At 33.9% G+C, this 59,605-nt stretch overlaps 11 protein-coding genes across 17 annotated transcripts; 4 read left to right on the top strand and 7 right to left on the bottom strand.

Annotated features, from left to right (window-relative positions):
* Window positions 1-5,841: 5,841 nt before the first annotated feature.
* LOC130970842 (uncharacterized) lies at window positions 5,842-8,837 on the top strand. 2 transcript variants are annotated; one of them, XM_057897041.1, is made up of 3 exons: window positions 5,842-6,039; window positions 6,164-6,342; window positions 7,401-8,837. In XM_057897041.1, exons 1-3 carry the CDS (start codon window positions 6,021-6,023, stop codon window positions 7,497-7,499), a joined length of 297 nt encoding a protein of 98 aa, XP_057753024.1. In that variant the 5' UTR covers window positions 5,842-6,020; the 3' UTR covers window positions 7,500-8,837. The 2 variants fall into 2 exon arrangements, with proteins under 2 accessions (XP_057753024.1, XP_057753023.1); XM_057897040.1 differs by having other exon boundaries at window positions 7,388-8,837.
* A 6,308-nt stretch (window positions 8,838-15,145) lies between these two features.
* On the top strand, window positions 15,146-19,634 carry LOC130969181 (protein ADP-ribosyltransferase PARP3). Of its 2 annotated transcripts, none has more exons than XM_057894805.1 (17): window positions 15,146-15,217; window positions 15,305-15,582; window positions 15,659-15,845; window positions 15,975-16,094; window positions 16,182-16,239; window positions 16,315-16,384; window positions 16,633-16,795; window positions 16,886-17,019; window positions 17,126-17,363; window positions 17,449-17,576; window positions 17,650-17,726; window positions 17,808-17,968; window positions 18,038-18,247; window positions 18,319-18,421; window positions 18,508-18,590; window positions 18,670-18,813; window positions 18,887-19,634. In XM_057894805.1, exons 1-17 carry the CDS (start codon window positions 15,212-15,214, stop codon window positions 19,136-19,138), a joined length of 2,412 nt encoding a protein of 803 aa, XP_057750788.1. In that variant the 5' UTR covers window positions 15,146-15,211; the 3' UTR covers window positions 19,139-19,634. The 2 variants fall into 2 exon arrangements, with proteins under 2 accessions (XP_057750788.1, XP_057750787.1); XM_057894804.1 differs by having other exon boundaries at window positions 15,659-15,854.
* Window positions 19,635-19,684: 50 nt separating this feature from the next.
* On the bottom strand, window positions 19,685-21,794 carry LOC130969182 (beta-1,6-galactosyltransferase GALT29A-like). Its single transcript, XM_057894806.1, has one exon. The coding sequence runs from the start codon at window positions 21,266-21,268 to the stop codon at window positions 19,955-19,957; it is 1,314 nt and encodes a 437-aa protein (XP_057750789.1). The 5' UTR covers window positions 21,269-21,794; the 3' UTR covers window positions 19,685-19,954.
* Window positions 21,795-23,534: 1,740 nt separating this feature from the next.
* Window positions 23,535-24,374, bottom strand: LOC130969897 (zinc finger A20 and AN1 domain-containing stress-associated protein 3-like). The gene has a single exon (XM_057895805.1). The coding sequence runs from the start codon at window positions 24,070-24,072 to the stop codon at window positions 23,605-23,607; it is 468 nt and encodes a 155-aa protein (XP_057751788.1). The 5' UTR covers window positions 24,073-24,374; the 3' UTR covers window positions 23,535-23,604.
* A 32-nt stretch (window positions 24,375-24,406) lies between these two features.
* On the top strand, window positions 24,407-26,986 carry LOC130969896 (UDP-D-apiose/UDP-D-xylose synthase 2-like). The gene is made up of 9 exons (XM_057895804.1): window positions 24,407-25,083; window positions 25,172-25,264; window positions 25,334-25,435; window positions 25,629-25,743; window positions 25,835-25,968; window positions 26,053-26,154; window positions 26,235-26,327; window positions 26,412-26,547; window positions 26,635-26,986. Exons 1-9 carry the CDS (start codon window positions 24,820-24,822, stop codon window positions 26,742-26,744), a joined length of 1,149 nt encoding a protein of 382 aa, XP_057751787.1. The 5' UTR covers window positions 24,407-24,819; the 3' UTR covers window positions 26,745-26,986.
* A 69-nt stretch (window positions 26,987-27,055) lies between these two features.
* LOC130969895 (uncharacterized) lies at window positions 27,056-29,393 on the bottom strand. The gene is made up of 5 exons (XM_057895803.1): window positions 29,065-29,393; window positions 28,760-28,866; window positions 27,939-28,440; window positions 27,633-27,751; window positions 27,056-27,493 (listed from the first exon to the last, which is right to left on the bottom strand). Exons 1-5 carry the CDS (start codon window positions 29,305-29,307, stop codon window positions 27,295-27,297), a joined length of 1,170 nt encoding a protein of 389 aa, XP_057751786.1. The 5' UTR covers window positions 29,308-29,393; the 3' UTR covers window positions 27,056-27,294.
* Window positions 29,394-31,260: 1,867 nt separating this feature from the next.
* Window positions 31,261-33,247, bottom strand: LOC130970198 (uncharacterized). Its single transcript, XM_057896194.1, has 2 exons — window positions 31,984-33,247; window positions 31,261-31,705 (listed from the first exon to the last, which is right to left on the bottom strand). The coding sequence occupies exons 1-2, from the start codon at window positions 33,141-33,143 to the stop codon at window positions 31,699-31,701; spliced, it is 1,167 nt and encodes a 388-aa protein (XP_057752177.1). The 5' UTR covers window positions 33,144-33,247; the 3' UTR covers window positions 31,261-31,698.
* A 3,405-nt stretch (window positions 33,248-36,652) lies between these two features.
* On the top strand, window positions 36,653-38,397 carry LOC130967916 (DNA polymerase II subunit B4). Its single transcript, XM_057892964.1, has 3 exons — window positions 36,653-36,940; window positions 37,191-37,309; window positions 37,916-38,397. Exons 1-3 carry the CDS (start codon window positions 36,762-36,764, stop codon window positions 38,071-38,073), a joined length of 456 nt encoding a protein of 151 aa, XP_057748947.1. The 5' UTR covers window positions 36,653-36,761; the 3' UTR covers window positions 38,074-38,397.
* Window positions 38,398-39,642: 1,245 nt separating this feature from the next.
* Window positions 39,643-44,320, bottom strand: LOC130969445 (heterogeneous nuclear ribonucleoprotein Q-like). Of its 5 annotated transcripts, XM_057895172.1 has the most exons (11): window positions 44,158-44,286; window positions 43,994-44,051; window positions 43,792-43,807; window positions 42,696-43,202; window positions 42,487-42,603; window positions 42,212-42,352; window positions 41,472-41,645; window positions 40,857-41,064; window positions 40,601-40,764; window positions 40,277-40,359; window positions 39,643-39,905 (listed from the first exon to the last, which is right to left on the bottom strand). In XM_057895172.1, the coding sequence occupies exons 4-11, from the start codon at window positions 43,191-43,193 to the stop codon at window positions 39,746-39,748; spliced, it is 1,545 nt and encodes a 514-aa protein (XP_057751155.1). In that variant the 5' UTR covers window positions 43,194-43,202; window positions 43,792-43,807; window positions 43,994-44,051; window positions 44,158-44,286; the 3' UTR covers window positions 39,643-39,745. The 5 variants fall into 5 exon arrangements, with proteins under 5 accessions (XP_057751155.1, XP_057751152.1, XP_057751151.1 ...); XM_057895169.1 differs by lacking the exon at window positions 43,792-43,807 and having other exon boundaries at window positions 42,696-43,259; window positions 44,158-44,320; XM_057895168.1 differs by having other exon boundaries at window positions 42,696-43,871; window positions 44,158-44,300.
* Window positions 44,321-46,034: 1,714 nt separating this feature from the next.
* On the bottom strand, window positions 46,035-49,156 carry LOC130967400 (uncharacterized protein At2g27730, mitochondrial). The gene is made up of 4 exons (XM_057892236.1): window positions 48,980-49,156; window positions 48,142-48,278; window positions 47,313-47,351; window positions 46,035-46,472 (listed from the first exon to the last, which is right to left on the bottom strand). The coding sequence occupies exons 2-4, from the start codon at window positions 48,247-48,249 to the stop codon at window positions 46,260-46,262; spliced, it is 360 nt and encodes a 119-aa protein (XP_057748219.1). The 5' UTR covers window positions 48,250-48,278; window positions 48,980-49,156; the 3' UTR covers window positions 46,035-46,259.
* A 1,456-nt stretch (window positions 49,157-50,612) lies between these two features.
* Window positions 50,613-54,366, bottom strand: LOC130968913 (uncharacterized). Its single transcript, XM_057894416.1, has 3 exons — window positions 54,339-54,366; window positions 53,578-53,692; window positions 50,613-51,391 (listed from the first exon to the last, which is right to left on the bottom strand). Exons 1-3 carry the CDS (start codon window positions 54,364-54,366, stop codon window positions 50,770-50,772), a joined length of 765 nt encoding a protein of 254 aa, XP_057750399.1. The 3' UTR covers window positions 50,613-50,769.
* Window positions 54,367-59,605: the final 5,239 nt, after the last annotated feature.

Here is a 59,605-nt window from a genome sequence, read left to right as displayed (position 1 = left end):
TTCAGCCTATTATGCACATAAATTTTTTAATCCATTTTTTTTCTTTTTCTTGTTTCGTGTAGTAAAAGTAGTTAAAATATATTTAATTTAATATTTATAATTTTACACAAATAGCATTCATAATTTCATATTCATAATATCTATAGTCACCAAAAAAAATATTCATAATATTCATAATGAACAGATTCTTATAATTAATATTATCTTATTTCAAGATATATATTTTTTCAATTATCTCACATGTGCGCTAATAAATCATAACAAATCATGATTTCGAATTATTTTAACATTTTTTAGTTGATATTCACATGTATGTTTAATTTATTGATTTTAATTTGATCAATTAGTAATTAATCATTTATTTCATAATTTTCTTTCATATTTTATTTTTATTTTTTATTTTATAATATATAATTTATATAAAAAAATATGAATTGTATAGTAGAAGTTATTAAAATATCTCTAATTTAATAGCCATAATTTTATATGTATAATATCTATAACTTTAAATATATAATATTTATAATCTACAAATTAAAATTGATTTGCTATTATTTATTTTTTATTTTTTTATTTTTCAGGTGATAAACCAAGGTTTTTTTATGTTTTTTATCTCAAATAAATTAAGACTGACGATTTTGAAATTTTGAATTTTTTTATAAAATTTATTGTGCTAATTTAAAAAAATTAAGAGTTAATGATATAAAGATTTAATACTTTCATTTGAAATAAAGATGGTATAATTATGGATATAATAATTTAATAATGATGGAAATTTTTTAAAATTTGAATTAATTTTTGTAAAATTAAATAAAAGAAGATTTATAAAAAAATAATTATATAAAAAATAATTTACATTCTCTTATAAATAATAATATTATTAAATATTTTTTTATTTTTTATTTGTGATTTTTGGTTATGTAGTATTATTCCTTTTAAATTTAGTAATTTTATGATAAGAGATTTTTTAGATGAATGGCTAAATATTAAAAAAAGAAAGTAAAAAGATTATGAGGATTGAATTTTATCTCAAACTTTCATGTGCACTTCTTTAATTATTATCAAATGGCCCTATAAAAATTCACGAAATACATAAATAAATAGTTAAATTTATCTCTAGAAGATTATTTATTTTTTAAATTAATTTTTAAATTTTTTAATTAAATTCATTCTTTAAATATTTTTAACTAGTTATATTAATTTTTTCGTTATTCTTATTATTGATTGTGTTAAAATTTATATATATAACATATTAAATAATATTACACTAATTATTGTACATACACATCTACTATTCTGATTGATTACTAAAAATAAATTTATAAAATTGTATTAAATTAATTCTAAATTAAAAAGATATTAAGACATTAACATTTTTTACTTTAAAATGAATTTTATTTTATTTTATAAATTTATTATATTAACAATCAATTATGAGTAGGAGACAGCAATGAGAGATTGGTGAGTGGAAATAAGCTAAGAGAGGAGTGGTGGTGCCAAGCTGGAATTGTGTAGCAGCACCTGCCACGTGGAAAACATGTGTCATATGCATGGGTGGCTGTCTTGCCTTCAATAACATTATTCACTTCACTGCATATGATTATCTTGTCCCTTAATAACACTACATCATGCATGCCACATGCCACTCTTCTTTCTTTTTGGGTATACCATGGGGGCCAAAGCCCAAAACAAGAAGAGAGTAACTAATATTGTTCATAGGAGTTATAATACTCCCCTACCTTTACATCTTTAGACATAAGACCAACAAGCTCTGGATATATATATGGAACATCCATGAAGGTCGACTATGCTTTGCCATCCACTCATCCCTGGACTTTGATATCCATCTCTAATCAAGGAATCATGACTCATATAATTCTCTTGATGATTTTTGTTCAACTGCTCAACTACTACTTCTTACAAGTTCTCTCGACTATGCCTCATGCCACTCTACTTCTTACAAGTTTTGGGTACATTAATGGGCCAACCGGCCAGAGCCCAAAAGAAAACCGCAAACAACCAACGTTAATTTAGACACAACAGTGGCCGAGGCATTGCACCAATGGTTAATATGTTGGCCTCACAGAAGCCACATCTCAGGTTCGAAATCCAGTTATAGTTGAGTAGTGATAAAATCTTTAGTGTGAGTGAGTGGGTGTGTTGTGTAATCTAGAATTGAGGTTGTCCAATTCATCCATCCAAAAAAAAAAGAAAGACACAACACAATTGTAAGGTTTGGTTAGAAATTTATAAAAAAAATTAAGTCAAGTCAATAATATGAGCCCGTGAAGCAGTAGGAGTACAATTCCAGGAAAAAGATCGTCGGAATAACCGGGAAAGTGGAACACCATTCGTAATAGGGGTGTAAGTTATCGAATCAAACTGAAATTTATCACAAAATCAGACCGAAATTTATAACAACCAAATAAAAAAAAATCGTTTTTTTTTTTTGTTTTTTTCTGAAATAAACTGATCGGTTCAGTTCGATTTTCGGTTAGCTCGACAGAAACCGATTCGAACCGAACCGAACCGAACCGTAGAAGTGGTTTAATAATACATTGAAATAGAAATTTTAGATTTAATAAATGTATTTATTTTATGTTTAGTTGTTGGAATGAGTTGAAATTGTATTGAATTTGAATGTAATGTAATATTATTTCAGTTTATTGATTGTTTTGAATATCATTTTACTAAGATTAATTTTTTATTAGGTAGATTTAAAAACCGAAAAATCGACCGAATCAAACCGCTTTTAATTCGGTTCGATTCGATTCGGTTATTGTACAGACAATAAATCAATTAGTTAGTATTATATAAAAATCGAACATATCGATTTAGTTGATTTTTAGTCTAAAACCGAATCAAACCGAACTGATAACACCCTAATTCGTAGTGTTAGTCTCAGTGCACATGCAATCCACTTATCTTATAGTAGTAGCTCTATTTGCTTCACTTTCTACTTTATAGGCTTGTTTTTTTCTTTAAACAAATTTTCCATTCCTACAATTACACTATTTAATTCCCAAGCATAGCCCTGCTTACTACGATACTGTGCCCCTATAATATAAATTTTATAGTTAGTCTTATAGTTTCCATTGACGAGTTCTTGGGGTAAATCTCGCTCTCATCACCCTAACTTTTTCTCTTTCATTTTTTTAAATGTTTTTCCAAATAAATTACTCACTAGCTTCTAAATTAATTCTGATACCACGTGAGGATGTGCACCTTTATTGAAAGAAAAATGCCTAACAAAAATGAAGTAGAATTAATGTACCAATCCGTGTGTGGTACATCAAATAATACTAATAATAAAAATGTAATGTACTATGCAATACTCTACATTAATGTTAAATGTTTGCATTAAAAGTTAAAGATAATATATTTACAAATAGAGTAAAGTCAGGAAATCAACATTTTCTTTCAACCAACGTCAGTTAACCTTTTTCAAAATTATATATATTATTTATATTAAATTATAATTAAACTACTAATCCTAAATTTTAAATTATAAATTTAAACTCTAAAATTTATTAATATTAACTAACTAAAAGTTAGTTTCTGTATTTTTACTTATCGATATTGTACATGAATAAAATATAAAATTTAAATTTAAATTATGTGTTTAAAATGTTTATATTTTAAAATGCACACGTATTTTTTGTTGATTAAATTTGTTCTATATAATATTCAATATTATTATATAATGTGTTTGATTAATTTCATAAAAAATTAAGAGGATCAAACATAGTATAAAGCAAGAGATAACATAAGTAATGTGTGCGCGCGAGCATTGTTGGAACTCATGCTGAATTTCCAAGAAGCGGCATGTAGTTGATACATGTTTTCCTTTTCCAAAAATGAAAAAGCTTTTGAAATGAAGAAAAAGAAAACATTAAAACAATTATTGAGTCTCTTTATGGGACCATCAATCTTTTCGTGGACAAAAAAGGAGGGCAAAAAGAAATCCTAATAAGACTTTCATTGCATGACTTGGAACTTTTACGCGTAAACACAAGGGACTGGGTTGGTGAGGCAGTTCAAAATCACTTCCCTTTTCACACTATACTTCAATTAAGTTTTAAATTTAGCTAACATAGGTCATAAAAATACATGTTAAAATTATTATTAATAAAAATATTAAAAGCTTTTTTAATAAATAAATTTAAATTTTAAATTTTTGTAAATTTATCTATTTTATATTTAGTGACGGATCCAGAAAAATTTAGTAGTAGAGTAAAATATAATAAAATTTAAGTATAGATATTTTTTTTTTACTTTCCATAATACCCAACAAGTTAAGGACTAATCCGTTCTGGATTTGAATTTCATTTAAGAGTCTACAATTGGTCGGTAATGAGTTACTACACATACGAGACAGAATTTAAACCCCCAATACTTACTTAAGCGAACGACTAAGCTGATCACTTGAAAAATCTAAATTGGTTGAGTTATATTTAAATTTTTAAGTTAGAACTATTTATACATATTGATAAGAACTAGACATATACACGCAATTAAATATTATAATATTTAAAATAATAAAAATATAATTTCATACACACAGTATAATATTCAAAATAACAAAAAAAATAATTTATAATGACTATTTTTTATTTTTAACATGAACTAAATATCATTTTTCTATATATGTTCTTAAACAATATTTTATTTTTTATTATCTTATATATTTAATTATCAAGTTTACTTATTATAGTCTTTATAGTATAAATAAATTTTTTAACCAAAATAATTACAATATATTAATATATAGATAATATATTTTTCTATCTTAAATAATTTTTAAAAAATTACTAATAATTTAAATTGTATTTAATTAAAAAATCAAGTCTCAATTTAATTATTAATTAATTAGTTAATATAATAAAGTTATTATTACTATTTTTTAATTTATTTATTTGTTTTTATACTAAGTTAAATTTAACAATATAATTATTTTTGCGTTAAGTTTAATAAAATATTTTTTTAACAAAAAACACAAAAAAATATTTATATTTTATTTTAGAATAAACATAATATAATAAGTGGTATATATATATATATATATATATATATATATATACGTATTAATTTTTTAAAAAAAAATTGTAGGGACAAATACGCCCTCCTTTGTAACTTAGGTCTGTCCCTGTTTATATTCTAAAAACATATACTAAAATTATAAATTAATGTTGATCAAGTTTTTATTAAAAATATAAAAAAATTAAATTTTTAATACACAATTTTCTCTTAATTAGAAATTAGGAAACAAAAATAAAATGTAACATAAATATATTTTATTTTAAAAAATATTAAAATAAGGAATATGTAATATAAAGAGAGTGATAGTAAAATATGAAGAGACCACCTTAATAAAAACATTAAAAATGTATTTTTTTAAAGATGTTTATATGTGTTATGTTATTATTGGATATCTTTATTAAATCGGTTAATGATTTATTTTTTAATAAACCAGAACAAAATCAATTTATTATAGCAACAATAATAAACCCAATTGTCTACATTATGATTATTAAATCCGATTTGATTCAATCGAATTAAATATTCTAAATTAAATATCTTTAAATTTTTTGATAAAAAAACAAATATATTTTTAACTTTTTTATTTTTTGCAGACATTTAAATTTCTAAAAATTTAAAAATATAATTAGATCTCTAAAAAATTAGATTTATTATTATTGTTATAAAAAATTAATTTTATTCTAATTGATCAAGAAATTAAAAATTAATCGAATCATTAATATATCCAATAATAATACTATAAATAAAAGTGTTTACAAAAAGACGTTTAAGACGCGTTTATCTACACATCCCATGCGATAGATACTCTATTGCATGTCATTATCCATCCGCACCAATACAATACAAGGTAAGGGAAAAAAGTAAAAGAAAAAAAGACAAATTCAAATAAAGAAATTAAATAATGGCGATTTGGTGAATGAAGCTAAGGCATCCTTATATTTGTGAGAATTTCAGCAAGAAGAAAGAATAATCCTGTATCGATGAGGGACTGCAAGAACAGTAATTCATCTGTATTATTACCATTACTACCAAGATGATATTGAATGGCTCAAACAGCCATCATCATCTTCGTATGTGACTCATAACAATAATAATGATGTCATCCAATTTTTGCCAATCGTAGGTGGCGGTGCAAAGGAAGAACACGATGAAGAGAAAGTGACAGTGGCTTTGCATATTGGGCTCCCTAACAACAACAACAGCAGCAGCAATGAGAGGAAGAAGGTTTTCCATGATGATGCAGCAGAGAGATTCTGGATACCAACGGCAGCACAGACCTTCACTAGGTATAACAACATGCAGGTCAGTATCATCAGTTATGCTCTACCTTATTTTTCGATCTTTTGCTTTCATTTCTCAACTTTATTAAGAAACCATTTGAGCTAAGACACTCTGGAGAAAGTTCGCTTCCTCACTTTTCGTGTATATATATATTAAAATTATGATCTTTCTTTATTATGTTATGGTAGTCTTCATTCTAGTTCTATAGGGTTGTTAAACTGATCACGACTTGGTCATAATAGCATAAGAATGAATTTGTCACGTGCGTCATATGCATATGCGCTGGTCGTCGATGACTACAGTATCAGATCTTCCCTAATTATTAGTTCTAAGATACTAGTACCTTATTTGGAATTGGATCATTCAGAGACACGATATATACTTTTTTGGGGGATTACGTTTCCACATTAATTAAGTAGGAGTAGCTACCTACTTATTACCTAGTAATTAGATGCGAGAGGAAAGAAAAAAGGTTATTTATACGTTAAATTAAAAATCAATTACTAAATTGAACATGCAAAATAACTAATAGGACACTAATTGAGAAAAGCTATTCAAACCATTGGATTCCACTGCTTTTTAAGGGGAAAGTTTCGGATTTCAAATAGGAAGAATGATGAGGATAGATCATTATATTAGATTAGCATCGTATATCTCTCTCTCTCTATCTTCCTCTCTATATATTGTTCATAGCTCACCCAAAACTAACATCCAAGTCCAAATAAGATAAAAAGGCTTAATCTACAGATTGGCCTCCCGATGTAACCGATCTTCTCAAAAGATGTTGGATTCAATACAGACTTCACTCTAAGAAAGTCGGGATCAAAGGTTAGCTGGCATATAACACTTATTCAAATAAGTAACTGTCTCTAAAATCTTTCAACCCACCTCCTGGAGTCATATCTCAACTTCCTTAAGATAAAGGGACGGGTATCATCCTTAAAAGGTGGAACTACTCTAACGGTGGTTATTAGTTTATCACTATAAATACACTGACACCCATCAGATATCTCTAAGTTCTAATATTCTCTAAATCTGCTTAGGCTCTTGTTAATTTAAGCATCAGAGTGTTTTTGCAGGTATCACCTCCCATTCCTTCATACACACAAGTCGGATGGAAGTTACAGAGGCTTCCTCCTTCAGACGATCGGGCCAGCCCAACGAGTCCAGCCCACTAATCTTCGGTTACTCATCGTAACATATATATTCATGGTTTCTAGCCGTAGCTTTTTTACAATAATTTGATTTGTTATACCCCTTCAGATCGGAAAGTATATTAATTAACAATTATATATTAGTTAGGACAAATTAAAGGGGATACTATATATACACGGCTAGGCCATGTAAAAGATGGGCATCACATACATTCATAATGAGGCATATGGTAAGTTAAATAAAGTAGGCTTAGTTGAGGAGTAGTTTGATAATGAATGATTGATGATAAATAAAATTTATTATTTTTGTCCGCAGTTATTCATCATTAATGTTTAAAAGTATGTTGTTGGATTAATTTACTAAAATGATAAGTTGATAGTTAAAAATGATAGCCAGATAAATTCTGATGAGGGTGAAATATTTCTACTAAGCATAATTTGAATAAAAAATAAAATAAAAAAATATAAGGTTAATTTGACAGTTGACAGACATACAATAAGTAATTATTATTCAGATGCATATGTGGGGGCATGAATGGGAATATAGGAAAGGAGCAGAGTCAGTGAAAGGAACACAGGCAGCGGGAATGCTAAGGTTAGCATGTTATTGTTGCGCTGAAGGATGCAAGAACAACATAAAGCATCCAAGGGCAAAGGCATTGAAGGACTTGAGGACCCTCTAAACACACTACAAGAGGAAGCATGGCACAAAGGCATTCATGTGCAGGAAATGTGGCAAGCTTTGGTATTGCACTTGCGGTTCCGACTTCAAGCACAAAAGGTCCCTCAAAGATCACGTTACATCCTTTGGAAGGGGCCGTAATCCTCATCCATCCTCCTCCACTTGATGCATGTCTCATTATCTGAATTCAGAGACTTCGCTTTTGCTTTAATATATCACAATACGTGCATGGTTGCCTCCAAGTCATGAAGTTGAAGAATTTTCTTCTCATCATATAGCAAGCAATAGCACATCAAAGTTAGGGTGTAAAAAGTGTTGCCATAACGTCTTATCTCAAGGGTTGTGTTTGGGTGTTCTAAGGCAACCCTTTGTGAAGTTGTTTTATTCGCAGAAAAGACAACGTTTTTTGAAAGTTGTCGTAAAAGAATTTTTTTTAATTTTTATAAAAACGTTGTCTTAAACTAAAAGTAACAGCCGTATAGTCAATTTCAAAAAGCGTTGTTTTATGTCAAAAAGTATTGTCTTTTATCAAAAGCAACACTTTTTCTTATTATAGGCAACATTTTAAAAGGGTGCCTCATCCCAAATTTATTGTAGTGTCAATGAAAAAAATTTATCCGCTTCATTACTAAAGGGTAACCCTTCATTTAATAATTAAGGACTTCTTTTTAGTGCTTTAATTCTATTACTTTTGTTTCTGTCTTTGTAAAACTTTTGATATTAATTTGCTTATATCATATGAATAGGTGTTTTCTATGATGCTTATAAATTATACATATTCTACCTTCGTAAAACAAAATCCATCTTTTAATGCTTATAAATTATCCATAGATGAAAATATAGTTTTCGTGATAATGCAAAGTTTAAAATATGATTTTAATGTCTGTAATGGTTATAATGGGACATCTTGGCCCATTTCACAAATAAATACTATTAAGAATAGTATAAATGAAAAGGATTAATCTCTATATATAAGTGTTTTGTATTTACAAGTTTTATAAGTTTGAAGAGAACGAAATTTACTAAACGCGTTGTTTATGTTATGTGTCTCTTTAACAGACTTTTAAATCAATTCAAATCAATTAACGTGCAAATATATAACTTTCATTTTTTAAAAGATTTCGTTTCTTTTTTTTTTCGAATTTCTTACCAAATTTGTTGGATTTTTTTCTTACTTTGTTTTTTTTCGACTTTCATGGTTTTTAAAATCAAGTTTTGAAATTGTTTTGAAGATAATGGAACTTCAGAAATACACCCAAGCGATTACAGAAATACACCCAAACGGTTACAGAAAAGATTACAGAAATACACCCAAAAGATTTAAGAAATACACCTAAAATATGGGAGAGACAGTATATTTTTTCTTGAAATCTTTTAATATTTTGCTGGTTAAGGATGAGGCACATAGCAGAGATAATCTAGAAAAAAAACCTAAAAGAACAGTAAAACAGTACCTTGAATAACGTTTTTTCGTTTTCTCTGGTGATTCTTTATGGAGATTTGTATCTTTTCTTCTTGATTTCTTCTACTTTTTGCGAGGAGTTGGAACGTGTCTTCAGAATCATAGTTGTTTCGAATGTCGCTTGAATCTTGACGGTTTGCGTTTTGATTGAGGAAGAAAAAGGAATACTGCGGCATAATAAATGCTTGTGTTGGACGCTCAATTTTAAAAGAGTGGTGCGCGTATTTTTTTCTTGGACTTTGGCCAACTTGTATAACTTGTGAGCCAAAAAGACTTGTATAACTTGTGAGCCAAAAAGACTTGTATGTGTAGCAGTTCTCAAATGAAAATTAAAAAAAGTAAGAATAAAAAAATCAATTTATTTATTTTTTAATTGTAAAACTTTTTTTAAGCATTTAAACTTTAAAATTAGAATTTAAAAATTTAAAATTTATTAAAATTTAAAATAAAAATATAATTTAAAAAATGTTAACTGATAATGCTTAACAAAATTGACATTTTAATTAATCTAACAAAAAGTATTGAATGTTAATAAATTTTGTTTCTTCTGTGGAATTTCTCCCTTTATTATATTCTTCTCTCCCACCAATACTTTTTTCTTATTCCTCAAATTCAGACACATTTCCATAACTTCATAAAGCCTAATTCACCACCATTATTTTATCAAATCCATCACGATCAACTCTATGCTCACAATTACTACAATAGAATCTCTAATTTATATATTTTCAATTTCAACCTTGTTACAGTGTCATAATTCTGTTCCTGTATTATTCTCAATATATATTATCATCACCTTGGTTAGAGGATGTGAGAAATGTTGAAGCAGAAGATTTAAGATAGCTGAATTTATGCGGCGCGCGTTACTTGTAACTAGAAAAATCTAGTTTAATAATTTAATTAATGAGTTTTATAATTTTATTATGGAATTCTTGTAGCTAGTGATGTTATTATAGGATCAGTAGTTTACTTACATTATTGGGCGCGTCTCCCTTTCACACTATCCAAATCAAAGTTAAAAAATTAATAGCAAATATAAATAATTTACTCAACTTTTTCGCATAGTTGTCTCCAACTTTCTTACAGTTGTATGATTATTTACTGCCACACATTTAAGGAACAATTAATCGTAGTTATCTATTATATGTATCATCCCATATTCTTTTGACGACATGATCACCTTTAACCCCAAGTAATTTACTAGGGAAAGAAAAACGAAAAAGCTCATAATTAAATTTGAGAGTGGATGGCATATGCAATAAGCATTCAAAATGAACATGTTTCCAAGATTTGTCTCGTTTTATATTTCATTAATATAAGGAATTAGCAATATTTTTTAACAATGTGTGAACAATGTGAATTAATAAAGTTAAAAGAATAAATTTAAATTAGTAGCATTAAATTATAGTGTAGTATATCTTTATTTGATTGGTGGTTATTTATATTGTTCAAAATAATCATTGTTTACTTAGCACTACCCGTTTATTAATCATGCTTTGTTACTTAAAAGACACTTTCATGTATAATGGCTAATTGTTTGAAGTTTTAATTTTAACGGAAAAAATTATTTATCAAATGGACAAAACATAATGATCCTTTAGTTAAAAGATATGTTATTTTTCTTTTAATGTAATTATTAATTATTTATTATCTTTCTCAGTTTTCAATTTTTCTTCACATATTTCTACGGCATGTAAACATCACATGCACTAGCAATTCTTATCTACATTCCAGGAATAAGGCATAACTTAATTAGACTTCGAATTAAGAAACAAAGCAGATAATAGCATAACTAGACAACAGAGCGAAAGAGAATATATTACTGGCTTTGTAGGCTGTGTATAGACCAACATACATATAGAGGTAGTGTAATAAATATATAATTAAAGGAAAAGTATATGAACCAACTAATAATCAGTCAATGGAACAACATAATTAATTATAATTAGTTTTATTAATGAAAAAATATATGAAACTAACTAATACTCAGTCAAGAATGGAATAACATAATTAATTATAATTAGTTTTATTAATTTATAATTTAATTTATTTTTTAAATTATTGTTGACCACGTTCAAAACATAAAGAAAGATACGTTAGTGATATGAGAGAATCACGGAACAGATGCTTTAATCATTCATTAGTTGGTTTTATATAATTAATTATGTTTTATTAATGTGTAACACACAAAACATAGAAATTATATCCAAAACCATCCAATTTACAAGAAAAAAAAACATCCATTAAAGTCACTGGTGCCTCTCGTTTACCAGTTGACTGATTTTTTGTTTATATAGAGTTGGTTCCCAACATTGTTGATAATTAAATATAGAGCACTTACTCACTTAATTACCAAACATACAAACTTTAATGAAATCGTTCAATGTCAAAGAGGAGTCTTTTGTGTATCCGGTTTCTCTCAGAATTTGACTCAGAACTTGTTGCAAAACAAAAACAGAGAAAAAAATAGCCAAATTACTAAACAATGTCCCAAAACTAAATTATTCATTTTTAAAAATAGCAAAATAAAATTAAAATTAGAATATATATATAAGTCTTTGGTAATATCTCTCTTGTTCATTAGACAAACAGATAAATTCAGGTACCCTTATTCCATTCAAATAAAGGATAGACTTAAAGTTCTTCGAGTGTGAGCTATGAACCAATGGAACCATAACAACTAAACAAATTATATGATGTCAAAACTTCTATGTAACAAGAATCCAAAGCAATGTGCCTTGAAGGGGACCATATTCAATTAAAATAACAATTTTGGAATTATTTTTACAAAATTGTGCAGAGAGAAAGGTGAGAGAAACTACTTCATTTCTGAGCGGTTTGTTGAGCAGTAGTTTTAGCTCTGAAAATAAATAAAAATACCACAAAATCCTTCAAATTTATTTCGTCCATGGTAATTAGATTATTTTTGTACAGATCCGTTATACATACAAATTTTTTTTAGCGTATAAGTTTATATAAGTTGATCAAAATCCAACAAAAACAATTCTCAATTTAGATTTGTCTGTAAATAGTAAACACATGCGCAAACTATTCTTTTTCCTCAATTGAAACCGCAATACTAAAAATTCAAACAACGATCAAAATTTCTATCAAAATCGTTGTGAAAGGTAAAGGAAGTTTTAAAATTGAATTCGAAAAAAATTATGAGAAAATGAAATAAGAAGATGAAGAAAAAGAAACAGTAGAAAATGAGGAGGAAGAAGAGAAAATGTTTTGAATTATAAAAAATTTATCTGTACAAATTTACCGAAAATTCTTAAACAATACGCATAAATATCTTAGTTTTATATAGAAATTTGCTGCAATTATACAAAAATATTTTCTCTAATATTGTATTTTTTCTTCTTTTTTTTTTCTTTCTTTCTTTCTTTTTTTAGTTGAATGAATGTAAGTTCATCTTCTTCCAAGTAATTTTGTAGCATTATATGTTTCTTATCCTTCTTTGTTTGATTTTTTTTATTTTATACTTGTTAAGAGAGTAAAATAAGAAAAAACATGAGAAGGTAAAACAAGAAAAAAAAGATGAATAAGGAAAAAAAAGCAGAAGATGAGGAGAAGAAAGACGAAGAGTTTTGAATTATGCATAACTTATCAGTACAAATCCACCGAAAAAATTTAAACAATACACATAAATGTCTTAATTTTACACCGAAATTCGCTGCAAATATACAAAAATATTTTCTTTAATGCTGTATTTTTTTTCTTTTTTTTTCTTTCTTTTTGTTAAATGAATGTAAGTTTATTTTTTTTCAAATAATTTTGCAATATTATGTGTTTCTTCTTCTTCTTTGTTTGATTTTTTTCTTGTTAAAAGAATAAAACAAGAAGAAACTTGATAAGGTAAAACAAGGAAGGAAAGATGAATAAGAAAGAAAAAAAAGAAGAAGATGGTGATGATGATGATGAAAAAAGAAAAGAAAAAGAAGTAGCAGAAGATGAAGAGGAGAAAGAGAAAGAGTTTTAAATTATGCAGAATTTATTAGTACAAATTCACCGAAAATTCTTAAACAATACACATAAATGTCTTATTTTTACACCAAAACACACAAATATTTTCTTTTATGTTGCATTTTTTTCTTTATTTCTTTCTTTTATTTAGTTGAATGAATATAAGTTAATAATCTTCCAAGTAATTTCGGAATATTATATGTTTTTTCTTTTTTTTTTTTTTTCTTTGTTTTTATTTTTATTAAGAGAGTAAAACAATAAAAAATTTGAGAAGGTAAAATAAGAAGAAAAAGATGAATAAGAAAAAGAAGAAGAAAATGCTGATGATGATAAAAAAAAGAAGAAGCATAAGCAAAAGATGATGAAAGAGGAAGAGGAAGAATTTTAAATTATGCATAACACTGAAAATTCTTAAACAATACACATAATTGTCTTAGTTTTACATCGAAATTTGTTACAAATACACAAAAATATTTTATTTGATGCAGAACTCGTACATTACATTCAATTCAAATCCTAAACATTAACTAGAATCGAACCACACCTCAGCCACTTGATTGGATTCAAAATAATAATCTACTTCGTTTTGGTTCAATTTACAATCTGAACTTAAATAATTCATTATTTTCAACAACAAGATAACTGTTCAAAACTAATTTTAAAACTTAATTTCAAAAAAAAAAACAAAGGAAATTGCAAAAAAACAAAGAAAGAGAATCGTAGATAAAAAATGTTACAAAAATTCGAAAAAAAAAATCCTTTTGAAAAAAGCTATTATAGATTCACGTATTAATTGAAAAGTTGGTTAGACTTGTATGTGAAGATGACTTGTATGTAAAAAATATTTGATTTTTTTATTAGTTTAATGTTAATGATAATTAATTATAGTAAGAATACATAAGATTAACTAAAAAAATGTTTTTTGAAAAAGAGAGAAAAAATCAACTATTCTCATTTTAAAAGTTTTAAAATGAATAAAAACAAAATATTTTTGTGTGGTTAACCTTATATATATGTACTCTTATTATAATTAATTATTATTAATATTAAACTAATAAAATAATAATCTAAATAATAGTCTACCATTTTTAATATTCTCTCTAAATAAAGTACATAATTCATCAAATTTCATAACATAAAAAAATTGATAAAAATGGTATGATATATTTAAAAGAGTTAATTTATAGCGAATTCAGAAATAAATAAAAATTCATCGAAATAGCTACGACAGTGACTAAGCCAAAACAAAACTATTTAAATGTAACAAACATATTGGTGCATAAAAAAATGTGGTTGATAAAGATAAAAGAGGAGATGATACAGAAAAAGAGGTGTATGTATGTGTTTGATAGATAGATAGATTGCATACACCGTTTGGAGAGGTGTAGCGAAGTACCAGGTGTCAGGTGTAAAAAGAGGCATTTAGGCACGTGTGAACAGAAGAGGGTTGTTGGTAGACGTGGCACATTGTGATGAGGACAAGAAGTGGATGCTCGTGGCACCTCGGGATATCTCTCAACTTATGCTTATTTAGGGCAGAACTCCTCGTAATTGTGATTCATTCACACTTCACTTGCTGCTCAGAGTGGTGTTTCTTTAAATCTGGAAATTATAGAGTTCAACATGAAGGTTTGCTTTTTGTTGTTCATGTTTGGTTTTGGTTGGTTTCTTTTCTTAGGATCAGAATGAATGTGTATTATACTTGATGGTCATCAGGTTCATGGGGAGGAAGAGAAGGTGATTATGACAAGGAAGCAGAAGGCAGAGTCCATCAACAAGCAGACACAGGATAACAACCCAAAGAAGGCCAAAATAGAAATTGATGATGATGCCCACAACACCACCAATGGAAAATCCTCATGTGCTGAATTTGACGACTTGTCCAAGGCCATGAGCGACCACCTCTCTGTTGATGACATGAGACAAATTCTCGAGGCCAATGGCGTTGATTTCTCTGCTTCTTCTCACTCTGACCTTGAAATCACTAGGAAATGGTACAACTAAATACATGCATACATACTCTGATTTATTCAAAATAAAACTAATATTATATGTATATATATATATCAGTGAAGACTTGCTGATTTATGGTGCCCTGGAGAAGTGTCCCGTTTGCAATGGGAGCTTGGAGTTCGATGGGAGGCGCTATTGTTGTAGAGGGTTCTACAGCGAGTGGTGTAGCTGCACCTTCTCCACTAGAGACCCTCCCAGAAAGCACCAAACCACCAAGCTACCTGATTCCCTTCACGATACTCCCGTCGCACATGTCCATCTCTTACCTTGTATTTCTATATATATATATATATATATATATATATATATATATATATATATATCTTACGTCTCATTTCTTATATTCATCTTCCATGCGCACTATGGCATGCAGTTGTTAAAGAAATATGAAGAAACTGTTCCTGCTAGCAGGCCTCGTAGGGATTTAGGGTCAGCCGACAAGCCTTTCACCGGCATGACCATCTCTCTCATGGGCCGTCTTTCTCGTACGCATGTACGTACCCATACACCACTCCACACTACACACTTTTGTTTATCACACTAACACACATCTCCAATTTGTTGTACTGTTATTAATTAGCATTATTGGAAAACGAATATTGAGAAGCATGGAGGGAAGGTCGCCAACTCCATAATTGGTAATTAATTAAACACTTGCTCTTATTTCATTTAATTAATTACCAATTCCCACTTCAAATTTATATTGTTGTTAGGGGCAACCTGTTTGGTGGCTTCACCTGCTGAAAGAGAACGCGGTGGCACTTCCAAACTTACAGAAGCCATGTCAGTTTCTTTTGATCCCTTCAAATCATATGATTATGCATACTATTATCTAATTATTTTTTTATTAGTTTAATATTAATAATAATTAATTAATTATAATAAGAGTACTTAAAGAGTACTTAAAGAATACATAACCTAGTCACAAAAAAAAAGAATACATAACTTAAGTCACCAAAAAAAAAGAATACATAAGCTTAACCACAATAATTTTTTTTAACACATACATTAATTTTATTTATGTAATCTAGGGAGAGGGGTATACCAGTAGTAAAGGAGGCCTGGTTGTGGGACACCATCGAGAAACAAGAACCTCAACCTTTGGACGCTTATGATCTTGTCACTCATCTGTCCGCAGTAGCAGGGGATAAACACCATCCTGGAGACGACCCCATTGAATCTCTAGCTTCACAAGTCTACTCACCAACTCAGCTACTAAATATAAATATTAATCTCTCTAATTTTTCACACCTCTTTTTTGTTTTTTTTTTTTTTTTGTCACAGCTCAAGCTTTATGGCAAGAGAGGGGTCTACAAAGATACCAAATTGCAGGAACAAGGAGGCTACATATTTGACAAAGATGGAATTTTGTACAACTGTGCCTTCTCTCTCTGCGACCATGCCCGACAACTCAACCAGTGATTGCAATTTCGCCTTCGTTCTATTCTATTCTATTCTATTCTATTCATCTTTGCGTTTATGTGACAAAACCTCCTGATTATTGGTGATGTTGATTTGGAGCAGCTATAGTGTCATTCAACTCATTATGGTCCCGGAGAATCATTTGCATCTATTCTTCAAGAAAGCAAGAGATGGAGACGATCTTAATGCAGAGGAGAGATTGGAAGAGTTTGACAATGTGGATAATGCTCTGAGAGAGTTTACGAGGCTCTTTGAAGAGATCACCGGTAACGAGTTTGAGCCTTGGGAAAGAGACAAGAAGTTCCGCAAAAAGCCACTCAAGTTCTACCCCATTGACATGGTATGTTTCTACTGCTACTTCTAAGCATTAGGTATGCTACTTTTGAGATAAAAGAATGCAACAATCTCCTTGGAACGTGGCTTAGGATGATGGAGTAGAAGTCCGGCACGGCGCACTGGGACTGCGACAGCTGGGGATAGCAGCGACACACTGTAAACTTGAGCCTATGGTTGCCAGTTTCGTCAAGGTTTTATGCAGCCAGGAGATATACAGGTATGAACACTGCCTTTTAGAGTTGCTGCTGCTGCTGTTTAGAAATAACCGAATATTGGAATATTGAAATCAGGTATGCGCTGATGGAGATGGGTTACGACTCGCCAGACCTTCCCATAGGAATGGTTACCCAGCTTCACTTGAAAAGATGTATGCAATTTGACAATATTTTTTTCCCCTGATTATTTCTGTCAAGTACTTTAAACGAGACTGACAAAAGAGATACATCAGGTGAGGAAGCACTGTTGGAGTTCATAGAGAAGGTTAAGTCATCGAAGGAGAGTGGACCAAAGGCTGAGGCTGTCTGGACAGATTTTAGCCAAAGATGGTTCACTATGATGCCCTCCACTAGGCCTTTCCTTTTCAGAGATTATCAAGAGATCGCAGAACATGTAAGCCTAATGGTAATTTGCTTCAAATCATTCACTTGTGTTAACTGTTAATCACTCTTATCTTCTTAGGCTGCTGCTGCCCTGGAGGGTGTCAGGGACATAACCGTGGCTTCTCACCTCATAGGAGATATGAGTGGCTCTACCATTGATGACCCCCTGTCAGAGACCTACAACAAATTAGGTTGCTCAATCTCTCCCTTGGAGAAGGATTCCGATGATTATGATATGATTGTCAAGTATCTAGAGAAAACTTATGAACCCGTCAAAGTTGGTGACATGGTAATATCTGGAATTCAGAATGTCATCTTTTTGTGTGTTGACGTGATTAATTTACTTGTAATGAATCTCAGGAATATGGGGTTTCTGTTGAGAACATATTTTCTGTGGAAACGAGTGCATGCCCACCCTATGAAGACATAGTGAAGCTCCCAAACAAGGTTCTTTTATGGTGTGGTAAGAAACACGACATCTCAACTTTCTGGTGAACAAAGCGTAATTATGATTATCTTCTCAATGTGGTGATTATGCTGTGATGCAAGGAACACGAAGCTCAAATCTTTTGAGGCACTTGCACAAGGGGTTCTTACCCGCTATATGTTCACTACCAGTGCCAGGATACATGGTACGATAAATTAGTGTTACTGGAACTCGATTCTCGTGATAAGAATATTCTGATCCGTGGCTCCATTGAATTGCAACAGTTTGGGAAGGCGATTGTTTGTTCAGACGCTGCAGCGGAGGCTGCAAGATATGGCTTTACAGCGGTGGACAGGCCTGAAGGGTTCTTGGTTTTGGCGATTGCTTCTTTGGGGAATGAGATCACCGAGTTGAAATCCCCGCCAGAGGTAAGGCACCTAAGAGTAGAATAGTTTCTTCGATGTTTTCTTTGACATTGTGAAATGTGATTGCATGGCACAGGACCCGGCATCTTTGGAGGAAAAGAAGTTTGGAGTGAAGGGGCTGGGGAAGAAGAAAACAGACGAGTTAGAGCACTTTGTTTGGAAGGATGACATCAAAGTCCCTTCGGGAAGGATAGTTGCATCAGAGCATAAAGAGAGCCCTTTGGAATACAATGAGTATGCTGTTTATGATCCTAAGCATGTGAGAATATGCTACTTGGTGGGAGTCAAGTATGAGGAGAAGGGAGCAGTGATGGACACCGCAGAGTGAATGAGACCAGCATTTTGTGATGGTGGACCATGTGTTTTGGCTGAAGCTCTTTCAAGTTTAGTAAGAAGTGGAAGATGTGTCCTCTTTTTCTTTTTCTTTTCTTTTTTGGTGTACATTACATACCTGACTGCAACAGATTAGGTTACTATTGGAGTGCAGTGCTGTGAACTTTTTATCTAATGTATATATAGAGTAGTGAACAGTCACCTTCTGTGATGTATCTTATGTTTTTAACTACTCTTAGAAATATAAAGCAACGAGGTCTCAACTAAATATTATGTCAAAAAGGCGGACTAGCTGATCTTTTCTTCTTTGAATTAATGTCGCGGGGATGCTTCCACTAAAATCTTATATATAATTCCTAAATAGTTAATGAGAGGATAATATTGCTAAATAGTTCTTAATTTTTCAGTTTGTCTCACCAGTTTTGCCTAGTTGTCTGGAAATCTAAATGATGGAACACACAATCCAGCATATTGAATGAAATCATTTGGTTCATTCAAGGACGGAAAAGAAATAGACCAAGGACAAAAGAAAACCAGGTGATAGAGAAAGAAGAAAAGTTATAGATATGATGGCATGTTTAACCATTAGGCGTGTCTTGTTCTAACAAAAATTTACACTTGTTGGCTTGTTACTGCTGCCTTAAGGCTACAATTTTTGGGGGGAGATTACAAACTTGACAATAATACAAAACTTTGAACCTTGAGTCACCGTTGTTTAACTTTCCACTATCTATGCATTTCACTACAAGTATGACAACAAAAAATTTCAGACATCATGATGAAAGAACCATATAAAAAAGATAGGCAAGAGTCAGTGATATAAAACAACAGGGGGGATGTTGAAGTTGTCTGAGAGGAATGGTATAGGGTTGTGGCGATCGACAAGGTCGCGGTAGAACTGATACTCAGCCTCGTAATCGTGCAAATGGAGCTCAGCCTTCTGGTTGGTATGATAATGGTGTTTGGCAGAAGCTGATTTACCAAATCCAAAGATGCTAACTTTGTCACAAATGCCCAGAGCAAGCATGACGGCCTGCAATCCAGAGGAGTAATGGAAGAGAGCCCCATCATGGGCACTCCCCCACTCGTCCAAGGTCTTGCCACTTTCCTCCACAAACCTCTTCAATGAATAATACTTGACAATCCTTGCGCACAAGACATCAAACCTGGGATCAGTTACCAAGAGGGGAGCCTTGTGGGAAGCATTGCAGACAGTGAAATCCAGAAAGTGGATGGCCTGACAAATATACATAACAATGGGGATGTGAGGCCCATAAGGGTGGCAGTAGCATCCAACTCTTCTGGCACAGAGGTGCACAATGTTGCTATTCACAAATGATATTGTTGTCTTCTTCCCAACCTTGTTCTCAAAGTTATTCACCCTCGCATTGTTCAGCCTTATCACTGCATCGTGCGAATCAATCAACCTACCATAATCACTCTTCAACAGGATCCCGCTGTTCCCCACAACCGCACAAGAACCGTATTTTCGTAAATTCCCATCCAAGATACCGTTTTTCTTGTCAATGGGGACTTTCACCAACCGAATCAGCTCATCCATGATATTTGCTTGGAATCGCTTTTTCCTCGCCCAATCGTTCAGGACCTTACGGAAATCGAGCCAGTAACGGTAGAACAGAGGGGAACGGAGCGTCGCCGGAATGGTGCTCCGGGAGGAGGATCTGTCTCCGGCGCTGGCGACGTCGTGATGGATGATCCGCCGCCACGAGATGAAGGTCCGGTGGCGAGCCTGACTGCCGAAGTTACCATCGAGGAGCTGCTGGATCTCCTGCTTGGCCTTGTCCTCGCCGATCTCGATGGCGGCGTGGCGGAGCAGCGTGGCGTTGAGCTGCGGAGGAGGAGGAGGGGGCGCGTGGATCAAGAGGACGCGCGTCTCGAGCTCGATGGAGAGGAAGGGGCGGCGAAACATGATGCGTGAGGTAAGGGTGGCGACGAAGACGAGTAGGAGGACGAGCGCGAAGAGTGGTCGAACGGTGCGTTTCATGGGGAAGGCGTTCTTCATGGTCACTAAATTTGGGAATGAAGGGTCGACGGCGGCGAAAGTTTTAGGGTAGGGTGGTTCTGTTTCGGATTCATGTTTGTCTTCGGAAACCCTAGAAGGCATAGGTGAAGGAGGAGAAGACAATGGGGTGTGGTTTTTTGGAGGTAAATGTTGTGACCTGCATAGGGCGGCGTTTGGTTTGAATCTGGCGAGTTGTTGTCAAAAAGTGATTTTTGTCATCGTTGATGCTGAGAGCTGAGAGCTGAGGGATAATAGAACAGAACCCTAAAGGAACAAATTAAAGGTTAAGCTGTGAAATGGCATGGAAGAGGATCAAGAATGTGTTGCAGTTGCGGAAGCTGAATAATTTTTCTCCAGTGATGTGTGTAGTTTCAGCTTGGAACATCGAGCATGAGATTTTGGGTTCCTAATGGGTGGTGAGAGAATGAAAATATGATATTTCTAAATCAGGTTTTTTGCTGTGAGGTGGAGGTAGTGGTGGTGGCTTTAATTGTTATTGAAGATTAAAATGGTGGTGGTGTTAGAGCACGTTAAAAAGGCAATGAATTGAGTGGTGGAGGAAAGCCACACTACACTGACTGTGGGGCAAAGGCCATTATGGTGTGAGAGTGAGTGAGATGTGTGGAAAAATTTGGGAATGATAATATAATGTTCTATGCCAAAGCAAGGATTTTCATTTCTTGTTATGCATAATTTAGATCTGCAGGTGGATTTGGAAGCTCTTGCATAATTAGATTATATCATGGAAGGATAAATAACTTTTGTTACTGTACTCTCATTCAAATTAATATTATGCACTAAGCATTGTACATTTAATGACAAGACTGTCAAAAACTCGCATCTTCTTCTTGTTATGTTACCACCGCCCATCATGTCCCTCAATTGGAATTATGGCAGTGACCCGCACTATAAGTAAACTTTTGCCTCCAAACAAATACAATATAACAAAGATAAAGATCAAACTATTAAAATGGGGATTTACCTAAAAGAATTTATTTTTAGAAAAAGTTGGTAAATTGATAGAGCAAGAAATTAATTATTATTAAATCTATAACTTTTACTTTAAATGTGTATTTTTATTATTTTAATTTAAGAATAATTAATGTATTATGTGATTATTTTATCAACTTTTTAATTTTCAAAAATTTTAATTCTACCTAAAAATGCTTTAAACTTAAAGATGTTTATTTATCCAATTCAATAAATGTATAATAAATTAAAAATATTCACATTCAAATTATATTTTTTATACATATTCTCTAATTATAGTATATATTTAAGTAGTGTTTTTAAAATACTTATTAACAAGATTTTTAAAATTACAGACAAGAAAAAAATGTTTAAAAATAATTACAAAAGGTATAATCATATAAAATTAATTATTTGTATAAAATATATATTAAACATAATTTAAATAATATATACACCTTATACATAAATATATAATAACTAATTTAATAGGCTTTTTTAATATACACATAATATTTTTAAAATTATATTTATAATTAATTTAAGTTAGTCAAATAATCATTTCACTAATTTACTTAATGGTGAAATTTAAATCTAGTACTGCTAGTTAATTAGCTAGACGCTTAAATAAAATTCTAATTGTTAATATATAAACTAGTCTTTAACATGTCAATCGAATAAATATTCTAAAGAACTAGAATTAAATGATATCCATTTAATAAAACTGATCTAATAATGATCATGTTATCAAAACTTTCTAGGTGTTCCAGGGTATCATACATTCATACCACAGGCTTCACTAGAAAATTCTTAATCCCAATTTCTCTGGGTAATTGGTATCAGTCCTGGTTTTTAAATTACTAGCTTGATGTCATGAGTATCGTCAACATAAATAACAGAAGTTCCAAGACAATAAGTACTATAGTGATCAAGTCACGTGCAACCATTGTAGATGACTAGATATAGTTGATTAAGAATTTGAATTATATAGATTATACAAAATGAGAGCAATTCACATATTTAGAATAAATAGAAATTAAAATTATATAAATGCAATATTTTTAAATTGGTTAACTTTTGTTCCTATGCCTATTTTATATAATTTGCTATAGCGAACAGAATTTTACAAATTCTCATATAAAATCCTACATGCATTCGTAGATTACAAATGAATATACATAACATGTAAATCGTAATAGCAAAAAACAGATTATGCAAAAAGATATAAACATATTTTATAAGTGTTGTTAATATATATTATGGTTGAATTAATTATAGTCATGCTACATGTATATAAACTTAGTTACTTATATTGACAATTTAAACTAAAGAAATGTAAATTAATTTGAAAAGGAAGGTGGAGGGTGGCAAGTATTTAAGAAAATAAAAAAGAAAAGAATATTTGAATGGAGGGATAGTTTGTTATATTAAGTTTAATTTACAGAATAATGAGTCACAGCATATAAGATTCAAATCTTATTAAGCTTGTCGGCCTTGATTAGAGGGTTTGCCTTTGCGATTTGCTCCCTCCCGAATCCCTTGAAATCGAAGTGGCATGAGTGTTGTTCTGGGTGCCGATGGGACCCACACAACGTCAACCCACACCTGCACTTGAACCCCGTAAGCCCCACACGCCTCCTGCATCTTGCACACCGATTCGCTGCCACCTTCTCCTCCATCACTGCTGCGCTGCAAGGACGATCAACCTCCTCCGTACAAGATGATGATGTTGATGCTGAAGGAGTAGAAATAGGTTCTGCTGCCGGAGGAACCTGCAGGGTTTGGTTGAGGACCAATTTGGCAGAGGAAGACTGCTGCTCCTTAAGCTGGAGATTGCGATAGCACTTGGAGCAGAGGCCGTTTGTGGTCGGGCTTCCAAAGAATCCACAATTATTTACGCAGAGGCGTGGAGCTTGGCACCTGTGTTCTTCCGCCATCAAAGAAAGAGCTGTTTCTTTCTGATCTCGACCGGGGGGAAAGGGAAAAGGGAGAGACAAATCAATCAATTTGTAAAATCTTGGATTTTCCTTTCCACTTTGGGCGTGGGAGGTGGGGATGGAAAATCTGAGATTTTAAAAGGCCAACTTGTTGTGCGCAAATGAAGAAATTGGAAAGGAAATAGCCAAAGGTTTGGGTAAGCAACTAACTGGACCTAATAATAGATAATCATGAAACAAAAACTAAACCAAACGGACGGGAACTAAACTACCCTCAATACGCATAAATGGCAAATACCCGAGCTAATAGTTTGTTTTTGGTTTCCTTTATCGATTCAACAATAAGAAAAAGTTTTGTTTCTAAATAAATCAAGAATTTAAGTGGATATATATTTTTTGAGATACACTTGCATTTAACGATTATTTTGCAGATAGTTAATATAAAGTTTATTTCAAATAATATGATCAATGATAGTTATTTTATTATAAAATCACCATCACTTTGACTAAATTGATTTACCTTCAAAATAATATATTTATTTGGTTAAAGTGGTATATCAAATAGGAAACAAGTTGAACGCTTGCCCGCCAAAGCGCGGAACAATAACTGTAAAATTACGAGATTGCAACCGCTTTCTCTGTTCTTCCCCTCTTTCGAAAACCAGTTATAACTGCCACACCCTCTTCTCTTCTCTTCCTTTCCTCTCTCTCTCTCTCTCTCTCACACGCGCAGAAAAATTCAAACTAATGGCGCAGCGAGTGGACCTGGACGGAAAGCCAGTGGCGGCGATGTCAATATGCATGATCGGGGGAGGAGGGTTCATCGGATCTCATCTGTGCGAGAAGCTGATGGCAGAGACGTCACACAAGGCGGTGGTGGTGGACGTCTCCTCCGAGAAGATCAACCACCTGTTGAGGGAGTCGAACCCGTGGTCCAGCCGCATTGAGTTCCACCACATGAACATCAAGAACGATTCGCGCCTCGAAACCCTCATCAAAGCTTCCGATCTCGTAATTTCCACTTGTATTTCACACAACACAATATCACATCAAAAGAAGAAGCAATGCCACGTTTTGATCATTGTTTTTCCTTTTGTAGACAATCAACCTTGCCGCAATTTGCACCCCCGCCGATTACAACACGCGCCCCTTGGATACTATCTTCAGCAATTTCATCGATGCTATTCCAGTGGTGAGTACATCTTTCTTCAATTGCCTTATCTTGAATAACCTAAACACGCTAATTCTTCATGTAATGCAGATTAAGTATTGCACTGAGAACAACAAGCGTTTAATCCATTTCTCTACCTGCGAGGTCTATGGCAAAACCATAGGTAGCTTTCTCCCTGAGGAGTTTCGCAAGGTAACCAATCCATCTTCATAATGATGAATTCCAGAAATTGATGTTGTTCAATTAGGACACTTCTTTGTTTTCATTTACTACCCCTAATAGCACCTTTCTATTTGTAAAATTTATACACTAATCTTCCACGAGGATTTAGGTTATATGACGCTGGTACCCTTGTATTTTACCCTTACTTTTTTTCATGCTGCAGGATCCTAAATACTATATGCTAAAGGAAGACGTCAGTCCTTGTATATTTGGTCCAGTAGAGAAGCAGAGATGGTCTTATGCCTGTGCAAAGCAAATGACCGATAGGCTAATATATGGTAAAGAATCTACTTTTTCTCTTTTATGATAAGCTATAATTAGATTTTATTTTCTTTGTTAACTTAATTATATTGCTGTGCAAAACTATAGCTGAGCATGCGGAGAATGGCCTCAAGTTCACAATTGTGAGACCCTACAACTGGATTGGCCCAAGAATGGACTTCATTCCTGGTGTGGATGGACCATGTGATGGTGTCCCCAGAGTTTTAGCTTGCTTCAGTAATGTAACATCAGCTACCTGGTTCTGTTTCTAGTAAATGTCTTTCATGATTTTGATACACATCTGATTTTCTTAAAACTTCTTCCAGAACCTCCTTCGTGGTGAGCCACTCAAACTTGTTGATGGCGGAAGATCACAGCGAACCTTTCTCTACATCAAGGATGCTATCGAGGCTGTTCTGTTAATGATTGTAAGCTCAGGAGTAAATCTCAACCCGACTTTATGAGTTGCCATGAGCTTCAGATAATGTGTAATGTCAACTTGTCACAGGATAATCCTGAAAGAGCAAACGGACAGATATTCAATGTGGGAAACCCAGATAATGAAGTATCCGTGAAGGAACTAGCTGAGCTTATGATACAGGTGAGTTTTAACACATGCATTAGTTAGTTTATTCCTGTCTAAGGAAATAAAAGCTTTTGATCATTTTTGTATTTCCGGGCGAAGGTTTATGCAAAGGTGGCCGGTGTACCTTCTTCTAGCCTATCAACTCTGGATGTGAGCTCAGAGGAATTCTATGGTAAAGGCTATGACGACAGTGATAGGCGCATTCCTGACATGACAATCATCACCAGGCAGCTTGGTATTCAATGATTTCTATTCATCCTATGCTATTTTTCTTCAGAATTTCAACCTTCATCTTAATGTGTATTTTTTTGGGATTCATTAGGTTGGAAGCCGAAGACACCTCTTGATAAGCTCTTGGATGATACCCTCCAATATCAACACCAGACATATTCTAGTGCTATCAAGAAAGTACTTTCAAAACCGTCTAATTGACTGCAAGAACCTTTTCTTGAAGATTCAGTTTTTCTTTTATGTAAACACATCACTGCTATGAGAGGCAATTTTCTGTCTAGTGTACATGCTGCAGTAGTTGAGATATTATATAGACCACAAGAAAGGGTATATCTTTAGTCTCAGTTAATTCTTTCTTTCTAGGGCTATCGTTGAACTCGATGTTTTACTGAAATTTTGCTAATGTTGAGTAAAAAGATGTACCATCTGCAATTTCCAACATGTATTGGAATACATAGACTTTGTCTTATTATTAGTTTTGGTGGTCAGTTTTTTTTCTCACGATTGATATACATTAAATCAAGAAATTACCCTGAAGGCAAGAGATCCATAAAGTGATGAAATTTCACACGAACTTTGATATTGTTGTAACTTGTAACATAGAAATTGTTTGTTACGCTTCATAATTTTGAGCTAAATCGGATACCAAATAAACTAAAGAAGGTTACAAGGAATGAAACTGACTACACGCCATACCTGTCTCATTTATGACAAAATCCATACATCAGAAACTAAATCTTTTAAGATGAAGCTATGCAACACCAACTATGTAAGCATTCCAAGAATCTTGTTGCTGAAAATTGGTTGCCTCTTCATATTTTATATCCTTCCCAGCACCAAGTCCCTCTGTTCTTACAATTTCTGTGGTGTCAGGCATCTCTCTTATCCAAAAGTGAACATATCGAAATCCAGCTTCTTCCAAGCAATCCTTGACCTCGGGCAATGTCCACCTGAAGCACACCACTCTTTTGTTAGAATTTCAGAAATATAAAATATAAATATTGACATACAAATTTTGATCTACGCATCTCAATATTAACAATTTTCTTCAATGAACTTAAGAAAAAATTAAAAAAGAAAACAACTTACAGCCTCCAGCTGTACGAAAATGCATGGCGAAGTTTTCTTTGTTGCTTATTCAGATGAAAATGGAGGCTAATCCTTGTTTTACGCTGAATGATGTCAAATTCAGCTTGCTCCCAGACATACTGCACATTGGTTGCTAACTTTATTATTTGATAGTCAAAGCAGAAATCCAATAATAATAGTAATATACATACTTTCATGCACTAATTGCATATATGATGTCATTCATTGCAAAAACCTCAATAGTCTTGCCCAATAGGTTAAATGGTTATAGCTCCTCAAAACAAGTTTATATCAAGAAATTTGTACCGTGAAATTAGGAAATCTCCTCTGAAGCCTCAGCTTGTTCTCTGAAGATGTACCCCCATACAAATCCATGACAAAGATTCCACCTTTAGCAGACAAGGCATCGTGAGCATGCTTGAAATACAAAACCAGATCTGCTCGTTTATGAAGACAGCAGCAGCTGTAGTTAAAAGCACACACAATATCTCTTCTAGGTGGAAAGCCTCTCTTGTTTGACTCAGCATCTTCGGAAGCAGATCCTGTTTGAAGGTCAGATTCCAGCAAACCAGCCTGCAAATTCGCAGCATCCTCAGTCAGTGAAGTGTTCCTTAACTGCTCCTGCGGATCCATTTTCACAAGTTTAGACTGAAGAGGTTGTAGGACATTCCCATGATAGAGGGATATTCTAGAAAAGCCATCAGCCCCAACTTTAGGTATGTTGTTTTCCATGCACCAATGAAGTGCCTCCACATCCAAGTCCAGTCCTACTGCTGTTCTTCTTGGATCACTGCGGAGCCATTCCGTACTGTCAAACATAAATCAGTGCCTTGTAAGTAGATTTGTTGAGACGTAACCGAAGCAGCAATTAAATGCTTAAAACTGAAACATCCTGAGGAATGATGAACCCGTCCACACTAGAAAACAACCATATCTCTTAAAAACCAAAATGCATCTTATATCAACATAAATGATAAAAGTGTAAACTAGGCACATGCTTAAATACGTATAAGAAAACCTACCAAAATATGTACCTATTTCATCATGTCAAAATGAAAAAAGAAAAAAAAAAATCAATCTAAAGAGTCATTAACCAAACAAAAGAAATTACAAGAACCTCAATATACCTAAGCAAGGCAGTGCCACAGAAATCTTCTTGAAGATGGAGGGGCATCCTTCCACCCACGTACATGAGAAAGAATTTTTGCATATAACTTATGTCTCCTTTGGGAGACTGCATCAAAACAACGCAATTCACAATAAGCCATCATCTATTAAGCTAGCTCAGAAGCGCTAAGAAAAAAAACACGCTCTCACACTTAACAAGTTCAAATGTTGTAGCATTCCATGTTTCATTTCAACACAATAACCAACCAAACCAAGCTAGACCCGTTTGACAAAGGGGATATTTTTGGAAGATAGGAAAACAAACCTGCACAGATTGTTGGTAAAGGTGGAATTTCGAAGGCATATCATCAGATAGGTGTTCATGATTTTTCATCCTTTCTTCTTCTTCTTCTTCTTCGCTATGGTTTTCATCATCAGCCTCTTCCACTTCATCTGCAGGTGGAAGTCTGGGAGTGTCATCGATTTCAGATTGGTCCTGAAGATAGTAGAAAGCTCCTCGCGCTAAGCCTCTTTGATGCTTCTGCTTCTGCTTCTCTCGTTTGCCCATTCCGCCGCACCAAATCGAAGATTCTCTCTCTCTCTCTCTCTCTCTCTCTCTCTCCTATGCCTTTCGTATTCTACGTATTAAGATTTATTTATTATGTTATTTTACTAATACTTCAATTAGAAAAATAAACATCTATCACACTCTATGAGGACCACAGAATAATTTGATTAATCGGTAAAATAAAGTTTTAACGTCGTGAATAAACCTAGGATAAATTCGGACTAGAGTGGTGGCTAAATTTTTTTAATATTGGTAAAAGATATGTGATCCATATCTCCTTGTCGAATACCACTAAGGCACCAATGTCTTTTGAGTAACACTTTGATTATATTGTGTGTTAAATCAGTATCATTTTCTATGCTTATGAATGATATAATTGATCCCTTCTATTTATCCTCAAAATAGACTCTGTCATCAGTTATATGTGTATAAACTTTGTCGATAATGTTAAATGCTGCAAATTCCTTGGGTCACCCATCAATCATAGGCACATTTTTTTTAACACCTGAGGTATGAAATGAAAGCAAGTACAAGAGTGGAAAGAAAGAAATCCACTTCAAAACGGTAGCGATTCATTCCATATCCTGCTTCCAATTACCTACAATTCTCGCATGTGTACTTAGACAACTTATGTATTTGATCGCTTTAAACGATTTAAATCCAAAGCATTTGTCATTTTACATTCGTCTAATCTGCCTAAAATAAAGGTTGGATGGACTTTAACTGTCCTAACTAGGCACTCACCAAACCCTCCTTCGAAGGAAGTTTCTGTCCCTCTCTCTTTCTCTCTGTGCACCAAAGGAAAGCAGAACCCTTTGGAGGGCTGCCGCCACCATACCAATCAAGGCAGCGGTGGCCCTCCCTCATCCTTCCATCTGCTTTTCACTACCCGTTTCCCTTCCATTCATTTCATTTCCTATCTCTCTTCGTTTTCCATCTTTGTTCTTCCCCATCTTCCATCCACACCTGCTATTTCTTCTTGCTTCCTTTCTTTCGAGCTTGAGTTATACAAGTCTCGGGTGCTGGAGCTATATGCAACTGTGCATACCAAAAGAAAGAATTTTGTCGGTTCAAATTCGAAAAGATACATCGAAAATAATATTCTATTCATTGAAATATCTTCAGATTTGAAAAGGATTCAGATTTATTCAAAGAAAAAAATAGGCTTTCAAATAATGTTGCAACACTTTTTGTGTAGATTTTTTAAACAAAAGAAATCTAGAATTATCTTGCATTTTATATGTTAAGAATTTTGAGACGGGTCACTACAAGATCCGAATGTTCTCTCGGAAACTCTCACACTCCCAAACAGCCTCTCATCGTTCAACTCTCCTCCAAGCACCAATGTGCAGTCTCCACAGCGCTTGGCGAAGGGCTTTGTGTTATGCAACTACTTTGATCGAAAATTGGTGACAAAACCAGTTTCTAGCGCTTGAAGGAGCGGCAATGCACGCCCAAGGATTGCGCTGGATTTAGAGTCTGATTCTATTATGAGGTTGTAGTGTTCAGTTTCCCATGCAATTTTTAAGCCTTCAAGGATTGCTCTGGATTCTGTGATAGCATGCCCCTTGCCAATGCGAAGAGCAAAACCTTTCAGCCAAGTTCCCATATGATTCCTGAATACTCCTGGGCTGCTGTTGGGAATATTTGATACCAAATAAAACTGCCCAATGGCAATTCCTCCCATTTTCTCATCTCATCTTTCTATCCCTCCAAACAAAGGGACGGCCAGCCGGTGATCCTATATGCTAATGCAATAGAAAACTCTACCAATTCTAATACTTTTCACCAATTCTTCTATTATAATTGAAGAATATTACCGAATGCATATATCGCACAATTTTCAGAGTGAATTAGTGCTAATAACTAAGAATATTTTAACATGAATGATCAAGTCAAATTATTCATGAACAAAAGAAACTTTGAAAACATTAAAATGAAATGGTTTGATAATTTAGAATAAAGAAAATTGATTATATATTTTGTTTAAGCTGTTAAACTTGTTTATACATGAAATTCAATCCTACAAAATTAGGACTCCAAACCATCAGCAAGCATGCGTTGTCTAGATCATATAGAAACTTGCATGCACAGAATCATTAAACGTGATGTGGGCAAACATTCTCCTCATATACTATATATCTCTATATTAGATGAATAAACACTACCCATTATTTACTTTCACTAATGCGTGCATCCAGAATAACAGTCAACAGTGAACCAGCACTTCAACACCGAAACAAAAAAAAGATCAATGAACTAAACTACTGTGAGATATGATTCCCTGTAATGACTTCCTACACCAGTGATATGATCAAACTGGATTATATCTTGGTCTCACAGCCAAGCTGAATCCAAGCACAAGCCGTTGGAAGAGAGAGAACCCATGAATTACTCCCTGGAACAAAACAAAAACAAATTATACTTTCACAGAGTTTGGAAACAATTCAAGCACCTCTGCTAATCCTAAACAACCTCCACCTTTTTCAGAGGATCTATAGTCCATGGAGTGAGACGTTCAGGAGTTGGCTTACAGATGCAACACCAGACAATCATGTCCGATACTAATTATAATGATCAACTCATGCAACAAGCATTGCACACAAATCTCATTACATAATTAAGCAGTATGGTGGTGACAGCAAAGCATACAAGAATCAAGATGCCGAGACATACCACTTAATGAGTGATCCAAAGAGGAAATGCTGCATGATGGGGACCTTCTCCAAGACCTCAGCCTTGTACATCTTGAGCAAACCACTGTTGACCTTGTTCCAATTGGGCACCACGCTGATATCATCCAGCATGGGGGAGTGCTCCGCGAAGAGACCCTTCTTCACCTTCTTCACGAAGGCAATGCAACCGAGGTACAGGTATTCATTGGAGAAGTTCTCCAATATGTCCTGATTGTGAATCGATTTCGGCTTCATGTACCTGTGATCAATCAACTGAGAAGAACCAAATATGAATGGCAAAAAGTGATAATCATCAAGACCCCACACACCATGTGATCCAGCTGGTTCCAGGCAATACACCAATTGAAGCTTCCTCATCAACTCAAGGTACTTCACGAATACCCTAGAAATCACAGCCTGGTAATCCTCTTCGTTTATTACCCCTAATCTGGCCAGGCAATACAGCCAAGCCGCGAAATTCGTCTCATGGCCAGTTCCATAGTCGATTCGGCTCGAGTTCCCGAAGCTGTCAGTGAAATAGGGCACGATCTCGATCGTCACCGATTTGAGATTCTCCGGGAGGAATCGGAGCATAAGGGATTCGGCGGAATCGGACATCTTCTGGTGCCAGGTTCGGTAGGCGATGTTGCCGTATCTTGCGGACTGCTGAACGGGAGGGATCTCATCGATCCATTGGGTTAAGGTTTCTAAGATGGAGACGATGGCGGTTAGGGTGTGGGACTCGGGGCAGGGGTCAGAGATCTTGTGACCGCGAATAGATTCGGAGAGTGCGACGATGAAGCCAATGAAGTTCTTGCCGGAATCGCTTTCGTGGAAGCGGCGGATATCGTCGGGGGAGTGGATGCGCTTGGCCGGATATTGGAAGGTGTAGGGCGGTTGTGCGACGGGTACCTTCTGAGACTGTGGGACGGGGGCGAGGACGATGGCGCGCTTGGAGTCGGGGTCGGGAGGGACGGCGGGGGCGCGGATGGGGCGGTAGGTTGGGGGAGGGGAGATTTCGGAGAAGGAGGGACCTGGCGGGGGAGGGGGGAAGGTAGTAGGGCCGCCGCACTTGCAGCATGTGCCGGTGATGGGAGGTGATGCTGATGAGGTGTCTTGGTTTTGGAGGTGGTGGTGATGATGCTGTTGACAGTTTTCCATGGCTGCGATGACTATACGGTGGAAAGGAGATCGCAGGACGAGAGGAAGGAGAGGAACCTCCAAAATGATTATTAGGTCTTTTGGGCCTTGTTTGTTTGGGCCAGGCCGACTCAATTATCTTATTTTAGTTTCATTTTTCCATATTTAAATGTTATAAAACCCAAGTGTAGTCAAGTCGGATATACAGTACTAAATGAAGAGAGAAGAATTGCAGAGCGCCATCGTGGCTCCATGCAGGTAAAGGAACACTACCACCAACTGCTGCACCACATCATTTCTTTCATCCAACACTGCTATGCACTCCCGCGCCGATCACATTCACAACCCACCACAATCCTCCAAACACCACCACTAAAAGGATATACACGCATTACGCACTTGCGAGCAATTTTAAGATTTGCATTCTTTTAAAGTTTGTATTATAATGAATTTATTTTCTTTTGTACATGCTGTTCATTTTATTTATACTTAGATCATTGATAATTTTATTTTTATTTTAGTATTTGTTGTTTGCTTAATACGTTAGAAGTCAAATATTAATATGGTGCATTTCATTATTTAATGGAACAAATTAACAACATAGATTAAAACACAAACAAAAAAAATTTAACCTACCAAAACTAAAACAAAAATTTTATAAAAGGTGAGGAAAAATAAGAAATAACAAGAGCGTAAGTTAGTAAGAAGTGTGTAACACAAAGAAGAAAAAGAAGCGTGCGCACTAAAAATTCTTTACTCATGAATTAGAAGAAAAAAGAAAAAATATATCCTCGATTTTTTATTTGAAAGAAAAATATGTTTTTAGTAAATTTAATAATAAATAAGTCTCTCATATTTATAAATGGAAACACATAAATTCATTTATACAGAATTTAAATCAATTTTAGAATAATTTACATAAAAATATTTACAAATCAGATCTAATATGAACAAAATTTCTATTTGTTCCACATTAAAATAATCAAATCGGGTCTAATATTTGTTTTTTTTTTCTTTTTTAAGATTTGGATTCGATTCAATTTTCACATTTGCATATAAAATCAGACACCAAATATATCCAACTAAAAAAAATTCTTAAAATTAAAAAATTTAAAAAAGATCAACTTTTTTTTACTATAACTAAACCCTAATAAAATCTAAATGTAAAAAGAAATCAATGAAAAGAGAGGCACAACCTAAGAAATTAAAGAACACAAAAAAATTTAGTGATATTTAATTTTTTTTAAATATCTTCTCAAAGCGTCAAGGAAGCAAATGCAAAACTGTTAAAAAGTGAAGCAGAAGCAAAATTTCAAAAGCGAAGCAGAATTACAAAAAGTAGATCGACAACTAAAGCAAAATGACAATGACGATTAATAGAATCGTCTAAGCTGAGGGACAAAGCACTGCAATGGCGAGAACGAACAACAAATATGTGGAGAGAATAAAGGACGACAAAACAATACAATGGCGAGAGGACAAACGCAAAAGAGAGGAGGAACAATGAATGAAGTACAAAACCAGTGAAAAGAGGACAAATGCGAAGGAGAGGAGTGGGTGAGAATGGAAGAATGGACAAAAGTACACAGAACTTTTCACACAATAGACACATGCACACTCTATTTTTTTTAATAAGTCATGTGTATAGACCAATATCAAGTCTATCAGTCACTTTTACCTTTCCGTTGCCTCAGTGAAAAATAATTGTCAAGCTATTGAATTTGTTAAATCATAATAAAAAAGAAAAAGATTTACAAGCCACAAGGTCTCTTCATTATCTTCCCTTCCCTCTCTATTTTGAACAGAACCCTAACAGAGAGTGAACAAAAAATTCTTCTTTATCTTTTTTCACGGTCTTTATTCTATGAGATTAAAAAGAAACCCTTTCTCTAAACTTTTTTCGCGTCACTCATAATAGAGATTTGTAAACCCTAAGTTACCAAAATGTCACCATCTCAAAGAAAGAAAAACATACTTCATGTTTGTGCGAGTGGTTGTGGTGGCTCTTCTATTGCACCGAAGAATAAGAAGTTCGACTACAACAATAGTAAGTGTTTGCATAGACTTGATACAGTGATGCTTGAATCCGCGACAGAGTGAAACCCAAGAAGATTGTTTCTTTGTTGTTTGCTATGGAAGGTATGTAATTTTTTGTTATATTTTTTATGATAAATGTTATGAATCTTATGTGAAATGGTTAAATTTGTCTTCAGATTTAAGAATGTTGAAAGTTGAATTGAGGTGTGATTATTTCATTTGGGCTGACGAAATTGTTGATGCTTGAAAAGATTTGGGAATTCAGATTTAGGAGTAAAGTGAAAAAATCAAATGAAAGTATGTAGAAAAAAGCATATAGATGGTGGAAGAAGAAATAAAGAAGCGCAGATAATTGATGGGATTAATCAAGAATTGAAGAGTATTAACAATTAGGTTTAGTGTGTATGGAGTTGATAGGAAATGGAAGAGAATGAAGAGATGTCATAACTTGTAATTATTTTTTTAATTTTAATTTAGCAAATTCAATAATTTAACAATTATTTACTACAATGTCATCAAAAGAGTCACGTCATACAATGCACAGTGTTATTATAGCAAATAAGGTGCCACCTAGTAACAACTACGGCTGAAAAAGTTACTCAGACAACAGAAAAGTAGAAATAACCAACAAACTTGATATTGGTGATAAAGTATACATCTATCTATCATATAAAAATCCATGTATACTTTTGTCCATTCTACCAGGTGAGAATTGAAGGCATAACGCCAAAACTAAAAGGGGTAAAATTAGGGTTCTTTGTGATTTGTGAAATTAATGTGTGTGTAGCAGATTCACGGATACAAATGTGATATATAGCGATCCGATTCTATTAGAGTGCGGATCAGATTCTATTTGATTCAATCATTTTGCAGATTGAATCATAGTTTTTTGGTTGTCGAACTAATTTGTTGAATATATGAGTTTTATTTAAGGGTCTATTGTTGATCAATGAGTTACTGTATGCACAAGACGAGATTTAAACTCCCAACGCTTACTTAAGCGGACGAGTGAGTTAAGCACTTTAACACCCAATTGGTTATTTTATCGTAAAAGAACAGTAATGCACACAATATATCGAAAGTGCAAAGTATGTTGTTAACCTATGGCAGATAAGGAACAATTCCATAAAATTAAGGGTAAAATGATTAAATTCGTCTCTAAAATATCAGGCGATATCTAAATTAGTCATTAACAATTTCTTTTAAATCAAATTCGTTTTTCAACAATTGCTTTATTTTTTGTTGACAATGTTAAAATTTATCAATGTGACATGTTAAATGATACTGTAATCTGCAATAAACATGAGTCCTAATTAACTATTAATATAATAAGTCTATGAAATTAGATTAAATCAAAATATAATTGAAGAAAATACTTAAAACATTGGAATACCTCAATTTAAAATTAATTTAATATAATTTTATAAACTTATCATATTAATAGTCAATTAGCAACTATGTAAGTGAACTAATTTGATCAATTACTCCATAAATTAAACACAGAAAAGAAAAGAAAAGAAAAACCCTAGTTGCACACCAAAAATCGAATAAGTACAGTGAAACTGCCGTCGTGAGCATATCGCTTGCAAGAGAAAGAAGAGAATGGCGGAGGAGGCGAAAGCGGTGCCGGAGGCGGAAGAGCTTCCCAGGACTATCGTGCGCCGCATCGTGAAGGATAAGCTATCCCGATGCTCCGAAGACGGAGACATATCCGTCAACAAAGACGCACTTCTTGCATTCTCTGAAAGCGCCAGGATCTTTATCCACTACATTTCCGCAACGTAAATTTCTTACATTTTTACCCTATTTTTGAAACCACCTTTCTGGTGCCCTAATGAAATTTTAGTTGTCTCCATTTTATTGTGATAAACATGTTAAATTTTAGTTGTGCTAATGAAATTTTACTTGATTAGTAGTAGCCGGGATAAGATTTTGGATTCTAATTGAGCGGACTTTTGTTTAGGCCTTAAAAAAAGAATATACACACACTTAGACACAACAAAATTGCTTTTATATGATGTGGTGATGCAGAGCTAATGACATTTGTAAGGAGTCAAAGAGGCAGATAGTCAATGCTGATGATATTTTCAAAGCTCTTGAAGAAACTGACTTCTCTGAGTTTATCCGCCCTCTTAAAGCTTCTCTTGAAGGTTGGTTATCAAATTGTCCAGAGCAAAACATGAGGGGACCTTTTCTTCAGAATGTAGACTTGCCATGATAATAAAGCTTTAGTTGTTCAAAATCTTCTGCAAGGTTATTGGGGTGCTTTTGTTCAAAATATCGTCATGCTCCCATTCAACATGAATACATATCATATTTGATATTATCAGGATCCTTTTCTTTTATCATATTTTCATTATTATGGATGGTTGAGATCAGTGCACATTACTCTGTCATGTTAAATTGTGAGCACGGGTTGTTATGTCCCAATCCCGTGTTGTTAATTAGTCTGTTCTTTACCATTATGCTAAACTAGCTTGATCTGCTATTTGGTGAAATTCGAGTAAAAGCAAAAACTCAGGTCAAAACGGAGCGAGAGGAGCTGTTGTTCATTGATTCATTCACAATGAGTATATAAGATTGGATATTAGCAGTACAGAAAGTCAGTTGTTGAAAAATACAAAGAAAAAATTGATGTTTTAAATTAGAAATTGATACACTTTCAACAAAATATATGTAACTGTTTGATTTGACTAATATACTGTGTCAGTATGGCCTATTGATGATCTTAACACTTGTTCTTCATGACCTAACAGACTTCAGGAAGAAGAATGCTGGGAAGAAAGCAGCAGTGTCAAAAGAAAAGGAAAGTGAGAAGAACAAGAAAAGGAAGGTGGAAGGGGAGCCATCTGGTAAAGTCAAATCTGATAATGGGGAGTCACCCGAGAAAGGGGAGAGTGGTGATGCCGAATGAGGCCAAAGGAATGAAGGCAGTTGCATTTGTCATGACAGAGACAGGGGACTTGTTTAACATAATATTTCATTTTGTTGTTCGGATGATATGCATGACTGCTTGATTCACGCATGCGATCTGTGTCACAATTGTAGCTTATTGTTTGTAGAATACAAGAATGTTTCCCCCTCATCCCTGTTTACTTGGTGAAAGCCTTGCTGAACTGGCATACTTTTAGAGAAAGAATGTGAACTTTGAAGACAAAATGGAAAATGCTGTGTAACAACTAACAGCACAAACTTGCCATTCAAATATGTGAAATTATGAGATGGATATTAGCAGTTACCATTTTGTTCTACCATAAGTTTAAACTATGAAGAGAATGCGATTATAGTCGGATTAAATTTATGGCATTTGGCTATGGTTTATATAAATGTCAGATATAGATGAAGCATAGCAGGCTTCAAAATTCCTACTCCCTTACACGAAGTGGCATGACCTTTCATAAATTTTAAGTCCTGTATAGGTGCCGTTTGCTTCAGACTCTGCCAACTCCATGTATAGGTGCTTTCTAAATTATAATTATGATGCTAAAATTGAACTCATAACATGTAAGGTCGTGTGTTCAAATTTTATCAACTCATTTAACGATCTTGTTGAAAATATGATACGTAATTCTTATAAAAATAAATAGCTAAAGACGAGAAGTTTCCCTTAGTTTTGGTGAGATAAGAAGCCAATATTTACCACACAAAATAAGCGAAGAATTTAAGGTGTCAACTAACTTTGGAAACCTTTTTTTTAAATGACAAATGACCCTGATTCTGTTCATGTTAGCTACCAAATCGACCATAGAGGTAGTACATATTCATCGTGTATGTGGATTATGAAATAGGATTCATTAAGTAAAGGGTAAAATACTAATAATGTATTTGAATTATCTTTGCGTTGACAAAACCTAATTGTGATCTGTTAATAGAAAAAACGTAACGTGACTCATTTACCAATGCTAGAATTTCACTTTTGACTTTTCATATAAGAAGTTCTGTTTGCCACTTTTTTTCCCATTGATGAAGAATATTTCAGTTCACAGATTTATAGTTGTCACGTTTTTAAATAATTTGAGAATATTTTTATTAATAACAAAATTTGAAAGTATTTTTGTTAGCGAAAAAATAATTCAGACGTATTTATAGTAGTTTAACCTTAAATTAATTTTTGTACACCAATCATTAGAAATTAAAGGATTTACCAAATCATGACTGATATCATAATAATACAAAGTCACTCAACATGATTTGGCACATTCCTAGATTTCTATTTGTTGACGGTGTATAATTGTAATGCCAAGACTATATAAATTGAACACATTAAATGCTTGCCGTAAACAATTATGCAAATATCATTCCATTTTTTACTTATATAGCCTTCAGTTGTAGCTCTAGATGATTTACATTTTACGCTTCCAATATTCTACATGTGTAGGCTTGTGTATTTTATATTCTAAAATTATCTTCCTTAGATTATTTAACATAATAAAACTTCCAATTCAGGTTCTAAACGGCCTAACATGATAAGTAAGATTGAATCTACAGGATAAACTATTCAATTATAAAAAAATTGCTTAACAAACTTCACTAAATTTGAACGAAATTCTTAAGGTACGAAGGAGAATACACATTTAAAAGACCAACTAATATGGGCGGTATCTATGCCCCTGGCTACTATTATTATTGTGCCTTCCTTTACTTGAACTGCTAGCATTCCTGCTGCTACTCCCACCACCACCACCCCAGCCACCTCTCTGAAAGAAGGGTGGTGTTCGTGAGTGCACTCCCTGACCTGGTTGTTGCCTGAAAAAGGAAACAAAATTGCTTTAGACCCCAGGCAAATTAGTCCCTGAAAGTCAATTTTTAACATAATAATATTTAGTTATTCAAATAGTTAGCCTTTCATACATTTATCTTTTGAATAGCAATGTGCATCCAATTTTCACGTTAAGGGGTTAATTAATGTGTCCAATGAATATCTTTTAATGATTAGAGTGGATACATTTAATCTTTTAATGACTAAAATGTTAGAATCTTTCAGGAAATATTTGCTCTAATTATTGATATAAAGCATCATTGTAAAGTTTAAATGCCAATCTACCAAATGTTTTACATTAAGGTAACATGTCATGCAGGTAATATACATATCAAGCAACAGTTGGCTTTTCACTTACAAGACATATCCAATCCGACCGTCGGCCAGAAGCATAGGCATCATGGAAATTTCAGCAGGAGCACCCCTTCCATACATTGAGGGCTGCAAAAGATGAACCCCAGTCATCAAGACGAATTGATTTGAATGTTGTAACAAGTCAAAGACATATAAGGAATAAACTTGTGGGTCTGATATAAATTATTCCTTTTGATGTTTAAAATATATCGGAACATGCAAAAGAGGTAGGCAATGCAATAAGCTTTAGATTCTTTCTAAGTTAGCAGAGGGTAACTTCCTGTTTGGAGAAGAGTTAATAATATAATGATAACAAACATGCACACACCATCTGTGCAAAACCTGGGGAACCATATCCCGCGCCAAGGGCACCAACCAAACCGTAACCAATATGTGGGGAATAGCTTGGAAGCAATCCTGGCTTCTGCAAGTTTGATCCTCCAGACTTTTGATCAGCCTGTGGCTTTGCTAGAGAGCAGTTCAAAATTTGACCTGATATTTACAAAAACTTATTTAATATTGGCCAGTGTTTACAACCTCACATAAATAGTTAGGAAAATGGGAAAAATTGATGCGTATGTCACCTTCTAATTCATATCTTTCAGTGTTTTTTAGTGCTTTCATAGCACTTGACCTCTCTGCAAAATGTACAAAACCTATTCTATTCTTTTCCTGCCCAGACTTTGGTGGTGGAAGAACCACCTTTGTGATCTTCCCATGGTGTTCAAAAAGCTTCTTCATCTGCTCCTGAGTTACATTCCTAGGCAAGTTCTTCACATATACTGCCCTCACCTGTTCATATATGCTTAAGATCTCACTAAATGCAATTTGTATTGAGCACTGGGTAGAGGATTAAACTGTTAAAATATGATAGAAACCAACTACAAGTTACGAAAGTTATCTAAATGAAAAAATTTCAAGGAGTGAGAGAGAAAGATGAGGAGAATCAGGGAAATGAAATTAGAATAAACAGGAAATGCCTGTTGTTTCCTAGCTGCTGAGTTATCCTGTAGTGAGTGCATGGAAGGAATTGTGAGTGATACAAGGTAAATGGCCCCTAATGTATATGCTCAGGGATTGAAAAGCATTGTTACATTATTCTTTCCCTTCTCGTCTGTTTTTTGTACTCTTTGGTTCTCGTCAAAGTAACCATAACTATCACTTGAGTGTAAAAACACAAAAGTTATAAGAGTCCAGACCTGAGATGAAGCAGAGGAATCAGCATTTTTAGGGTGAGCCCAGCTCACCGTTGGAGCATTGTCACCTAGCTTAAATGTTGAGCTCATCATCTTTTGCCTTGAATATTCAGCACATGCATGATTATAATAGTCAATAAAAGCAAATCCACGGTTATTTTTAGTGTTCTTCATATCCTGAAATGAAAATTGAACCAAAAGTAAACAAATGTTAAAAAGAAAACCAAAATATTGGCTTTATGTTCTGCAGCTGCGATGCAACAAATGAAGTTTAGGAAACCTGTGATTTTTAAAAGGTTAATTACTTTGTTAGTCCCTATAGTTTCACTAAATTTTTAATTGGATCGTTATAGTTTAAAAGTTTGTAATCAGGTCCCTATATTAGATAAAAATTTGTAATTAAGTCCCTACCGTGTTTTTTTTTTCATAAGAAAAATAATAATCTTAAATATTTGCTTTTAGAATATTTCACAGTTCATTCTATATCAAACACACACACAAAAATATTCCAAAAAGAATTTGTATTTTCTAACAAAAAAAAAAGTTTGAAAAGACCTAATTAAAATTTTTTATCTAATATAGAGACTCAATTACAAACTTTTAAACTATAAAGACCTAATTAAAAATTGGAGTCTGAAACTATTAAGACTAGCAAAGTAATTAAACTTAAAAAAAAAAACTAAAAAACTAAAAAACTTTATGATGATATAGGCATACCTCTAACACAACAACATAATATATACCTTGACTAGTTCTAAACCAGTAACTCCAGGTGCAACATCAGATACAACCTTCCTGAGATCTTCATCACCCCAGTTTCTGGGAACATTGCCAATAAAAAGACGGTGTTTTGCTTGAGCTGTTGAACATTTTATTTTTCTACCCTGAGAAATTCATCTTTGGTATACTCAGGCATTGAAATCACAAAATTGCATTAAACGAACATAATTTTCTGCATTAGTTATGAGGAGAAATTGCATAGTATATAGTTCATACTGATTTAAAAATATAATATTACCTTAAATGCTTTACTGTTCAGCTCCTTGATGGTTTTAGAAGCCAATTCCACACTTTTAAATGTCACAAAACCAAATCCCTTATTCTCAGAAGAATCTTTTCCTTTCATTACACGAACCTGTTCTCACCAATCCTAAAGTTACCAGGTGATACTGTATATTTGTATCCATATATATAAAAAAAAAAAAAAAAAAGATATCACAGGCTTACCTCTGCAACTTCCCCAATAGACTCACAAAATGCTTTCAAATCCTCAGTCGAGGCATCAAGTGGAATATCACCAATATATACTTCAGACCCATGAGGAGGAAGAGATAGAAGATCAGCATGCTTTTTCTTCTCATCCTTATCTTCTGCCTTGCTACTGTTTTGCATGCTATTATCTTCTTCCATTTCTTCAACCTCTTCCACCTCCTCCGGATCCTCTTCCTCCTCTTCCTCCTCCACCACCTCAACCTCCTCCGGATCCTCTTCCTCCTCTTCCTCCTCCACCACCTCAACCTCCTCCGGATCCTCTTCCTCTTCTTCCACCTCTTCTATTTCTTCCACTTCCTCTTCTTCTTCTACTTCTTCATATTCAATTTCTTCTTCCATTGTTTCCTCAGCATCATTTGCATCATCAAAATCGATCTTTTCATCAGATTCAGCTGGATTTTCAGGCTCGGATGGCTTAGCAACTGATGAAGAATTTGCCTTTCCCCGTGGCATCTTATGAAACTAAGTAAACAAGCTTGTGAGGCAACTGTGAAGAAGGCATAGAGGCCAAAAGAATTCCTGGGAAGAAGTATGCACATATCGAATGGAGGAAACAAAATGAAAGACCAAAAACGAGTTGTGGCGAATGAATCTCAGAAGGAAACCCATGCAATGAGAATAAGAATTAGCAGGCCGCAATGTGAAAGACTTTTACCAAAGGGACAACGACAACATAATTTAGCAGCATTGACAGGCAAGTACAATAAATGAAATAAGACTTGCAAAATGAAACAACAAAGGTGGTGGAACAGAATTGAATCTGTAACCCAAATGGGTACAGGTTTAAAAGGGATAGTGGATGAGCTCAAGGCCCTTGTATAACATAAAGTCAAATGAAGCAAAGCCCCTCAAGAAAAATCCAGAATTGCAGGCATGAAAGCAGAACAAACTATGTTTACAAGTAGCGAGAGTCCAACAAGTTTGATTACATATTACGAGTCAAATCAGGCATTAAAGGGGATGAGATAGCAGAACAGAAGGAGAATCACGAAGCCTACACAAGTGTTCCAATCCCAATCTCAGTAAAAATAATAGCACATAGCAGTCTTACTAATCTGTGCACGTTCCTGCCACAAATTTACATACAAGTTCTGAGATAATGATGGTGTCACAGTTGTACTCTTCTACTACCTTAAATTACATAATAAATTTCAGAAAACCTAAAAAAGAAATAGGACAAAATAAATTAACCAGTTCAATTAATCCGTGTACGCGCGCACGAGAACAGAGAGAGAGAGAGAGAGAGAGAAAACCTGTATGGGGGGAGAAGAATGAAGCTATAGGATCCAAATTGGAGGAGCTGAAATGAAGCTAAATGAAAGCAAAATACTATCGGTTATGGATCCCCCCCAAAAAAGGAAGCAAAATTGTAGCTTTAATTAGACAAGTAACGAGAATGGAAAAACGGTTAACGAACCCTAGATTCGAGTGCCCCACTCACTGATTCTCACAAACACCAATGTTTGTGCCGCCGCAACTTGAAAACTGCCGGATTATTATTCTTTTGACATTAGGAATGAAATAATTCGTGAAGACCGAAGACAGGCCAGCGAATCAGGGGTATTAGGTAAATCAACTAGATCTATATTTAAAATCTGTTTTAAAATATGATTACTTTAAGAAGTGTTTTAACTTTTAAAAATATTTTTCAAGATGTTAAATAATTTTCATGATGTTTTAAAAATAATTAAGAAATGTTTTAAAAACATTTAAAATATGAGTAATTAATCATATTTTAAATTGATGCCATTTTAAAGTTTCAATGCAAAAGTTAAACTTTTTTTGTTTTGTTAGGGTATTTGTTAAGAATGTATATACAAAAAAGTTTTATACTAAAATAAAAATTGAAATATCAATGATATTAAATACATAAATAATTATATTCTCTAAAAAACATCATTTGCAGCTTTGTATATTTAATATGGGCGCTTGTTGTTAAACCCAAATTTTATATCTTTTTTTATTTTCATCATTATCATTTATTTTATTATTGGTAGTTGATTGTTAACTAAAAAAATATTATTATTATTATTATTATTATTATTATTATTATTACTTAAGATAAAGATTCCAACTCATAATCTCTTAGATGAGTATGGAGAGACTAAAAAAATATTATTTATTATCACATATTTAAGTTACTAGATAAATGATATATGAATTTCTCTTTTTACTTAATATTATAGTCATCATATCTGTTTTATAGGAAATCTAGATTACTCAATTATTTTTATAATCATCCCAAAAAAAACCTAATCCGATAGGAATAGAATGAATGTAATATCATTTATGAAAAATTTGCTCTATTATTAATGTATTTAAATATAATTGCATTTCTTTTTATCAAATTTGATGACATGGCCAAATGCTCTCTGGAAAGAGAAACAATTGTATATTTAATAATAATTATAATAATAAATAAATCCTATTTCATTAATTTATAGATAGCGGAATGTTAGAGAAAAAAAACAAATAATATTCAAAAATATAAATTAAAAATATGTTATTAGACTGTTAAATAAAAAATATTAAATTAATAACTAAAAATACTAGTAAAAAATAATAAATTTTGTTCTTGAGCTTTTCTCTTATAAATACAATAATACATGAATGGAGGATGAAAGGCATCCCATGCATCCTATCCAAATATTTTAGGACGAATGCAATAATTTGCCTAAATATATAGCGACTAAAGAGCATAGGGGCAGAGTGATTCTGCTGTTTATTGGTTTCTCAGTGATTCTAAATATATATTATCATAGTAATAGGTGTGGTGTTATAGATACATACATAGAAAGGGTGTGATGTCACTACTGAGATACCTACTGCAAGTTGCCTGTTCTTCAGACTATTGCATCCATACACCATCCATGACACAATTGGATTTAGCAAAACTTCCTCTTCACCTACCAAAGTTGAGGTCCCAGGAATATTTATTTAAAGTATATATATATTCTATTTTTTATAAAAAATAATTGATAAAAAAATATATTTTATATCATAAAAGAAAAAACTTTGTTTAATGTGTTTGGTGATGTTACACAAGACACAAAATGCTTTCAATTATTTTATTTTGTTTTATTTTTGCATTTCACTAAGAGAAACACAGATTGATAACATGTAGTCTAACTAACCTATTAACTAACTTGACTACACAGTCTTCATATGTTATCGCAATTATCTCATAATTCGACCTCCCTCTCGCTCCATTTGAGCAACTAGCTAGAAGCATCAGTTTAATATATATCACATACTTTTGGATCACAATCTCAACATGCCAACGACGGCAAAGAAAATGATTAACCGCATGACATTTGAAAAACTATGAGAATCAATTTCGATGTTCCTCATGCTAATAGAATCAAGCATATAGGGATTACAATGAAACATCAGAAGAAATAAAAAAACACAATGGTAATTGTATGATGCAACAAAAACTGTGTTTGGTCATTTATTTCTGTGCAACTGCTGCAACCGGAAGGTCCAAAACCAAAATCAGAACATACACCATTGAAATCTTCAATCCTGCACCTCTGGCTTTTTTGCAGTGCCCTTGAGGTACCAACCCAAACCACTAAGAAATGTTATTGTACCTGCCACAACTGCATAATTCCGGTACTTGTCAGTTGAAACCTTTTCAGCTGATGCATCTGTATGTGCTGAGCCACTGGGCTTGGCATCAGGTACTGAACCCCCTGAGCCTGTGGCTGGCTTGGCTTCTGATTGAGGTCCCTTCATTAGAATAGAAAGTTTACTACTAAGTTTGAAGCTCATACTGAAACATAAATTTTATACTCAAATGGAAAGAAGTTGCTAGCAAGCAAGATACAGAAATAGAAAATAACACAATGCATGGTACAAACAGGAAGTGGCTGAGTAACCAAAATTGCATGTCCTTCACTTGTTCAGAGACACAGCCATGGGCAGAATTAAATGGAATCAACTTTCACCTTAAGTTTTAAGCTTTAAAAGTACAAGGCACAAATATTAATTGACAAGAAAAGGGGAAAGGAAGCAGCATGACTGAAAATCATTCTCATAGCAAAATGATTATATGGAATTATGGCTTAATTATTAAGGGCCTGTCTATGTGCATTAATCTAAATTATCTTAAGTATACATTCTGGTGCATCGAATACAAGACACTGGATGAGTAGATCAATTATGGGATTGTTCCAACATCAACCCGTTTCAACTTGGCAAGTCAGTCAGCCAACACTGATACTGCAACCTTTGTCCTCTTGAAATCAAACACCACTAAAAGAAAAGGTGAATGGTAAATCTACTTGTAATATAATCAGAGTCTACAATGATCATATTTCTTTTTTGGATATCAAATGGGCTGCAGAGCACATTAACTATTTGTGTATAAGCAGTGTACACTTTTAAATGAAACAGATACATTATATATCCAACGTCAGCAAACTAGAAGCAGAAAACTGAGTCGAGGACCTAAGGCAATAAATAAAAATCCATTTAATTTTGCTAAATATTTTCAACAAGCTTATAATGTACTTTACTGAGATTTTAACAGAAAAAAGAAAAACAAGAGTGCAGAATTTGAGGACATACCTTGCGAGCAAGCTTCTCCAACTTCTCTTGCTCAGCTTTCTGAATTATTAAAATAAGTAAGCACACTACACATATGCTATCAACAAGAAAAAACATAAACCAACTAATACAAACTCTACTTATGAGAGCTAGCAGCTCGCATCTTTCTCTGCAGTAATTGAGTGGACAAGAAAGAAAAAATATGGATGAGGCTTCTACTTTTATATTTATGACAATGAGTACTTGAAGATCCTGAACAATAATCTGTTTTCAGGTGAGTGCTAAACTAAAACTGAAGATTATCTAAGCACACAAGTGAAAATATAAATCACATCATTTTGTTAGAACACAGACAACATTGTATGTCCCTGCCAATCTGAATGAATTATATAAATATAAAAAAAGGACAGCCCAATGCACAAGTAACCCACGTTAACGCAAGGTCCAAGTCGCACCCAAAGGATGTAATGTACGTGTCCCAACTTGATAATTACATTAGTGGCTATTTTCACATCTTGAACCCGTGACCTTGAGGTCACATAGAGACAACTCAACCGTTGCTCCAAGGCTCCCTTCTGGATGAATTATATAAATGATTACAAAAAATTAATCAAAGAAAATTTAAAACAATTGAATTTTGATTGTTATTAAAGGAAAATATTACTTCAAGTTAACATTCTTCAACACTGCAAAGAAGGGCTTCGCCAGCATAACTGATCATCACATGTCCTTAAAACTTCCTATTTTATCAAATTTATAACAGCATCTTCAAACAAATTTGGCAGTCCCTAGCAGGAAAAAATTAAAACAATTGAGCAGCACACTATGCTATAGCAGCTTCTCAAGTTACCTTAAAGTATGCATTTTCAGCGGCCTTCTCCTCCTCACTGAGTATTTTTCCAGAGCCGCTGCTAAATAGCCTTCTAGATGCATTTCTTGCAGCCACCCGCATTGCCATAGCAGTTAGTTTTTTTCAAGTCCCAATCTCTGCAAATCAGAAAACAAATAGCAAGCTTACTTGTTATACATACAAGAGTTACAGCATTTAACAGAGTCAAGAAACCAAAGTTCTATACTCCATACGCCAAACATTTCAGCTACGAAAAGGCCAATAGTTTCAAAGGCTTGATAAAACAACGAGTAGGCAAACACAAAGAAGTAGATAGGGAAAAATCTCAAGTCTTAAAAGGTTTCATACTAATTATGTAACCCGAAAAAGCTCTAAAAGTGTAGAACTAACCTACATATATGAAAATCTCTTTTTCTTTTTCCACATATTTTAGATTTCCCTTGTGGTTATATATTCGGAATAATCCTCACTCATGAATTAGCATAAATATCCTGCTGCAGGTATTACCATTTCGTATTTTAAGGATGAATTAACAAGAATAGCCTAGACAAATTCGAAGCGTCGTACATGTAAAGAATGATCTAAACGAAGAAGAAATTCCGATAAGAATATGAGCTACTTAAGAAAGTGAAATTCGATGATTGAATCAATGAATGAAAGATACGAAAAACGTGAACCCTAAATTTAGCATTGCATTTCTTGGGAAACATGTTAAGAGGAAGATTCGTGACAACTCAAATATCCTATGGATCCGAAATGGAATGAAAATGAATCGAAATGCTTTTCAATGAGAATGAGAATGAAGAAGGAATGAGTTCAGGGAAGAGTAGCAAGTTACCTCAGTCTCGAGAAAAATTTGGCAGTTGGAACAAAGGCGTGAGTAGTTGCTGTTGGCAATTGCTATTGGAACAGGAGTACAGGTTAAGACTTGAGGGTATAAATACGGTGCCGTTTAGGAACTTCCGATGTTTCATTCCAGTATTCAACAAATAAATGCTTCAATTTGGGGTTCACTTGTAACCGTAACTTGATTATCTGTTCAAAATTTTATTATATTGATTTTGGATTTGATAGGTAATTAGGCGAAATCGGATCATATCCGATTAAATACAATCTTAATTAAATTGGATATTAATTTTAGGATCGAAAAATGTGAACTAATCTAATTATTCCATTAGTTTAATATTAATTTAAAAATAAATAAATTTTAATAAAATATATACATCTTTATTTTTTAACTTAAAAAAGTTTTTTAAATTATGATAATTATTTAAATTTAAATTGATGATATAGTATCTTTTATTATTATTATTTTTCAATTTTTGTATGAATTTTATTTTTAATTGGATACTCAATTATCGAACCAACATATTTCGAATTTAATTGGTTAGAATTTACTTATAAATAATCTTAAAATTATACCAATTTAAACCTTTCAAATTTAATCAATTTAATTTTTATTTTATTCCAAATCTAAACCAATTTTTTTTTGTTTCTCACGGTATCTCTCAATCCATGAGAATCCAACAGGTTAAAGACTAATCTGTCGCATTACTGAGCTCCATTTAAGGGTTTGTCGCTGGTCAATGGTTGCTGCATGCACAAAGCAGAATTCAAACCCCCAACACTTGTTTAAGCAGACTAGTAAGTTAACTACTAAACCAACCCAATTTAGTTAATCTAAACCAATCTTATCCTTCAATATTTCTAATTTCATAACATCACATTCACATTTTTAAATTTTAATATGGATTTTTTGTTTTTTGGTCAAATTACACCCTTACATACACACTTTTTTTTTAATTGGTTCTATACATCAATTTTTTAGTTATAGCTAGAATTTGAACTCGATGCATCTTCTAACTAGACAAACATATTGCCGTTAAACCTGTGTGACCTTACGGTGCAATTTTAATATAGGTTTGAATTTGATGAAATGCCCAAGAATAACCCAATTTTGTGTATTTCTGAATTATAGAAAAAAAATATCACCGACCGAAATCGCTTGATCTGTTTGGCTAGAGGAGAAAGATCGAAGATAGGCCCAATGCACGGGGCGATTTGGTTATTTATCACTCTACTCTTTTCGTTTGTATGAACCCAGTTTAGTGGTTTGTCACTTTATTGTACCCTCACTAGTTGTTTTACACTGATTCGATTTTAAAAACCAGTTCAAGAGTTTAAAACTTTAATCAAAGCTAAAAACGCTACAGTTTGCTTCTCTGCACTAATGCCAATGTTACACAATTATACTGTATACAACTATACATGGCAACCCCCAACCCTATTAAATTTACCAAGTTTTCAATTGTTCCATTTTCTCTCTCTCTTGTATACTTTGCTGCACTCGCAGGTCACAACGCCTTCAACAAGACAACAACAATCTTATTTATCACATTCACACAGTTAAAACTAGAGTTGGAACTAGTTGATATTGAACGAAAAGAAGAATTAATATCAAATTAGGCTAAAGTGAATTAAAAAAAAAACTAAAATGGAAGAAAAAATAAAACGATTGAAAGCTTTGATTATCACCAATTCCCAAAAATAACCATTTTCCTCTCCATTGTTTAGAGTACATTCCCAAATTCCATCACTGATTACTGGTTCATTATTCAGTTTCACTAATTAAGCGGCAAAAAGTTCAAGTTCCGAAGTATTTTCCTGATCAATGACATCAAGGAACACAGGATCGACAGTAACGTGGCTGTCAACGTGCACCTTAAAATTGTGGTCCCACCAAAGCACCCTGGCGGTGCCGCTGATATCCACGGCGGCGTCAAGCACCATCTCGCGCCTGGCCACGTCAGCGACGAAGCACTTGGCGTGCTGGGCGAGCTCCAGGCCGCGGAGGCGCGCAGGGAGGCGGAGGAGCTGGCAGGAGCGTGGGGGCTGGGAGCCGGCAGCTACAGCGGCGGAGCCGAGGAGGGATCCCTTGTAGAATATGGACATGGCGGTGGAGGAGTAGTGAATGGGTGCGATGTTGGGGTTGGTGACATGGACGGTGAGGACTAGTTCTGCATCGAGGATGGTTGGAAGGTTGAGCTTGAAAGATGTGAAGTTGATGGAGATAAGGTGGAAGGTGGGGTCCTTGGGCTTCGCTGAGAGCACCGCCATGGCTGCCACCGCTGATGCCGCTCCGATAAGCGCGGAGGTCCAGCTCCACTTGACCTTTTTGTCCATAGATTGGATTGTTTTATCGGAGAGGATGATGAAGTAGAAAGTAGAAAGAACGGAGATGTGTTTTTGTCTTTTAAATTTTAATAATGCTCTTCCTTATTTTTTTAAAATTAAAGACTTAAGAATTTCAAAATAAAATAAATATTTTATTTATAAAAAATATATATAATCTCAAAAATATTTACATTTTTTGTGAATTATTATATACCTAATTTATAATGCGAGTAATATATATATTGTAAAAATATATGTATAATAAATTAATTAAAAAAATCTTGTTTACAAATATGATATGTGTATTTCACAAAAAAAAAATTCATTTACAATTTAGGATATATAATTTTTTTTTCTCGAGTATTCTGTAAAAGATATTATAGTATTCAAAAGTTTTTGTTTTTCATTTATATTAGGAAACGCATTCCCTGCGCACTATTACAAATAATGAAATAATTAATCGATTCAAACTCTTCTCTTATTCTTAGCTTTACTTACAAATGACTAGTGGTGATGGGTGAGCTTATTTTTTTTAGTGTTTATCCAAATAGTGGCATAAGAAATGGTGAATATGGAGATGTATTTGGATGTATTTCTCCTGTATTTATACGCACATGCTGTGTGAACTTTTTGGCTATTTTGAAAATTTTTTAATTGATGAATACATGAACAATTGGTCTTAAGGAGATTGACAATATTGGATACAGAGTTTTGTTGGTATTAGAAGCTAAGAACCAACAATTCTATTATCACATATTTTAGATTAGATGCAATGAACATATGCGAATAATGTTTGATGTACATACTACATAGAAAGATTTATGACTTAACAAGTGATGGAGTTGTATCCTAAGATTCGCAATATTAGAGGCTGAGATAGATTTTCTACATCTTATATTACTAACCACTCCTATATTATAGTACGCAGCATCGGTTGAATATGTAGACGAAAAACTTTATTCGGATGAAGATTATGTTGCTGCAAGTGAATCATTTAGCAACAGTGATGTTTCTGATGAGTTTGTGCCAAGTTTTTGAAAATTGGTTTGGACCGGCTAATTAAACCGGTTCACCATGAAAAAATACAGCTCGGATAAATAATAAAATCGGAGATTTCAAAAATCAGAGTTGAACCGGTGAAGAAATATAGCTCTAGGATTTCATGATATTTGTAAACATCTACTTCTAATATTGGTCACAATGCTTATGTGAAGGACAAAGTAAACTAGAGAGAAGATGGTTTATGTAGTATTTTTAATTTGGATGATATTTTAAAATTTATATTAGACTATAATTATGTTTTAGTGTGTTTATTTATATTTTATTTATTATTTTATTATAAAACGATTTTTTGGTTCAATCACGATCGAACCGATTGAACCTATAAATTAATAAACAAATAGCTAAAACGGTTTGATAATCGATTTAGTTTTTAGAATCTTGGTTTATGCAAAGATCTTAATTGGTGAGAGAGTTTGATTTCTACTATTAACACATTTGTCAATTTCAGATGTATCAAACTGTTTTTAGTCATTATCACACTGTAAATCTTGATGTAATGGATGATGATGATTTTTTTAACATTAAATGTTGTGATGATTATAATATAAATGGTGGTGTCAAATTCTATGTTGCCACATATTTGGGAGTAAAAAAATTGTTCATATTGCAGTAAAGAATTATAGAATTAAAAAAAATACAGCATATATAGATGTAGAATCTGGTCAGCTAAAATATCATTGTCAATATAAATAATTCTCATCAATTATTTGTAGAATTTATACAAAATGTTTCCAGCATGTGTTTTAGAGCTTTTACTTCATGATAAATTATTTTAGATGTTGGTATTTTGTTTTTATGAGTATTTCAGATGTTAGTAATTTTTTATTTGCATAAACGTAACTTTGGGAGACCTTACACCTATTTGTTATCGAGATGACATGTCATTCTTGTGGTATGATATAGTATATTCACTGCACGGTAAGTGAAAAGTATGAGTCTCAAATTTTCACCACTCAACAAATACAGATATATCATATACGAGAATTGTCAAAGACAAGATTCTTAAATTATGTAGCATAATCAAACCTAACCTCCCTAATGAATGATAGGAGCATATTATTGAAATAAGTAAACTATATTACTAAAATATTATAATCTAACCAGAAATTATTCAAATCTAGCAAAATTTATGATCATCTAACTTGAAGTATCTGCCAAAATAATTTATTTTAATCTAACAAACTTTCTAAATCCTAAAACATATTTGTTTTTGCCTTGATGTTCCAATGTATAACTCGTCTCCTGTAGAAGTCGGCGAACTTCTTAGCCGAGGTGCGATATATGTCGGTGATAAGCAAAACGGCGGAGTGGGGACCTGCAAAAGGCACTCCGACGCTCAAGTAAGTAGATATTTTAGTGAAGTTATGTTTTAAGAATATTACACATACTTCGGAGACCTTTTCGGTCTGTCCTTTATAGTCTGGAAGATGAGGATAACTGTTTTAGCCGAATAATAACGTCTGTCAGAGGAGTTAATGGCTTATCTGATGTTACGGAACAAGGGGTCAGTTATGATTGTGTTTAAATCTTCGGTTACATTGCCAAGCTATAATCGTGTAACTGACGTGTACTGGTCGTATCACAACCCCCAAGCTCAGCCTGGTCTCGATGAGGCAGGTTGAGCTTTTAAGCTTTTGGCCGAGTTATAGCTCGGCAAGGGGAGCCTCCACATCAACATGGCTCAACGTTTATTTTTTGTTGGCACCTGAAAAGACTTAAAGACAGAAGTTATCTTGGAAACAAAAAATCTTTAATGTGGGTGCAAGTTCCAAAGCGGCTTCCCAACCGTTGATGATGTGGCTCATTGAATGGTTTGTGATTAATTATGGAACTGAACAATTTATTAAATGAATGGCTAGAGTTATTTTGGGTTTTGAAAAACTTGGAAACACGCTTTCTGCTTTAACCAATGTCGTTCCGGAAGCTCAAGAAAAAAATGAGTAAAAGAGGCTAGTGAATACCCTTCCCCTTTGACTTTTTATCCTCCATTGTTTGTTTTAGTTTTTTGAAAGATGGGTGAGAAAAAGGGGAAAGCTTTGCCTAAGATCAAAGATGATAACTCCTATGACTGGGTTGATGGTGATGTGAAAATACAGGCTTCCCTCTTTGTTGATAAAGAGAGCGTTAGTAAAGTAAATACGAGTAGGGTGGTGAAGCCTGGTTTTCGTCTGGAATTACTGCCATGCAACCGGTCTGATCGAGTTTTTCATAGAAAAAAGGATTTTGAAAGTTTTTTTATGTATAGTTGTGTACTTGAAGAACTCCATGTGAGGTTACCATTCACAGATTTTGAATGTGATGTTTTAAAACAAATGAACTGCGCACCTTCCCAGCTGCGTCCTAATGGTTGGGCATTTTTTAAATGTTTTCATGTTTTAACGCAATTTCTGGAAATTGAACCTGAACTAGAGCTTTTCTTTTCACTTTTTCAAGCCAAGGGGGTTTTGAGAGGTCTATGAGTTAATTTGAATAGTACTCATAGATTTGCTGTTTTTAAACTCTACAAATCCTCTTTTAAGGATTTTAAAGAGATTTTCTTGAAGGTGAAGCCAGTAGATGAAGATTTTCCATTTTATCTGTATGAGAATTTGGGAGAGAAATTCTCAATGTACTGGTGTTGCCAACAACAGCATATATTAGGTCCCGAGCTTATAACTCCTCGGAACGAATGTATAATAGCATTTCTTGCGGAGATGGTTGATAAGGGTGGTTTGATTTCTGTATCCAAGTTACTTCCATGGGAGGAGGATAAGTCGACTGTCTTAGAGTATTTTGGTGAGAGAACTGTATGATAGATTAGATTATCATAGTCATTTTTATTTATCTGATGAATGCTTTTATAATTTGCAGCTGGTAAATATTCAGGGGTGTCAGCATCAAACCTAAGGGCGCATTTCAAAGCCAAGAATTTTGAGGGATCGTCCTCAAATCCTGACAAGATGGAAGGCGAGGCTGAAGTTAACCAACCACCACCAAGGAAAATGGGAATTGTTTTCAAAAAGAGGAAATCAGACGTGATTAACCTGGATAAAGAAGGGAAAGGTATTCAGCTTCGGGAGCTGGTGAGCTTTACTAGCAAACAGGAGAGATTGCACAGTTTTAACGATGAGGGAGATGGGTCGTCAGTTTGGGACAAGAAATTTTCATTCAATGTCGTTGCCGATGAGGTTGTCTAAGCTGCATCGGACATGTCACGAATTGAGGAGGTTGGTGATGTAGGGGTTGATCAGTTTCTACAGGTCAGTTTGACGGATGATTTATTTTCACACATACAGTATAATTGATCAAAATTATTCACTGTTCATACAAAATGAAATTATAGGTTTTAAGTTTTTGTCTTGCTAGCAGAGGCCGCTGTTAGGAGAAAAAATACAGAAAACTACTGCTAAAAACGACCGAAGTGATTGGCCTAAAGGGGCAGGTAGAAATAAAGGAGACAGCTTTGTCCAAATTAGAAAAGAAATTGTCCTCTGTGGAAGAGGAGCTGAAACTGATGAAAGGGATTCATGAGAAATATGTGGATACTTTGAAAAAGAAAGAAGACGAGGCTTCTAAATTGAGCACCCAAATTATTGAAGTTACTTTGAAAATGAAGAAGGTGGAAAGCACTCGAGAAGCTGATATTTTGGACGCTTTTGCCGAGGGCTTTGAGCGTGCCATTACACAAGCAAAATTTTTCGCTCCTGATTGTGATTTTTCTACTATGGACCCAAGTAAGATAATCCGTGATGGACAATTGGTAGATGATGAAGAGGTAGCTGAAGAGGGTGATGACAACCTAGCAGATTAAACTATAGAAGAATGTTTTGTTGTTCTTCTCTTTTGTTTTTTGTTAACTGTCTGGATTTGTGGCTTTTGCTAGGATTTTTGAACTTTTTAGACTGTGATCTGAAGTAAGCATATGTTAGCTTGTGTAAAAATTGGTGCTTTGAACGTTTTATGTTTAATTGCTTTGATCGAATTAGGCGTTATCTATTCCTAATTGAGTGATCGGTTCCCTGACTAATGAGGGTCTGGTGATATATGCTGAGCATTCTAAGCAATAATTAGCTTAGTGTCGTATAATTTTATAGAAGATGAATTGTGGTCTGAATGATAATGTTTCGAGTAAGAAAAATTGTCGGCGATTGATAGCCATAGATTTAGTTGAATAAACTTGTTTTAAAGGATAACTGTTATGCATAAGTAATTGGAAATAATAAATATGCTAGAAAATAGCAAATTGTATTTAATATTATTGTAATACCTTTACAAAAAGGTCTCAGATGAGCTAGCCTCGTTAAAACCTCCTCGAGAAAAACCCTTTAGGGATAAAGATCAGGGTAGGAAAAAGAGTACTAGCATGTTCTTGTTATTAATTGTAGTAGCGCTTTAGAGAATTAACATTCCAAGTGCTAGGCATTTTGGTGCCATCTAATGCCTTTAGTCGATAAGCTCCTCGACCGACAACCTCATATACTTTGTAAGGCCCCTCCCATATGCCAGCGAGCTTATCATGAAAGGGGGGCTTTCTGGCGTCTTCAGTTTTTCTTAACACCAAATCTCCCACATCAAAAGATCGGAAATGTACTTTCTGGTTTTGTCTGTGGGCTATTTGCTGTTGTAATGCTTTGTGGCGTACAGAAGCCATGGTTCGTATTTCCTCGATTAACTCAAGCTCGGCGAGCTGGGCTTGGTCATAGTCTTCGGCCTGTGTCCTCAGCGAGTGCTGTTAAATCTCGATAGGTATCATAGCCTCGGATCTGTACACCAGACGAAATGGTGTTTTCTTAGTTGTTGAATGTACTGTGGTGTTATATCCCCATAAGATTTTGGGAATAAGCTTGGCCCAGAGGCCTTTAGCATTGTCGAGATTTTTCCTCAAAGCCTGTAAAAAGACCTTGTTGGCGGCTTCAGCTAATCCATTTGATTGTGGGTGTTCGACCGACGAAAAGCGTTGCTTAATCTGTAAATTTTGCAAAAAAAGTCTTAAATTTATGGTGGGTAAACTGGCGACCATTGTCAGTGATGATATGACGAGGTATACCAAATCTACAAATTATGTGTTTTCAGACAAATGATATCATTTGGGAGGATGTTATTTTTGCTAGAGGTTGGGCCTATACCCATTTAGAGAAATAATAAATTCCCACAACAAAAAATTTTACCTGTCCTGGAGCAGTGGGGAAAGGTTCGAGAATGTCAAGCCCCACTTATTGAATGGCCAGCTTACGTCTGAGTGATGGAGGTTTTCTGCTGGCATGTTGATGACTGGAGCATGCTTCTGGCAATTATCGCAAGCTTTCACTTTTTGTCGGCAATCATCCCATAACGTCGGCCAATAAAAACCAGCGTGAAGTATCTTTTGCGCTAGGCTTCTTGCTCCAGTGTGAATCCCACATATGCCCTCATGAGCCTCAGCTAAAATAAGGTTGGATTCTGATATGTCTAAACATCTTAAAAGAGGTCAAGAGTATCCTCGCCTATACAAAGTATTGTTTAGTAGTGTAAACAAAGAGGCATGTCGCTTGAATTTTTTCTGATCGGTTACACCATCTGGAATAACCTCATCTTGAAGATAATGTATGTAGGGATTTTTCTAACTAGTTCCATCATTGATATTAAAAATGCTGGCGGTATCAATGCTCGGTTTATCTAATATTGATTGTAAAAGAGTTGCAGCATGTGATTGTGTAGTGGCTAGCTTTGATAAAATATTTGCGCGATGGTTTTGATCCCTAGGGATATGATTAATCTCGATTTTGGAAAAACTAGTTTGAAGGTTTTTAACCACATCCAGATATTTTAACAAAATGGGATCCTTTGTTTGAAAACATTGATTAACTTGTTGAACAACCAATATGGAATCACAGTAAACCTTTTATATCATTAATCTGTAAATCAATGGCTAACTTGAGCCCAGCAATGAGGGCATCATATTCGGCCTGATTATTACTTGCTTTGAATGAGAAATGAAGAGAATGTTCCAACACTATGCCCTCCTGATTTTCAAGGAGGATGCCCGCTCCTGATCCCTGAGGGTTGGAAGCGCCATCGACAAATAAAATCCATTTGAAGCTTCCTTCATCTGGTGTTGGGGCAGTGAATTCGGCAACAAAATCTGACAAGTACTGTGATTTGATAGATCCCTGAGGTTGATATTGAATATCAAACTCGAAAAGTTCAATCGACCACTTGATCAACCTTCCTGCTAACTCTGGTTTGGCGAGCACCTGCCTAAGTGGCAGCTTTGTTCGGACATTAATAATATGAATCTGAAAATAAGGTCGGAGTTGTCTTGCTGAACCTTGTCATTTTCTGTAACAAGAACAGAGCTAAGAGTTGAGTCAGTACTAGATAAGTATAAGTAAAGTGGCTCTCCGAGCTTAGGTTTTTGTAAAACTGGTGGTTTTGAAAGAATTTGTTTCAAACTAGCAAATGCAGTTTCACAGTTTTCATCCCATCAAAAATTCATATTTTTCCGTAAAGCTGCCAATCTCCCAATCAGACACTGGACCTCTTTTATCATCCTCGGGCTTTGCATATCCAGTATCGCTTGACACTTGTCTGGATTTGCATACCTCGGCTAGTTAGGATGAACCCAAGGAACTTGCCCTCCCGAACACCAAAGCCGCACTTTTCAGGGTTTAATCTCATGTTGTATGATCGTATCTGTCCAAAAAATTTTGCATGGTCGGTAACGTGAGAACCTCTAATTTGTGTTTTGGCAACCATGTCGTCCACGTACAATTCGATATTCCGACCTATTTGTATATCAAAGATCCTATTCATTAATCTCTAATACGTGGCCCCTGCGTTCTTAAGACCAAAAGGCATGACATTATAACAATAATTACCATATGCAGTTATAAAAGCTATTTTTTCTTGGTCTGATGGATGCATAAGGATCTGGTTATAACCGGAATATGCATCCATGAAACTCAAGGTACCATAACCACAAGAGTTATCAACCAAAATGTCAGTACAAGGTAAGAGGTATGCATCTTTGGGGCAAGCTTTATTTAGGTTGGTAAAATCGACGCACATGCGCCATTTACCGTTGTTTTTCTTTACCATAACAATGTTGGCCAACCATGTTATGAATCTGATTTCTCAAATGAAGTTGGCGTCGATGAGCTTCTTAGCTTCCTCCATCAAGGCCAAGCGCTTCTTAGTGCCGAGATTGCGTTTCTTCTGAGATACTGGTCAGGCGGCTGGATTAATTGCCAGTCTATGAGTAATCATAGAC

This window comes from Arachis stenosperma, chromosome 3 (genome assembly GCF_014773155.1).
Source record: "Arachis stenosperma cultivar V10309 chromosome 3, arast.V10309.gnm1.PFL2, whole genome shotgun sequence".
In the NCBI taxonomy this organism is placed as follows: domain Eukaryota; kingdom Viridiplantae; phylum Streptophyta; class Magnoliopsida; order Fabales; family Fabaceae; genus Arachis; species Arachis stenosperma.
Note: the sequence above shows the minus strand (reverse complement) of the source record. Positions and strands in the feature narration are given on the sequence as shown.

Excerpts from the sequence above, each read along its gene's own strand:
- LOC130969896 (XM_057895804.1), top strand. The coding sequence starts at position 24,820 with ATGGCGCAGCGAGTGGACCTGGACGGAAAGCCAGTGGCGGCGATGTCA. Across the intron at positions 25,265-25,333 it reads TCATCGATGCTATTCCAGTG|ATTAAGTATTGCACTGAGAA; the intron begins GTGAGTACATCT and ends CATGTAATGCAG. Across the intron at positions 26,155-26,234 it reads AGGCTGTTCTGTTAATGATT|GATAATCCTGAAAGAGCAAA; the intron begins GTAAGCTCAGGA and ends AACTTGTCACAG.
- LOC130970198 (XM_057896194.1), bottom strand. The coding sequence starts at position 33,143 with ATGGAAAACTGTCAACAGCATCATCACCACCACCTCCAAAACCAAGAC.
- LOC130970842 (XM_057897040.1), top strand. Across the intron at positions 6,343-7,387 it reads CTAGGTATAACAACATGCAG|AGTGTTTTTGCAGGTATCAC; the intron begins GTCAGTATCATC and ends TTTAAGCATCAG.
- LOC130969182 (XM_057894806.1), bottom strand. The coding sequence starts at position 21,268 with ATGCCTTCTAGGGTTTCCGAAGACAAACATGAATCCGAAACAGAACCA.
- LOC130968913 (XM_057894416.1), bottom strand. The coding sequence starts at position 54,366 with ATGGAGGATAAAAAGTCAAAGGGGAAGG. Across the intron at positions 53,693-54,338 it reads TAAAAAGTCAAAGGGGAAGG|GTCCCCACTCCGCCGTTTTG; the intron begins GTATTCACTAGC and ends TGCCTTTTGCAG. Across the intron at positions 51,392-53,577 it reads ATCAAGGCAAAAACAAATAT|ACAAAAACACATCTCCGTTC; the intron begins GTTTTAGGATTT and ends AAAATTTAAAAG.
- LOC130967916 (XM_057892964.1), top strand. The coding sequence starts at position 36,762 with ATGGCGGAGGAGGCGAAAGCGGTGCCGGAGGCGGAAGAGCTTCCCAGG. Across the intron at positions 36,941-37,190 it reads ATCCACTACATTTCCGCAAC|AGCTAATGACATTTGTAAGG; the intron begins GTAAATTTCTTA and ends GTGGTGATGCAG. Across the intron at positions 37,310-37,915 it reads TCTTAAAGCTTCTCTTGAAG|ACTTCAGGAAGAAGAATGCT; the intron begins GTTGGTTATCAA and ends ATGACCTAACAG.
- LOC130969181 (XM_057894804.1), top strand. Across the intron at positions 15,583-15,658 it reads CTTGAAATCACTAGGAAATG|TGAAGACTTGCTGATTTATG; the intron begins GTACAACTAAAT and ends TATATATATCAG. Across the intron at positions 18,248-18,318 it reads CCGTCAAAGTTGGTGACATG|GAATATGGGGTTTCTGTTGA; the intron begins GTAATATCTGGA and ends AATGAATCTCAG.
- LOC130969897 (XM_057895805.1), bottom strand. The coding sequence starts at position 24,072 with ATGGCGGAAGAACACAGGTGCCAAGCTCCACGCCTCTGCGTAAATAAT.
- LOC130969895 (XM_057895803.1), bottom strand. The coding sequence starts at position 29,307 with ATGGGCAAACGAGAGAAGCAGAAGCAGAAGCATCAAAGAGGCTTAGCG. Across the intron at positions 28,867-29,064 it reads TTTACCAACAATCTGTGCAG|TCTCCCAAAGGAGACATAAG; the intron begins GTTTGTTTTCCT and ends GTTTTGATGCAG. Across the intron at positions 27,752-27,938 it reads GGAGATTTCCTAATTTCACG|TATGTCTGGGAGCAAGCTGA; the intron begins GTACAAATTTCT and ends ACCAATGTGCAG.
- LOC130967400 (XM_057892236.1), bottom strand. The coding sequence starts at position 48,249 with ATGGCAATGCGGGTGGCTGCAAGAAATGCATCTAGAAGGCTATTTAGC. Across the intron at positions 47,352-48,141 it reads CTGAAAATGCATACTTTAAG|AAAGCTGAGCAAGAGAAGTT; the intron begins GTAACTTGAGAA and ends TTAATAATTCAG. Across the intron at positions 46,473-47,312 it reads TGGAGAAGCTTGCTCGCAAG|GGACCTCAATCAGAAGCCAA; the intron begins GTATGTCCTCAA and ends ATTCTAATGAAG.
- LOC130969445 (XM_057895169.1), bottom strand. The coding sequence starts at position 43,193 with ATGCCACGGGGAAAGGCAAATTCTTCATCAGTTGCTAAGCCATCCGAG. Across the intron at positions 42,604-42,695 it reads CTATTGGGGAAGTTGCAGAG|GTTCGTGTAATGAAAGGAAA; the intron begins GTAAGCCTGTGA and ends TGGTGAGAACAG. Across the intron at positions 40,765-40,856 it reads TGAAAGATATGAATTAGAAG|GTCAAATTTTGAACTGCTCT; the intron begins GTGACATACGCA and ends TGTAAATATCAG.